The following is a 67,354-nucleotide window of genomic DNA, read 5'->3' on the forward strand; positions in this document are numbered from 1 at the left end:
GCCGGGAAAGCGATTTTCAACTGTGTTGAGTAACTGGTTATCCTGAGTAACAGTTAACAGTGGAGGTTATGATGAATTGAATCTTTTAAAATTGTGGTAGGAGAAGCAGCCAGGCCGAGCAGACCTGGTGGCTGGGCTGCTGCCGCCGCCTCCCTGAGCTGGCCTGTGAAGGGCCCTGCCGGCACCTTGCCGCCGGCAGCCAGCCTGGATGACGAGGGCTGGGCTCTGGAGACGTGCTCAGTTCGCTCTCCACTTTGCCTCCTCCCAAGGGTTCTGTTTAACAATTACTTTCTTAATTTTCACCGGATGACTGGTGGAGGTTTTTCGGCCAGGTAGATTTTTTACATTGTGGCTTATGATTGGGACGGGAAGGGGGTTGTGGAGAAATAGGTGAGTACTTCTTAGCAAAGGAACAGTCTACCAGCCATGAGCCTATGCGGGAAAAACGTGGAAGTCATTTATTATGCTGTATTGAAGACATTGGTCATGAGCTGGGTAGAGTAGAAAAGGTGAGTTTTCCTGTGCAATTAAGAATAAACCTGCACTGTGCCTTTCAGTCGCAACGTATCTGCTGAGCAAAAGGAGGAAAACAAAGAAGCAAAACCTCGTTCCCTGCGCTTTACCTGGAGCATGAAAACCACTAGTTCCATGGATCCCAATGACATGATGCGGGAAATCCGCAAAGTGCTGGACGCCAATAACTGTGACTACGAGCAGAGAGAGCGCTTCTTACTCTTCTGTGTCCACGGCGACGGGCACGCGGAGAGCCTCGTGCAGTGGGAGATGGAAGTGTGCAAGCTGCCAAGACTGTCTCTGAACGGGGTCCGGTTTAAGCGGATATCAGGGACGTCCATAGCTTTCAAAAATATCGCTTCCAAAATTGCCAATGAGCTAAAGCTGTAACCCAGTAATTATGGTGTAAATTAAGTAGCAATTTAAAGTGTTTTCCTGAACACTGATGGAAATGTATAGAATAATATTTAGGCAATAACGTCTGCATCTTCTAAATCATGATATTAAAATATAAGGACGAGAGCACGCCTGGGAGCGAAAGCTGGCCTTTTTTCTACGAATGCACTACATTAAAGACGTGTGACACGTGTGCCCTCTGTCTTATTTCCATTGCCCTGAAAGTCAGCGTGTGACATCCATCTCCACGTGCCTCCTGTCTGTGCGGGTGTGAGAGTGGACGGTGTGTGTGTGAAGTAGTGCTACGGAAGCATCTCCTTACACTGGCAACCAGAGTTGTTACGAGTACCTCTGTGGGAGATTATTTGGTGCTAAAACATTAAAATTGCCAAGGAGGAAAATACTGAATTACTACTAAGAATTAACTTTAAGACTAGTTGGTAATTAATGCAGGTTTACAGTTCATGCCTGTGGTTTTGTGTTTGTTGTTTCGTGTTTTTTTTTAGTGCAAAAGGTTTAAATTTATAGTTGTGAACATTGCTTGTGTGTGTTTTTCTAAGTAGATTCACAAGATAATTAAAAATTCACTTTTTCTGAGTAAAATCTTGCATTGTCTCCTAATACTGTATTTAAGATTCAGATTAAGGCAGTGACTTAAAAGTATGTGTTTTTGCCTCCACCACCAAGTTGAACAAAAGCAAATGGAAAGTGTGCGAAGGCCGGGCCACTCTTTCCTTAGCGTGGATCCCAACATTTTGTGATTTCTAGCATCTTTTTTCCCCAAAGGCAATAAAGGGAGAAGATGGCCCCCCTGGTGACCTGAGCAGGATGGGAGTCGGGAGTGGCCGTCAGCCTCAGCCTCGGGAGCCCCGGCGCGCCCCCGTGTGGAGAAACGCCAGGCCTTGGCAGTTCTGGGTTTGTTCTCCATGAAGTATGTAATTTTCCTCTTGTTTTTTGTGATTCAGTACATGAATTAGACTCACAGCCGTTTCCCAACACCTACATGGTTACATAAAGAGGGTAATAAACTCATCAGTCAGTTTGATGCTTTAATCTCACGGGGATATTATCACATTAATTGGTGTGCTGTTTGGGTTCTGGGTTTGTCGGTGGTGGTCCAAGTATGAAAGTCTGGTCACTCAGTCACAAATACTTACTGTCTACCACGGGCAGAGCACTGTTTTGGGTATTTGGGATACATCCTTAGCCTCTTAAAGCATATGTCCTAATAGGAGAGCAGTCAGTAAACAATAGTACGGTATCTAGTATAGAACAAAGTGGTAAACAGCATGAAAAACGTCACAGGGCAGGGTCAGGCATTCCAGAGGTCCTGGGGCTCGGGTGGGGATGGGGTGCTTGAGCAGCGGCCTGGCTGCGAGGGAGGCATCCGCGCACGTCTCCCGGAAGAGTATCTGGCCGAGGCCGGAGCGCAGCAGCGAGCTGGAGCAGAGTGGAGGGCATTTGGTCAGGGTGCCAACTGGGCCACAGAGGTGATGCAGATGTGTTTTTACTCTGAGATGGGAGCAGCTGGGGGGTTCAAACAGAAGAAGAAGAGTGGCCTCAGGCTTTCAAACCCGTGTTCTGGCAGCTGTGTTGCAAATTCATCCCAGGGCGTGAGGAGAAGCCAGAAACACCATTTGGAGGCTGTCGGCCCTAATTAGGTAAGAGGTGATGCTGCCCTGGTGAGACTGGTTGGATTCTGGGTATGTTTTGAAATAAGAGTCAACTGCGTTTACTCCTGGATTAGAAATGGGTGAGTGAGAAGAAGCCAAGGATGACTGTCCTGGTTTTCGGCCAGAGCAGCAGAAAGGAGAGGGTTGCTGCCCACGAAACAGGACAGGTTGTGGGAAAGTTTGGGGGTGGGAGAACAGGTTTGGACACATCGAGTTTGAGGTACCTTTACACATAGGTGGAGACTGGGGAGAGAGACCCCAGGAACCCTCGGCAAGTGAGAGAAGCTCATCAGAGCAGAGGAGAGGACCAGTGCTGAGCCCCAGAGACAGTGCCTGGGGAGGCCGGGGAGAAGAGGTGGGCCTGGCGGGAGAGCCTTGTGGTGGGAGGAGCGCCAGGCCTGTGGTCCTCAGCCAGGGTCAGGGAAGGATGGAGGGGTCAGTGCCCTTTGACCTAACAATAGAGCCGGTCATTTTCACCTTACTGGTACTTTCAAACCTTTGTGATTATGGGGAAAAAAAACAAGTCCCCTCATTTTTTCACTTGAGGCATTCTCCTTTCTCCTCCAGACCCGTCCCCTTTCAGCATGCACTTTTCCGAGAGCACAGTGTGCAGGGCTTCCTGTGCAAGATGGCCCTGCAGGAGCTGCGGGGGTGAAGCGGAGCTCTGCCAAGCAAAGGTGTGGCTGCAGCCGAGTTTCTTCTGATCCTGTTGCCTTGGACATGTTTTAAATTGTTTTCAAGGACAAATGGAATACTAGAAGTTAAACTCCTTTAGGAGAAATCAGTTTACCACGTGCCCTAATGAAATGGCCACTCTTTATACAGACACAAATGTTCATATTATTTTTGATTGCTTATTTGTCATAAGCCATATCTGCATCTTAATAGTTACTGATCCAATGAGAAATTGTGTGTGTTTGTAGTACCAGTATTCATCTGCAGAAGTCATCTGAACTGGTTGTATGTAAAAGACTCTATTGATGAAGGTTTGAGTTTAGTGGCAGCATAGGTAGTGTTACCTTTACTGAGGTTAAAACTTGAGATCTCATCCATTACTGAGGGGCCCACATCCTTCCTTGAGATACTACGTCCTCAGGATATGGCATTTTTATTCTTCATACAGTGAATTTTTTTTTTACTTTATTTATTTGAATAAAGGGTCTTTATTGGGTCTTAGCTGCAGCACGCGGGATCTTTTGTTGCAGCACACAGGCTCTTTGCAGCACGTGGGCTTCTCTCCACTTGGGGCACGCGGGCTTCAAACCACACAGGCTCAGTAGTTGTGGCACACGGGCTCTCTAGCTGCACACATGCTCCAGAGCGCGGGCTCTCTAGTGTGGCCCGCGGGCTTCAGAGCTCACGGGCTCAGTAGTTGTGGCACGTGGGCTTAGTTGCCCCATGGCATGTGGGATCTTAGTTCCTCAACCAGGGATCGAACCCACGTTCCCTGCATTGGAAGGCAGATTCTTAACCACTGGACCACCAGGGAAGTCCCGTATGGTGAATTTTGAAAGGGAATATTCTAGAGTACTTTGATTACTTGAGACAAAGCCACACTTTTTTCCTCATTTACTTCCCTGGAATCCCTCAGAAGTGAGGTAAGGTACCTGGCGAGGCAGTACTACTGGTTTTATTTACCTGACAATCAGAGTGTTGTCTTACTCTTGAATATAAGGCTTATCTTCCAGTTAGGTCGACTTTCATCTAGATCAGGCAGATCAAAGGAACCAAGACAGCGTTTCTTAATGACGTGCCTTGTTCTCAGGCTGTCCTTCCGTTTCTAAAAGTGAAGACCCGTGCAGAAAACTGTTAAGAAACATGACTAACTTTCAGAAGCACAACTGTGATCACTTCCACAGCATATGTTTCTCCAAAAGTCTAGAGAACGATGATGTTTAAAAGAAAAATCTCCCTCCGTGTGCGGTATGAACGAGTTACCGTTGCCATGGAAACTGTCCCTAGAATACCCTCTCCCAGCAGTTCTTGCTCAGTGAGTGATGCTTGGTGACCGTGGGATCCATGGAGCAATTGCGGCTTCCGTGAGCAGCACCAGGGAGTCACAGGGACGTGGGAGGCGTGTCTGTGAAGTGCTGTGTCTTCTGGTCTGGCCCAGGCAAGAGCGGCAGCAGAAATGAGGGAGGGCTTGGATCAGAGGGTCCAAACTTCGCTTTTTTTGATTTTTGTTGTTGGGGCTGTTTTTTGTTTTTTATTACTAATTTGCCGTGGGATCCTTTAGACAGCTCAGCAGCCACTTTTGAATGGGGAGGGAAATGGCTGCTTTTGAAGGGAGCGATGTAAAGAGGGTGACATGCCTTGCAGGTGTCCTGACAGTGCACAGGTGAGTCCAGGTGTGACTGTTCCCGAGCGCAGACCCCGGGTGTCCTTGCCAGTCATCGAGAAGGCCAGAATCCAGCAGCTTCGTGAGTTGGTCTTGGTTTGCCACGTGGAGAGACCAGAACCCAGCCAGAGGTGACGCTTCCTCACAAGCAGTGCTCGCTGCGTGGTGCGGTGGCATCCCAGTGTGGCTGCCCAGCCACTGGTGAGATTGGGGGATATGTGACAGAGCAGCATCACAACCCTCAGAAGTCAGAAAGTGGGACTTCCCTGGCGGTCCAGTGGTTAGGACTCCACACTCTCACTGCCGAGGACCCGGGTTCAATCCCTGGTTGGGGAATCAAGATCTCACAAGCTGTGTGGCAATGGCAGGAAAAAAAAAAAAACACAAGCAGGACATCTGGGCCAGACTTATGTCCCCAGGGAAGGGAGCTCACCTGGTGAGGAGGAGTTGTGATGTGTGTGGAAAATGGGTTGTGGTGGGAGAGTCTGAGACCTTTCTTTGTGTTTGGGCCAGACTCTCGGGTGGCTTTAGGGCCCAGAACAGATAGCAGGGTGGGCATTGCGAGGAGGCCTTTGTGAACTCAAAATAAGAAAGTCCTCTGCCAGTAGGGGAGCCCCTGGCCACAGCGGGGGCGCTGAGCCTGTCCCTGCTAATTGCTGCAGCAGGGTCTGCGCGGCCAGGAAGGCCGGGGCAGGGCGGATTCCGAAGCAGGACCTCGGGATTCCCTCCAGACAGACTCAGAGCCCTGTTTAAAAGTGAACTGGGCAGCGTGGCCTAGAGATGTACGCCCTTGACCTGGGCAGCCTGGTGTCCAGATTCCAGCTTCTGAACCTCAGGTTTCCTCCTCAGAAAGTCAGCATGTCGTAAGAGTATCTCACTCTGGGTTGTTGGCAGGGTCCACCAGACGGCCAGTACAGAGCAGGGCGCCTGGCAGGTGTCTGGAAGACAGCAGCGCACACAGGCACAGGTCTTTTTAAAGAACACCAGCCAGTCCTCTTCTCTTTCTTCCCGGCTTGCCCAAGGCGCAGAAGTCCTTGAACAGCACACTCTGGCTCTCAGGAGGGGACACTGCCCTGCCAGCATAGACTTCATAAGGACATTCCCCCCGTGTCTAAAGCGTAGAGTTCTGGGCTCAGAACCCGCTGTTAGGAAAGTTGACAGGCCTGTGCCACCACCTTCCTGGCCCCAAGCCTTTGCCAGTGTCCCCAGAGGACAGGGGGAAGCAGCAGGCCTGGTGTGAGCGTGCAGACAGGAAGCCGACGGCGCCGCCTCCACCGAGGCCTGCCCTGGCCTCTCCAGGCCTGCTGCTCCGGCCGCCCTGACCCTCAGCGTCATTTACAGATTTATTCTGTCTCTCATCTCCTGCCCTTATTAGAATGTAAGCCCTTTTTTTTTCATGTAACCCAAGTACCTAGAGGAGTGCCTGGTACACAGCACAAAATAAGTATTCATTGAGCCATGACGATCAGGGTGATGATGGAGCGCACGCAGGAGAGATCTGGAACGCGCGAGACGGCTGTTCGTGAGTCTCCCCTGTAGCTGCCTCTCCCGCACGGCCCAGGCTGAAACGGGCAGCAGCTGTGGGAAGCCATGTTTGGTCTGTACAAGGCCCATCCTACTTGGTGTCCAGCAGCTCTCCGAGCCTCTCCTGTTTTACAGACGAGACCCAGAGGTGGGATGAGAACGGAGCCCACAGTCCAGGTGACTGGTGCAATATTCTCTTCACCCAGCTGCCTGGATAACAGATGCCCACATGGTGTCATTCAGCTCAAGTGGGGCTCAGACCGTGCAAGTTCCTGGGGACGTAGAGGAGGAGGCCCCGCATCGCCTGACATTTGCCATCAGATGTGAAACTGCAAGTTGAAGTGCTTGGCTTAGCGCCGTACTCTGTCCCACGCGACAGAGAATCGCTCGGTCAGTGTAGCGTTTGGATTTCAGACTGCTGAAAGAGTAGCGACCTGAGGGTCGGCAGTGCATGTGAGCTGTGTTCAGTCAGGTGGTCCGTCAGCTTCGCTTGTGTGTTAGCAGTGGCCCCCGCTCTGACTGCTTTGTCATGAGCAGGAGCCTCCCACAGAGCAGGGTCACCTTGGGGTGGAGGCCAGACCACGCTTGCCAAGACGACCTGGATCTCTCGGGGTGGGGGCAGGGGAGACTGGGGGCTGTGTCGGGCACTTCTGATGCCATCGGCGTTGGTTTGGTCGCCTTGCTGATGTGTTTTTTTGTGGTGGTTTGTGTGATGGGACTGAGTGGTTGCACATTCTGAGGTTCTCACATCCTCTCCCAGCTCCCTGGATATTCATTCTTGTGGTTTCTAGTTATGGTGATAAGTAGAGGCCTTCCTGGGGGTGTCACCAAGAAAAGAGACGACCGATCATACCGCGTCTCTTCCCCTGTGCCATTTGTACGTTCCTGCTCCCTCTACATCCCACCCACTTAAGCCATCTCTGAGTGTTATTTTAAGCCAGAATCGTCCCTCACGCAGAAGGGAAGTCTGCAGTTGCTCATCAGGAACTTCTCTGGTTTCTGCTGGGCGCCTCCAGTGCCAGAGGGCTGCGAGGAGTTCGGGCTGGTTCTGCATTTTCCGGATGCACAGCAGCTTCCTGCACCACTCTGGGAGTCTCTCCTACTCTCCTTGACTAGCCTTTAACTAGTCAAGGCTCAAGTATTTGAAGATAAAAATTGTATTCCCTCCCTGAATTTTGCTTCTCTAAGTTAAACTGCCCCAGTTCTTTTCAGATGTTTCAGGACAAGATGTGAAGACTTTCTGTCATTGTTTTTATGTTCATATATTCCTTCATTGACATTCATACTTGGGGGGGTTTAAGGTGGGACAGCTACTCTGGAGGGCCCTGTGCTGAGCTCTGGGGATCCAAAAATAAGGCAAAACCTGTGTCCTCTAGAAGCACGTTCTCACAGGAAGAGGTACACAGACACAGCCTTGAAACCTGGTATGGCCAGCGCTGCATGAAGGAACACCAGGGCTCGGGGCCGAGCAGGAAGCCCAGTCTGGGTGGAGGAGGCACGTAGAGATGACAGGTATGGCCTGAAGCCTCCCAAGTCTGCTCAGTGGAAGAGGAGGGCGTAGCGTGTACAAAGGCAGGCACGGAGGGCCCATCCCATCTCCAGCTCGGGACGTGTAAGGGCAGCGGTGGGCCTGGCGTGCTCCTGGACAGGCTTTCTTGTCGCCATCCCAATAAAGCACGTCTCAGACAATGCACCTCTGTTCTGTTAAGGGGACTTAGGGCCAACACTTCCTTAGGCAGTGACGTGGCAGGCTTCGGGGGAGAGTTCTGCCAGACCAAATGAGACCCTGCTGCCCTGGGAAGCCAGGTCCCGGGGACCAGAGAGGAAGCATCCTAGTGTGGGGCACCTGGCTCACCAGCTCTTTCCAGAGCGAGGTCTGCACTGACTTGCCCTTCCTCTCTCAGGAGGGAGCTGCCAGCAGGCGTGGGGAGGTGTGAATACTTTCTCAAAGCGGGCGTGTTCTGCATGGAGATAAGCTGGGAGGTAGGAGCATATGCGGTCGTGTTCCTTAGTGTGGCAGCAGGAGTCCTTTGGTAGAGGGTGCCCCTGAGAGCCATGTCCCAACACCAGAGCTGTGGGCTGCTCCTCCAGCCCCAGACGCACCCCATTCCCTGAATGCACTGTGCAGCCTGGGGGCTGCTCTGCTGGTTCCCCCTTGGCTCGGGTCCCCAGGCCAGTCTCTGCTTGTCCTTCAGCACCCAGCTCAGCTGTCACCTGCTGCCCCCAGTCTTCAGTGTTCTCACCCTCAGCCTACCTGTCTTCTCTTTGTGTCTCTGGTCCTCTCCACTCCTCCTTTGAGCTCTGGAGGCTTGGCATGGGCTTGTCTCATGGCTTGTCACATACCGACTTAGCCTGTGGGTAGAGGGTGGGAGTTCCTGTTACCCTGAAAGGCTGTGCAGGACATCCTCTTGTCTTGACCTCGCTCGGTGTGTAGGGCACGTTTTGCTGGGTTGAGTTTCCCAGTATCACAGCATTAATGAATTGAACCAAAACACTGGAACGGGGCTGGAAAAGCAAAGGCATGTTATCCTATGTCTTTGATGCTGGGGAATAGAAGAAAGCCATCAGCATCTGGATCCTCCTTTCTGGTCTCGAGGAAGGAGGAGGAGGCGGGACCTCTGGCCCCGACCTCTGCTCACAGCATCGCCTCTCCAAGACAGGCACTGGTACCGTGACTGCTGGTGCACAGCCCAGGTGGCCCCTGTCAAGCAGAGTCGACGATTTCAAGTATGGATGAATACGGAGCACCTTTATTTTTTTTTGAAATTGTAACGCTACTTGATGTGTTGGGCAGTTGGTGGGTCAAAAGTATTGACAAAACTAGACTTTTCACTCCAGTGAAAATTTGATAGTTTTGTTTATTTGCTAAATGGTGTACTTCTGTAGTAACCTGGGCATGTATCGATATTAACACAGACCACACGTACCAGAAACAGGAGCAGCCCAGTTTGGGTGAGGTGGGATGAATGGGGAAAAACCCAAAGCCTGACCCCACAGCCAGTGTTCCCTGGAGATTCACAGTGAAACCATTGCACGAAGGGGACAAGGAGAAGGAGAAGGACGGGTGAGGGCTGAGGTCCTTCCTGGCTGTGCTTGTTTGTTTAAAAGAGAGGAGAGGTTTATTCAGGGAGATAAGTACTCCATAGATAGAGTGTGGGCCATCTCGAAAGGTAAAAGAGGCACCAGGGTACCGGGCCATCTGTTTTTATAGTGGTGGGTAATTTCACAGGTCAACGAGTGGGAGGAGTATTCCAGCTATTTTAGGAGGGGATGGGGATTTCCAGGAATTGGGCCACTGCCCACTTTTTTACCTCTATGGAACTGTCATGGCACCTGTAGGTGTGTCATTTACCTTCCTGATGTGTTTCAGTGAGTGTATACTGAAGCTCAGGGTCTAGTGGAAATTGACTCTTCCGCCATCTTGGAGCAATTTGGTTCTAATCGGTTTACGTCGTGTCCTTGGGCTGTGTCATTCTTTTAAAGGTTGTGTCTGGCCCCCTTCCTGTCTCATTCCCCCCTCAGAGATTTTACTCCCATAATCTTATGGGAAGCAGAGGGGCAATGGTCTGCCTTCTGTAGCTGCTTCAGGGCTGAGTAGGGTCATTGACCCTGCCTGTCAGGGAGTAAAAGTCTCTAGATGCCTGATCTAGGGGGTCCCAGGGGTGGGGGGACAGGGGGAAGCTTCTTGCTTTGAGTTGGTATGGGCTGGAATCCTCGCATAGCCATCATCTTGATGTGGAACTGTTGTAACTGCTTCCCCAGCCTTTCTATGAATCTTTTTGAAGATGAAGCACTTTTGTAACAGCATCAGAGTACAATAACTGTCTATAAACAACAAAAGACTTAAAAGGAGGGACTTCCCTGGTGACACAGTGGTTAAGACTCCGTGCTCCCAGTGCAGGGGGCCCACGTTCGATCCCTGGTCAGGGAACTACATCCCACACACATGCCGCAACTAAGGAGCCCACCTGACACAACAAAGACCCGGCTCAACCAAATAAATAAATAAATATTAACAACAGCAACAACAAAAGACTTAAAAGGCATAGTTAAACATCTGATTACAGTGTAATTGATAAAGAAGCTTGGTTATTGTTGTGACATAACATTTTAAGGTAACAACTAGAACTCTATAGCCTTATACCAGGACATACCCAAATTTTAGAAACTTTATACAATTTTTAGAATGTCTATATTAATAACATTCATCCATACAGTATATTTTTAAGTAGCTTTATGGCTCGTGCGATAATGCTTTCTATGTAATTTAGCATACTAAATAATACTAGTTTGGGACTTCCCTGGTAATCCAGCGGTTAAGAATCTGCCTTCCAACGCAAGGGACGTGGGCTCGATCCCTGGTCGGGAACTAAGATCCCACAGGCCGCGGGGCAACTAAGCCTGCGCATCGCACCTACTGAGCCTGTGCACCCTGGAACCCACCCAACACAACTAGAAAGAAGCCTGCGCTACAACGAAAGATCCCACGTACCTCAACTAAGACCCGACGCAGCCAAATCAATCAATATTTTTTTGAAAATAAAATAAATAATCCTAGTTAAATATTTCTCTCCGCGATGCCTCAGGAGCCCTCTAAAGCCGCCCAAAGCTAGCTGAAGGTCAGAAGAGCTTCGACTAAAATTGGAACTTGGGAAGTTTGTCAAAAAGTTTTAATTAAAACACTTGATCAAGCAAGATCATCGGTCTCTGTGAGACAATACTAATTTCTTAACCAAAGTTACAAGAGATCTCAAAAACAAATACAGATCACTTAAAGACAATCTGTTACCAAAAACAACATTCCAAGAAAACTTTGTTCTCTTAACAGAAAGAAAAACCAAATCCAAGTCTTACCTTAGCTTACTCCCAACAGCATCCATTTACCCAACTAAATTCAATCCAATCTTAGAAAACCCTGATCGTGCATAACTTTTCAGTATTCTTTTCATTCCTCACACCTTTTACTGAAAACACATAACTTAAATTTTGTTTCTTCCACATTGAGTTATTTTTCTTGCTGACAAATTTGCAATAGATGTAAGGTCTAGTAAACCTAGGTTCAACAGAAGTATTATACTTAACATTGATGACACCAGAGACATGTCTGTATTAAACCAACAAGCTTAAGCCACCTTCAATACCAGATATCAGTTTAGTACTAAATATTTTCCAGATGACATGAACCTGAAATTCATTCTGGCCAGATTATTTTCTATTTCTGAGCATTTATATATATGCTTAATTTCCTTTAAGTCAATTCAATAGAGCTCTTTTATGAATTAATTTTTGGCAATACCATACATCTACAACACACATATAGATACAAATGAACACGCAAACTCGTAGTTCCCATTCCAAAATTTCAGCCATGAGTCAGGTACAGCAATGTAAGATCCATCAGTCTACAGAAGAGGTTGGATTAAAATTGGGTTTCTGGCAGATGGAACAAATCAAGCTCACTTATCTAGATGGCTAAACCCTTTCTACTAATATTTATGGAAGGTGTTTAAGATTTTTATTTGTCCTTGGCAAGTTCCAAATTATTTATGCCCCTTTTCAAAATTTGCATTTTAAAAAGATGGCAGAGGGACTTCCCTGGTGGTCCAGTGGTTATGACTTTGCCTTCCAACGCAGGGGGTGTGGGTTCGATCCCTGGTCGGGGAGCTAGGATCCCATATGCCTTGCGGCCAAAACATGAAAACATAAGAAACAGAAGCGATATTGTAACAAATTCAATAAAGACTTTAAAAATGGTCTACATCAAAAACTCCTTGGGGTTTCCCTGGTGGCACAGTGGTTGAGAGTCCGCCTGCCGATGCAGGGGACACGGGTTCGTGCCCCGGTCCGGGAAGATCCCACATGCCGCGGAGCGGCTGGGCCCGTGAGCCATGGCCGCTGAGCCTGCGTGTCCCGAGCCTGTGCTCCGCAACAGGAGAGGCCACAGCAGTGAGAGGCCCGCGTACCGCAAAAAAAAAAAAAAAACTCCTTAAAAAAAAAAGATGGCAGAGACAAGAGTTGCTGGTAGGACATTTGCATCTCACAGGCATAGGCAAGTTCCTCCTAGGTTTCCCCTTTGTTTAATACTTACAAAACTCTTAAGATAAATAGGGAAGGTTTGGGGGTGGTCAAAGGATGGATGGGCTTTGGATCATTTTTGGAGCCACACCTCTGTTCCTGTAAAGACTTGATTTGTAAGACAAGGACAGTTTTTTGTTTGCTCTTTTAAAGAATTGGGTGGCTACCTCAGTGATACTGAAGGACTGATACACCCATTCACCTATGTTGGAATGTTTTACTTTTCCTTATTTAGCTTAGGGGAGAAGCCCTCCCCCCAAATTCCTATCAGGTATGATTAGTTTAGTCAGACCAGTGGCCTCACATTTTGGTAATCTATTTACACACAATTTGGGGGATCCTCCCTGAGTTTAAGAAATTTTTAAATTATGGCCCTCAGTCCGGCCTTTGAGGAGGCTTTCCTGTAACCTCACGTGATCCCATTGTTACAGATAGCTGGATGATTTTTAGCCCAATTTTTTCACTCATTCCATTCCTATTCTGTACGCACCCTCGGCTTAAATTTTATAAGCACACACAGTGGAGGCATTCGTGGCATTACAGTGTCCGGATTTGCCCACTCAAAGGAAAAGTGATATTGGGAGTCTGGGAGCGGGGGAATGCAAAAGAAAGCACCCTTTAGTTCTAGCACTGTGAACCAGTTTAACAGCCCATAGTTTTAAAACTTAGATGGGGTGGAATGGAGACCTCCTCTCACTTGGGACTGAAGCATGCTCCCCTGACCAAGAGTAATTGTTTTTCTTGGTGGATGCCTGGAATTTAGTGAGCAAGTCCGTTTCCCAACAAGGGAATGGGGCACTCAGGCATGGGCAGCACTTGGTTTGGGGCTTTCCATCAATCCCCGTTACCTTAGAGGATTAGGAGGACAGGGGTCCAGGGAAATCAGCACAGAGTAGGCAGTCTCCATATCTAATAAGAAAATACCTTTCCTACCTGCCACGTCAAGGGTTACCCAAAGCTTCTCCAGGGAAGTGACCATGTGTCACTGGGGAGTTGGGAAGGGTCCTGGGTCCCCAGCCCTGTCAGTCTTTGGTCCTCTCAGCCATCATTGGTTTGAGAGCCCCAAGTCCCCTTCAGGACTGGGGGCAGTCCGCTTCCAGTGGCCCTCTTGATCTATTGTGCAGGGTCCTGGTGGACTTTTCCCATACAGGGAGCATTCGTTCTTCCAGTGGCCCTGTTATCCACACTTAAAACAGATCCTTTCTCAGTGAGACAGTGGCTCTGATCTAGGCTTCCTGGATCCTGTCCTCACCATGGGTCTTTGCAAGGGTGGGAAACCCTGAGATGGTGCAGGGGTTAGGGCCTCTGCCAGTAACTGTGCTTTTTGCTGTTATCCCTGAATCCTTTTTATCTCTTCCACCCTATCTGTATTGTTAAATTCCAAACGCCAAATCCATGAGCTGATTTATGGGGGTCTGGGGTCTCCAGCTCCCCAGACAGGGCAATAGGGGTAAGTGGTCTGGAGGACTGTGGCCCCTCAGAATTGGGGGAGGTAGGAGTTCCTGGTTGTGGACCCCAGGGAAATGGACTCATAAGGGGTCATCTAAAACATCGGGCTCCTGTGGGGGAAGAAGGCACTTGGAAAGGGGTGTGAGCCAGGCACACCCGGCAGTTCTTTAGACCTGGATAATGGAATAGGGTCATGAACATTTGGATGGATGGGACTTCCCCTCCAGTTACCTTTCTTTTTTTTTTTTTAATAAATTTTTATTTTATTTATTATTTTTGGCTGCGTTGGGTCTTCGTTGCTGCGTGCGGGCTTTTCTCTAGTTGTGGTGAGCGGGGGCTACTCTTCGTTGCAGTGCGCGGGCTTCTCATTGCAGTGGCTTGTCTTGTTGCGGAGCTCGGGCTCTAGGCGCACGGGCTTCAGTACTTGTGGCTTGCAGGCTCTAGAGCGCAGGCTCAGTAGTTGTGGCGCACGGGCTTAGTTGCTCCGCAGCATGTGGAATCTTCCCTGTGTTCCCTGCACTGGCAGGCAGATTCTAAACCACTGCGCCACCAGGGAAGCCCCTTTCCTTTTGCAAAATAAGTCCAGCTGCAAGATGGATTATAATTTAATGACCCAATTTTTTTGCCAGATCTCTTGGTCCCCTAGTTCGTACTGGGGCCATGCAGTATTGCAAAAGAAAATTAATTTCTTTTTTTTCTTAAACCATCCTAAGTTTTCCCCAATTAGCTAATGTGCATCCTAGCAGAGAGTCCTTCAGGATGCTTGTAGTTGCCCCCATTTCTTATTGGGATGTCTTGACATGACGGGGGTCTGATTGATCCTGGCCAGATGGTAGTCATTTGTCCTGGCATTCTCCCAGTGTCAACAGTGGGGTCCCTGAGAGCCACCAGCCAACCTGAAATTTGCCAGGTTGGTTAGCCTGAGGATGCCCCTTGGATTAGTCAAGGAAAGGAACAAGAGTCCCAGGGCCTCAATCCTTCAGAGATGGAGGGAGAAGACCTAGGCCCTGAGCCAACTAAACAGATTAACTTTATCACTGAAACAAAAGAAAGAGAAACAAATAGAGCCAGGGGCCTCGAAGGAGGCTCAAGGACCAATAGACAGTCCAAGAAGTCAGGAGAGGAGGATATAAGAGGAATCCAGGATAGGAGGGAAGGTGTGCGGCCACGACACTTCCTAAGAGAGATTCGTAAGCCCGCTGAGAAACGTGCTCGCCCGCTACCTCTGCTCAGGGATTGACAAAGTCCGCCTGTGAACCCCACGAGAGAAGTGCTCTCCCACACTTCTGCTCAGGGGTGTCTGGGCTCCCCAAGAGATGTGACCCTTAAGAGGGAGCATGACGCCCAACTTGGTATCAGTCGACAAAGGGGTTGAAATAAGGAGAATACTGAGTGGGACTAGCAAGGTGCATAGCAGGCAGAGTGCAGACGTGCAGAAGGGAGCCCCGGGTTGGACCGAGATGGCAGATGGGAACAAGTCTGGGGGTGTTGGTGCCACTGCCGTCAGTCTCTGGTCACGTGTGTCCCATCCTGACTGAGTGCATGCTGGCTGGGAGGGGCCCAAAGCCAGGCTGTTTCTAGAGCCATTGGTCTCAGTTCCAACTAAATTCCTGGACCAGCAGGCACCAAGCCAGGCCTGACATTGCAGTGGGATGAGTGTGTAGCCAGGCAGGACCCCGCCCCAGTCCCCATTGCCAGGTCAGGAGTGATACTGGCTGTCACACGTGTGCACCAGATTAAACACTCGAGGGTGTTCCACCCTCCGGGCTTGGGTGCCCCTTGTCTGAGGTGGGCCTCTGCAGCATTTTCCCTGCAGCCACGGATGCTGCAAGAGCGTCTTGGAAATGTGCTCCTCTAGCTGGGCAGTTGCACGCCAGGCTCAAAGCCAGGGTTTTGCTACGAAGGCAGAAGGGGAGAGTGCACAGAGATTTATCGGCAGCAGGAGGGGCTGGAAGGAGTACTCTTAACTTTTCTGGGTGTTAAGCTTAATTATTTAGGTTGAGCCTTAGATTTTGACAAGACCCCAACTCTGGGAAAGGTGTGAAAGTTAGAACTTCTGAAACCAAGCAGAACATCTTCACAGATTTGGGGAGAAAGGTAGAGAGAGTCCAGATGCTGGGAATGGATCCCTGCAGAAAGCCTCTAGCCAGACTTGGGAACTGGGATTTTTGTCATCCAGTTAACACGTGAAAAGCCTCAACCCTCAGCAGGGTCAAAAAGCCTTGCTTCTCCAAGCTGAAATTCTGTCCCCTGTTCATTGGAAACCTCACAGGCAGCAAGATGACTTCTTGCCAATGAAAAGATCGTTTTCTTTGTTACCTGTGAAGTGAGTACATGCGTGCCCCCAAGGGTGCTTTATGGGGCTTTGGTGTAGAGGCACCACGCAGCTCCAAGTAGAAATGCGGGATGAAGGACCTTCCAGGCAACTGCCACCAGTTCAGCTACCGATAAGAGCAGCAGGTCCTGCACACTGGAGGTCTAAGATGTTCTGAAAAGTCAGAGCAGTGAAAAGAGCCCAGGACTTGGAACTGGGTGGGCTCACTGGTGCTGACGCCTGAGCCAGTTCAGTTTCCACCCCAGGGGTGGGGAGAGGCTCACCCAGAGCAAATGGGGGTGGTGGCGGTGAAGCCCTGCAGCCCTCAGTGGTCTCCCACCAACTGGGACACATTAGAGTGTTTTTTTTTAAACCACTCAAAAAAAGAATTTGTTTCAGCTATTTATATAAGTAATATGTGTTCGCTGTAGGAAATTTGGAAAATAAAGTATAAAGAAGGAAATCACCTGTTACCCCACCACCCACAGCTGACTGCTGCTGTTCAGGATTTTTCCATACATGTTCTGTGTGGGATCCCAAGAGTACAAGCTGTTTTATAACCTGCTTTTACACTTCTGCTTTTTCTAATCACGTCACCGTCTCACTGAGCTCTCCACGTTGCTGTCGAGGCCCGCGCGGCGCCACGTCGAGGGAGGGAGGTGGCCTGGTTTTTTAACAACCCTTTATTGTTGGAGGCCTGACCAGCTGTTCCCTGTTCTAAGTGACTGCATCTCTTCGTTATCTCTGTAGGGCAATGGTTCTTGAAGCAGCTGAGGGCCAATTTGCCCCCCCCCCCCCCGGGGACATTTGGCAATGCCTAGAGACATTTTCTTTCCATTGTGGCAGTCGGGGTGGGTGATACTGCTGGCATCTAGAGGTTGGAGGCTGGTGATAGTGCTGAGCGCCCGGCAGTACCCAGGGACCGCCCCCCATCCTCCCGCCAGCCGGCTGTCGGTGGAGAAGTTTCTTGGCTGGGCCCTGGCTGCAACACAGGTGTGATGCTCTCACTGGTGCTGATCGGAGCAAATAGTGTGTATCGTCATGTGGTGGGGCATTTCTTAGACCTTCCGTGTTTGACCGTGGTTTCAGGAAAATTAAAACCACCCTGTTTAGAGGTCTCTTGAATCCAGAGGAAAGGGGGAGAGGTTGTAGGGATTGTGGCTGAAGGGTCCATGGACTGCTGAGCAGAGGTGCCCTTGCTGAGTGTATAGTCAGCTCTGTCTTGTCCTAAAAAAGAATTAATGCAGCTTACAGCTTACAAGCGTGCATTCAGGACAGCCAGGTAAAATAAATGAGAAAGTGAGAAGTAAAAGTGAGGCAAAGGGAAAACGGTGGAGAGGAAAACGAGCGGCCTAGGGAAGCAGCAGTGGGTTTGAGATGGCGTAGCTCTGAGCCTGTGGAAGACGCTTCCCCCCAGGGTCCCAGGGAGCTGTGCCCGCCCTGCTCGATCGACCAGGTTTCCGAGAGCCCAGGTGCTGTGTGTGCCCCACCCCAGCTGCAGGCGAGGGCAAGAGGGCGAGGCTTCGGCCTCTCAGAGGGAGTTGGCTTCCCTGCGCCAAGCCCTGAGAGGCCTGCGCAGGTGGTGAAAGGGAAGTGCTGGAACGTTCTCTTTATCAGGAAGTGACGTGCCTGCCTGACCAGGGACCTCAGGTACCCGTGCACACGGGAGGGTGGCTTCAGGACAGTCATTCCTGAGCCTGCGCCCCCGGGCTCAGTCCAGGCGGTGGTGAGGGGGCCTGAGCAAGCAGGAGGTCCTTCAGCTGGAGGGAGCACGGGCAAGGGCCCCGGGGTGGGCGCAGGCAGACAGGCCAGGAACCCTGCTGACCCCTCGGATGGTAGCGACACAGCCGGACTGGGCAGCCCCTGGACCAGCTGGGGGAGGCCTCCCACTGTTCCTGCTCTCTCCTGAGCTGCCCTCAGCCTCCCCTCTCTGCAGGGCGACGCCTTCACAGGAGGGGCACACCTCCTGTGCCTGTCACAGCCCTTTTTACCCTGCGTCTCCAGACTCTACGAAGCACTGTATGGCCTGGCCCAGCCCACACTGGCGGGAGGGGGACAGTGGCTGGAGGAGGAAGCTGAGAAAAGGGGCCCCCTGCCTGGTGTGTGCCCCTGACCTGGAACTTCATGGCAACAGGGCCAGCCCAGAACTGGCCTCTGGCCCCCAGGCCAGTCAGGGACCCCAAGAGTGGGTGCAGAGACCCCTTCTCTGCCAGTCTTCTGCACCTGGGGGCCTGCCCCCTCTTATGCCCAGCCTATCCAGGTGTTCACTCACCCAACCTCTGGGCCCATGCCCCCTTCCCTGGCAAAGGCTCCTGAGAGCCCTCCCCAGCCTGGACACTGCCTGGATGGGCCCCTCAGACCAAGCCTGGCCACCGAGGCAGATGCCAGGGCGCACCTCCTCCTCCACTGCCGCCCCACCAACCTGCTTGTCCTGGGCCTCGGGGTCCGGGTTGACAAGCTGCCCCTGGGACGTGAGCGCCCCCAATGGGGGCTTAGTGGGCAAGACTGCCCAGTCCAGGGCGTGGAGGCCATGCCTGGCTTCTCCCAGGTGCAGGATAACCTCAGGAGGACTGTGTGGCTGATGCATGGGGAGCTGGGCATCGCAGACCCCGATGGGGTTGAGGAAAGGAAGGACAGAGGCGGCCCTGGCCAGCAGGGGGCAGCACAGACTGTCCGCAGAGCTGAGGAGCTGGCGAAGGAAGACGGGCCCAGGACCCCGGCTGGCTCACCCGTCCCACCTAGGGTGCCCACCCATGATGGGGACCCCCGAGTGAGACCAGATGGGGACAGCAGCAGCCAGGAGGTGGCTGGAAAACAGACCAGAAAGCCATGTCCCAAACAGCCCCAACCTCCCTCCTGCTTGGGGACCCTCTGGTGGGGGCCTGCCATGGGGGGGCCCAGGGACTGGGGCACCTGAGGGTTCTGGAGAGGAGGCTGCAGGGAGGAGGGGGACTGACGGGGCCCTGGGGCTTCCTGGAAGGGGCTGGAGGGCTAGGCTAGGAGTGGGCGAGGGGACAGTTCAGCCTAATGGGAGGCTGGGAGGGAAGGAAGGGGAGGAGAGACATTATTTAGGAGCTGGAGTAGGTGTTGGGGTAGGCGAGGGAGCAGCTGCCTGCAAGAAGAAGAGGAAGAGGGTTTGGGGGGAAAAGGTATCAAGTTTCTGGGCTCCTGCCCTCCCCCCAGCGTCCACAGCTCCCCCAGGCTACAGGATGGGGCTCAGCAAAGTGCCAGGCTCCACGCCCCAGGGCCCAAAATCCTTTGGATGCTCAGGCTGGGGCTCTGCCACCCTGGAGCTCCTCCCCCTTCTTGCCCCTCCCCCACCAGCCCACCCCAGGCCTGCAGGGAAGCCAAGTAGACAGGATGGCGGAGAGACTCAGGGAACAGGACTAGGTGGGTACAGCAGGGTGCCTGCCTCCTGATTACTTACTGTCCCAGCTTACAGTGAAGCACAAAGGGCAGACCCAAGACTCAGGCCTCAGAGCCTGGCTGCTGAGCCCTGGGCTGCCCCTGGAAAGGGGAGGCACCACTCAGACTTGGGGCAGGCCAAAACCCTAGTTTATTTCAGCATCAGCAACATCTCAGCCATCACAGAAGTTAACTCTACCAAGGGCGACAGAAGTCTCTACAGCAAGGTTAAGGGCTCAGCCACCAAATGGCGAGCCTCAGGGGTGCATGGTGGGCACTGCCCGGACAATAAGTTAGGAAGCAGCAGGGCTGGAGATGGCGGCAGATGCAGGCCAGGGCTTCACTTCTGGGCAGGCACAAGGTCATCGATGGCCTTGCCCTGCTCCAGCCGCTGCTCCATCTTAATGAGCAGCTTCACGCCGTCCACCACCATCTGCACCAGCTCCACCTCCGAGAAGCCCAAGCGGTCTGCGTTGGAGACGTCAAAGATCCCGCCCACGGCAGCCGTGTCCACACCGCCTGGGGAGACAGCCAGGTCAGCAGGCCTGGGTGGGGGAGGGTGGGCTGCTCCGGCAGAGAGGGGTGCCTGCAGGCGCCCCACCCCACTCACCTGTGCCTCGCTTCTGAAGCCGCAGCCGCTTGAGCACCTCCGGGAACTTCTCGTGCTTGCCCAGGTGGGGCAACTTGATGTGCACCCCTGCCCGCAGCCCTGTGCCCAGGTTAGACGGGCAGGTGAGGATGTAGCCCAGGTGAGGGTTCCACATGAATTCGTAGTTCTTAGACTTGAAGAGCGTTTCAATCTGGAGGTGGAGGTGTGAGAGGGGAGGCCTGGCTGAGACATGCCCCAGGGGACCAGCTGAGACCCGGGAGCCCCCCGGCAAGACCCTGAGGCAACTGAGACCTGGACTCCCCAGGAGGTTAATGGGGCACCTACATCTCTGCCTGAACCGGGGGGCCTGGCCCTGCCCCCTCCCTGGCACCCAGCCCCCACTGTGCCAGCCCAGGTGGCGGGGGCCAGGCCTGACCTGGGTGAGGCCATTGCAGAAGCGGGTGAACACCTCCTTCATCTTGCCTCCCTTCTGCATGGAGATGACCCGCAGGTGGTCCTCCTCATTGATCCACACCAGGAAGGTCTTATTGTCATTGTGCCTGGGGGAGGGGCACAGTCAAGCCTCCTCCCTGGACTGTGGTCTCAGGGCACATCCAGAAAAAAAACTCTAGGGGGTCCCCAGAGCAGAGGCACTTCCCAGGTCCCTGGGGTGCTCATCCCAGCTGTACCCAGGAGTGGGGGCCGCTGCCCGGACTCCAGCCCCGTCAACAGCCTGGGGGCACGGAGGGAGGCCAGGACAGCTCAGAGAGGGGACAGAAAGAGAGGCCTGAGCTGCTTCCCCAGCTTGCCCATCAGGTACTGTGTGGTCCCCACCAAGGGGATAAGGGGCAGAGGCAGCCAGCACAGCCCCCCTACAGGGGGATGGGCTGTAGCTGGGCGCGGAAGCCCCAGGATACACGCACAGTGTGAACAGGAGCTTGTAAGCCCTCCTCCCCCACCGCCCACTCGAGGAAGCGTCTGCGTCACCCAGCACCTGACTGACTCCCCGCGGGGAAGCGGGTGGGAAAGGAGAGAAAACAAGAAGCTCCAGCTCCCCAGAGGGGGGTGGAGGAGGAAAGCCAACACGACTGCTCCCCCCACCTCTAAGATCCTGAGAGGCTGAGGCCTCTACTAGCCGGGGTCCTTCACTTACCTTCGAGGTGAGGTCACCTGCAAGGAGGCCTGGGTGGCACCAAACCCATCCCAGGAGCGCGGCCCCTCCCTCTTCCTCCTCGGCCTCGCCAGGGAGAGGACGAAGTGGGGGAGTGGGGACCCGCGGGAGGGGGGTTGGGGAGTACGCACCAGATGCCGCGGGCATCCGGCCAGTCGCGGGCCATGCCTGAGGCCAGCAGCAGGGGCGACACAGGCTTATCGAAAAGGAAGTGGTCGTCGATGAGCTGCTGCTGTTCCGCTTCGGTCATGCTTTTGAGCGCATAGTACCTCCCCGCCAGGTCACCGTCCAGGCTCGACAGGGCTGCGGAGGGGCGCGCTCAGGAGGACAAACGGGTGGGCTCCTGTCCCACACCGCCACCACCCCTAGCGACACGGATCCGCCCCACCTCCCCATGCCCGCTCGGCTTGGCTGGAGTCCAGTCCTCCCGGTCTGGGCGGCGGGCCGAGCCGGTGACCCGGCCCAAGCCGACCCTCGCCGGGCCCCAGGACGCTGTAAGCGCGGGGCTGGGCCTCGGTCCCTCCGGGAAACCGGAGCCAGAGCGCAGATAAGAGCGCGGCGTCGGCGGCGGCTCGGGTGACTAGTAAACAAGCCGGCAGGGGCCGGGACCGGGACCGGGACCGTGGCCCGGCCGGCCCGACCCTTACCTTCGATGGCAAGCTTCTCGATGGCGCGGCGCTCCCCGCGGCTGCAGTGCGGGGGGAGGCAGAAGCCGCGGATGCTGCGGCCCGTGCGCACCCGCGAGCTCAGCACGTAGTTGGGGTCCAGGTCGTCGCCGCCCTGGGGGCCAAGCAGAGGTGAGCTCCGGGAGACCCCTCCCCAGGCCGACCCGCCGCCCCGGGCCGCCCGGCACCTGCAGGTTGTCGGGGTTGAGGTCGGTCTTGTGCTCGTCTGTGGGCTTATAGCCGCCGTGCCGATCCTCAATGATGGGGTCAAAGAGCTCCTTGAACACGTCGTACGACTCCTCGTCGCCAGCCACGCAGCCCACGGTCATAATATAGGGGTGGCCTGTGGGGGGGCCGCGGAGTGGGGACAGTGACGTCACTGCCAGGCCTCAGCGAGCCGCCGAGGACCCCGCGGCTGTGCGCGGGAAGAGGGCGCCCGGACTTTGGCCCGAGGGGGACTGGCATGGGGGGGGGGCTCTGGGCCCTAGCCGCGGGTTGTCCCGCGGATACGGCGCTGGCACCCTGACCCCGGGACTGGTGTGCGCGTACCTGGGTTGTCCACGCCAGTCTGGATGACGTCGTCCAGCGTGAAGCCGCTCGGCGTGCTCTTAGCGCGCAGCTCGGCGTACAGCTCGGGGGTCAGTACCTTGGCCATGTGATTGTTGTGGCCACTGAGGTCGGGGTACTCGTCCTCGGCCGGGAAGCGCAGCTTCAGCGTGTTGTGGCTGTTGGAGAAGGGCATGGCGGCGGCGGGCTGCGGGGAGACGCGGGGGTCAGCGGGCACCCGAGGCTCCGGGCCTCCTGGGGACCTGCTAACCACCCAGGGACCCGGGCACCGGTCGCCCGGGACGCGGCCAAGGTCAGCGGGGTCGGCACTGCGCGCAGGGGGCTACCACATCGCCCAGGACCCCCGGCCTGGCGCCCGCTCCAGGCGGCGGGCCCCTGCGTGCCGGGAGCGCGCGACGCCGCGGCCCCCGAGCCCCCTCCATGCGCAGCGCCCCTGCCCCGGTGCCCCACGACCCACCCCCACACCCCCGCCCTCGGGCCCACTCACTGAGCAGCCGGGCGGGGGCGGGGGTTCTCGGTCGGTCGGCAGCTCAGGGCGCGGCGCAGGCGAACAGCGGCCGCTCCGCGCTCCCGCGGCTCTTAAGGGGCACGACGCGGGCCTCCCATTGGCCGCTATTTATAGCCCATTCATTCCATTGGGCCGCGCTACGGGATTGTGACGTCGCTTTGTCCGCCGCACGCAGCCCCCCAGAGCCCCCCGCCCCAGGCAGCCCACCCCGACTATCCCCTCGCCGGAACCCCGCGCAGCCCGCCTACCCTACCCCACGCCCGCCCAGGATCCCGAAGCCGGAACCTCAGGCCCTTGGACATTCTGGATCCCCACCCCCACCCACCCCCCGCCTGTCTCCTAGCGGGAAACCGAGGCAGGAGGGCCACCAGGCACTTGAGGACGCTCGGGCTTGTCTGCACCATGGCTCCTGCCCTCCCTCGTCTTGCCAGTCCCCGCGGTGGTCGCGGCGAGGGGCCAGGCGAGGGCGTCCAGGGCTTCCACAGCAGGTACTGCCAAACCCCCGCCGCCCCTCCTTCTCCTGCCCCGTCCGAGCTGGCCCCGAGCCGCCGACCTTCTCCAAGGTGCCCGCAGGCATCTCCCGGGCGGTCTTGGTGCAGAGCGAAGGCGCTCCGGAGGCGCAGCCTGGCTGCGGCCCAGCCCGGCGGCACCCTTGGTGCCTTGACCTTGGGCAAGTCTCCGGGCTTTTGGGCGTCTGAGCCAGAGACCCCCCGGGCCCAGCCCCTCCTGGTTGATGCGGAAATACTCTGGCTCTGCTGGGGAGTGCACAGTCTCAGAGTCCCCAGACCCCAGGCCTGTGCCCTCTCTGCAGGGGACAGGTTCACCTCCCCACCCCACCCCCAAAGGCAGTCCTCAGAGACTTTTGGCAAAGACTGGAGGAAATGCTAACAAACAATAAGCACATGTGAGATTTAAAAAAAAAAGAAAAAAAAAGACACTAAAAATCAGAATCACGTAAGTTAAAATAACGACTATGCCTTCCACTAGCCCCAGCACAACCAGACTGGCAAAAAAAGAAGATTGATACCAGCCAGTGTTGGCTGTGGGTTGGAATGTGGGGAGACAGGCATGCACACGCTGCCTGCAACTGTGAATTGCTACATCTTTTTAGGAAAGTAATTTGGCAGTATCTATTAAAATTTAAAATGTTCATCCTCCATGACCCAGCAATCACACTTCTAGGAGTCAAGCCTATAGAGTCTCATTCTCTCTATAAGAGAGAATGGACTCTCTTCTAGGAGTCCAGTCTCATTTCTCTTTGCAGATAGACCAAGAGATGTGTAGTAGGAGAAACAAACACAAGCAAACCCGGATATAACTCGATGCCCATCACTTGGGGACTGGCCGGGGGTAGGGAAGGCACCTCCCCAGTGTGGAATATTATACAGCTATTAAAAAGCGTGAATTGGAGCTTGTGTGGTTGATGTCCATCATACTTTGCTTTGTGAATGAAGCAAGGAAGGGGGAAGAGCCTTATCTATGTGTATATTTAACAAAATCCCTCCAGGACTGCACAGTGTGCTCTGTGGGCAGCAAGGTGAACACTGCTGCTGCTGCGGGAAGACTGGCTGTGAGCAAGCAGCTAAGTGAACAAAATATCATCCAGAGATGGGAGGAGATGGGTCCTGCAGAGGCTGGGGCAGAGCGGGCATTCCAGCGTATCTGGTGCCTCTGAGGAATGGGCACTGGAGCAAAGGGCGAGCAGGTCCCTTTGCCTCTGCCTCTGTGCTCTGTCCCCCGACGTTACTGCAGAGAGACTCCTGCCTCTTCTCTTGCTCACCTTGGCGTGTTTTGACCTGCTCGCAGTCAGCATTTTTTAGACCCATGAAACAAGCCAAGGCAAAAAGGCAAATGGGTCTGGACTGGCCAGACAGCAGGTGTCCCTTAAGCCTGAAATTCCTGCGTTCTGTGCCCCCTGCAGCCCCTTCCCCTAATTTTAGAAATATCTGCAGCTGCCTTTCCCAAGTCTCCACCCCAAAGGCCTGATGGGCTCACGTTTCTGTTTCTAGAAACAGAGCTGCTGCTCCTGGAGGCCTATTTGGCTTTCAGACCCCAGCGGGTGGAGGGGTGGTACTCAGGGCTTCCTCTTTGTAGCCTCTGCAGCTTCCCAGAAGGCCCCCCTACCCTACCCTCAGGCCACCAAGGGCCTGACCAACTTGGGAGAATGGGGGCAGGAAAGGACCCCTGCTCCCCTTTCTCTCCACAAGCAAGGTCCACACTGGAGAGGTGAAGTCCAGAGGCTTGGGGTCTTGCTCAGGGTCAGGCCCTAGGGATGCTCCTGCCTGGGGCTCCAGCAACCCTCAGCCTTTGGAGATGAGTGTTTTGTCCTCATCTTTGCAGATGAGCAAAGGGAAGATCAGAAGGTGCGTGATGGGGGACCGGGTTGGAGGTCTGGCAGTCCCTCAGCGGTCCTGGAGTGACGGGCCCTGTGCTAACCTGAACTGGGGCCCACCCTGAGGACCCCCGGCTGGCCAAGCCTGGGCTGGACTCAGTCTGATGGTGCACATGGTCAGCAGCTGTGATGGGGGAAGTGGGGAGAGGCCTTTGAGGCCTTTAGACCCAAAAGTCAGGGTGAGGCCCCCCACCAGGCAGGAGCCGCTTGGGAGCCTGGGTGGTCTCAAGCAGGGGAGCAGGAAGGGGGCCTCCACCTCAGCAGGAAGAACACTGCCCCCAGCTACACTTGGCCTCGTCTGTGGACCCTCCACTCTCCTTAGGGCCCACAGGAGCCGGTCTGGCCGCGTCCGGGCAAGAAGCTGGGTGACATCACCAGACCCATTTATGGTCCAGGTTTCTTGGAAATCGCACCTGGTTATACATTAACCACCTGGCCCTGGAGGGGGTGGGGAGCCTCAAAGGAGTCCCTGGCCTTTCATCCCCAGAACATGACCCTGCTCAGCAGGGCAGGCACAGAGCTGGGCAGGTGGAGGTGAGCCAGGTAGGAGGGCAGGGCCAGGATCCAAGCAGGGGACGCGACGCCATCCTCAGAGTCTGTGCTCAGGGTGCAGCCAGGGTGGGCATTGCTTCCTCCTGGTGCCCTGTCCCTGAGCTCCGCAAAACCCAAAGGGGAAGTTAGTTAGGATCAGAAAAGGAGCGGGGGCTGCCTTGTGGTCACAGAGCATGCTGGCGCAGGAGACTGAGCTGGTCAGGGAAGAGGAGACCTTGGGTCACCTGATCCCTGCCTGAGATGAGAGCAGAGCAGCCTCCCCCTGTGGGCATCCTCAGGGTCTCCCTTTCCTCCAGGGCCTACTTCCTGCCAGTTTCCAGCTTTCTTCAAATCTGCCACTAGTTCTCTGAAGCCAGGTTTACTGGCTTTAAATCCCAATCCCACTTTGGCCACGTTGGCTGTGTGATCTTACGCAAGTTACTTGACCTCCCTGAGGCTCAGTTTCCCCATCTGTAAGGTGGTGGTCCCTCTCTCACAGGATTGTGGGGAAGACTCAATGTGATGACACTTAGCTGGGCTCATACAGTATCAGTTCTTTTTAGGGGGGGCCCCAATATATAATATATAAACTCTGCCCTGGGCAAAGTACCCACCTGACCTGGCTAATCAGTTGGTGCTTGAGGACTTAGGCTGGTGGGGCAGGCTCAGATGGACAGCCCTGGGAAGGCTGCTTGGAGGAGGGGGCAATGGAGGAGCTGGCCAGCCAGTCACAGAGAGGCGAGTGGGAAGTTGGGAGTCCTAATTTAGGCTCTTAGTAGGCACTCAGCCGCTGAGCAGCTGCAAGCCTGGGGAAAAGGAACCCCCATGAGAAGTGGAAAGTTGAGATCTCCCAGGAGAGCAATTAGGGGGTGATTCAGGCTGGTGCAAAGTCACCTGGAACAAAGGTTGGTGAGCCGTGGATGGAGCTGGGTTGTCTCGGTGTCCAGAGCAAGAGGCAAGGGGACAGTGATACAGCCACACAGGCAGCTGGTGGCCAGAGCACTGGCCCCACAGGGACAAGAACCCACAGAGAATGGGAGGCCACCAAAGGCCCCTCACCTTCATCCTCTGGGGCTCCAAGACCCAGGCCCAGTCAGGGCAGGGGCATGGAGGGGCTGAAGCTAGGCACCTGGGTCTCCATCATGTGCACTGTGGTCCACAGACACCCTTGCCAGTCCTGGCCCCAGAGGAGGGAGAGTTCAGAGTGCCTCACAGGTTGGCAGGGCTCTGGGAAGGGACTGGCTCTGAAGGGCCTGGCTACTCCCATTTGCCCAGGATGGAGCAGCCTGGGCCTGGTAAGTGTGGCCTAGAGTCATTGCTAGCTGACCCTGGGTTAGGGCTCAGGCCTCAGGGTGGCTGGGTGGGCTGGGGTCTCTATCCCTCTCCAGTCCCCCAGGCTAACAGGATAAGCCCTGGCCCACAGGGACCTGTGTGCTGGAGGAAAATAGTCCATGTCCCCTGTCCCCCTCCCCCGCACACACTCTCCAGAGGAACCGGTTCAGAATCAGCTCTGCTGAGACAGAGCAGAGCTGCTGCTTCCCTTTTCTGCCCCCGTCCTCCAGCTGCCCCTCCCCCTGTCCCCTGCTCAGGCCACTGGCCCTGTCCTCACTGACCGACCCCAAAGGGAGCACAGTTCACCCAGTGCTCATTGCACCTTGGGTTCCAGGAGGGGACACAGGACCCCCTCCCTCCTTGAAGCAGCTCCTGCACTCCGGAGACTGTGCCCCTGAAGAGGAGGCAGGCCAAGAAGAGGCAAGGCCTGGGCTAAGGCCACTTCTGCAGACCCTTCCAGGCCACCATCTCCTGCTCCTCTGGTTGACCCTAGCCAAAGCCTTCTGGGTCGACCCTCTCATCGGCGATTCCATTTTCTGGAATTTATCCTGGGGCCCGTCACAGGTGTTCCCAGAGCGGTTTGCAGTGACAAAATGTCCATGGCAAAGTGTCCTCGTAGGGGACTGCGCAGCTCGCCTGGGCGGCCCTTCCGGGGACTCCGGGGCTGTCAAAAGCCTGCGGAACGGGGCCCTGCCCTGTTCCCAGCCTTTATCAACAGCGCCCGTAGGAAGAGTCTGGAAGGACTGCAGCAGCTCGGCGGCGGGACAGTGGGGCTTTCAGTTTGTTTTTTGCACAAGTAGATATAAAGCAGAGAGTCCGAGCACGAGGCGCGCTCCGGTGGCCGAGAGGGACGGCCCGTGGTTCCCGGGGGCCCGCGCGCGAGGGGCGGTACTCCATGACGTCATCAGCGGGCGCCGCGCACCAGGCCGGAGCCGGAAGTGCTGTGGTAGTGGCGCGGGGCCACGTGCAGACCCTCCGGGAGTCGGAGCCCGACGAGCGTCGCCGGTGAGACTCCGCAGGGCCAGGGTGGCAGTGCGCGGGTGGGGGTCGCCCTGCACTTCCCTGCAGCCTCTCATGGCCGCCCCCAGCCCTGTGCCAGCCTGGCCTGAGCCGCCCCCTGCCTCTACACAGGCCAGGCCAGTGTTTCTGTTTACTGCCCCCTGCACGTCCCCAACCTCTGCTTGCGAGCCCTTACATCTGCATCCCCCTGCCACTTGTCTGCCCAGGAGCCCGCCATAGGGGAAACTGGGAAGAGGGGGCGTTCTGCCTGGCGTGGAGGTGACCTCACGGGCCATTTGCAGCTCTTCCCTAGGTAGTCGCTCTCTCATCCTACAGCTGGAGAATGGGAACCAAGCTCCTGGAGAAGGGTGATAAGAGAGAGGGTCAGGCCCTTACTTTGTGGGAATCCTTGGGCCCCTCCTCTGTCAGTGTAGGGCCTCAGTTTCTCCATCTGTGATTTGGGCTGATGGCTTTTTTCTTAAGACCACACCAAGAAGGGCTTCAAATGTTAGGCCAGGGTGCAGCCCTATTGGGCTGTCCTAATGGACAGTGCCAGGGACTGAGCCAGCTACTCCACCCCCATTGCTCAGGATCTGGGCCTCACAGCCTTCTCTCTGGACCCCAGGTGCATATCCTGCTTTCTGGCCCCCTTACATGTTCATGCCGACACACCTCCCAGGTCCCTGGCACCTGCCAGACAGCAACACCATGAGCTTCGTGGCGTATGAGGAGCTGATCAAAGAGGGTGACACAGCCATCCTGTCACTGGGCCATGGTGCGATGGTGGCAGTGCGTGTGCAGCGTGGGGCCCAGACCCAGACCCGGCACGGCGTCCTTCGGCATTCAGTAGACCTCATTGGCCGCCCCTTCGGCTCCAAGGTGACCTGCGGCCGAGGTGGCTGGGTGTACGTGCTGCACCCCACACCTGAGCTCTGGACACTGAACCTGCCACACCGCACCCAGATCCTCTACTCCACCGACATTGCCCTGCTCACCATGATGCTGGAGCTTCGGCCAGGCTCTGTGGTCTGTGAATCGGGTGAGTTCTTCAGGTTGCCTCAGTTCATGAAGGTGGAGGTCAGACCCACTGTCCAGCCAGCCTCCAGCCTGCCCTTCCTGAACACAGGCATTATTACTCAACTTCTGTTTTAACAGGGTCTTTCTGGGGGTGCTGACCGCAGGGAGTGAGGGCAGAAGCAAGGAAGCCGGTTAGGAGACTGGTGCTGTACTCTGAGAGTTGATGGGACTGGACCAAGGCTAGCCCGCTGGAGGAGCTGGTGCCCAGGGGGGATCCTACTTGTCTAGGTGGGGTGGGGGGTGTGAACGCTGCTCGGCGCTGACCGAGGGCAGAGGGTGCCTGGCCTGGCCGTCCCTGACTGCTGCGAATGGGAGCCCCAGGCCCAGGGCTGAGAGTGCCCCTTCCTGGAGGGAGGCCAGGGCTGCTTCAGGGTGCTCACTGTGGGTGAGGAGCCAGCCCCGTGCTCATCCCAGGCCAGCACCATTGTCCCTGAGCCCAGAGCCTAGAGTGCAGATGGAAGTGCCTGAAGGCAGCTGTTCCCAGCCTCTGCACATGTGTGCGCCCGCGTACACACACACACGCAGGTGCTGGGGATTGAAGCATGCACCCTAGCCAAGAGCAGCCCAGGCCCAGGTGTGCCTAGATTTCCAGCATGTTTTTCGTGGGCCGGGCATCTGGGTTCCAAAGTCACGAAGAGTTCCCCGTAGCGCTGCTGCCAACATTTGGAGGCTTCAAGCCATCTGCATCCCTCTCTTTGTCCACGTGGAGGGCCTCAGTTTCTCCATGTGGACAATTGGATGGTTCTTTTTGCCCAGCCAAGCACTTTGAAATGGGGAGAGTCAGATGCAGAGCCTGGGCAGTGAGCGGGTCAGAGAGTGGGTGGGGCCTGGGCAGAGGCTGACTGCTAGGCACCAGGGCAGCTGGGGGGTGGACGGGATTCAGGGCCAGCTCATCCCCTGCTTCCCCCTGTGCATCCGCAGCCAGGGCCTCGCTCCACTCGGCTGAAAAGTGCTGTCGGCGAGCGTGCTTCTGGGCTCCTCTGATGCGCCAGCTTCCCTTCTAGGAACCGTGGCTACAGCCGTGACCAGACAGACCAAGTTTCTGCTTCTCAAAGGGGACAGACAGGAAGCCCACTGTGACCGTTACGGTGTTGTTGATTGCTGGGGGGCTTGGGGAACAGGGCTGCGTGTTTGAGGGTGACTCAGAGAGGGGTCCCTCCAGCTAGGGGTGTCAGGGAGGACCTCTCTGAGGAGGGAGCAGTGAGTTGAATGTGGTTGAATGTGATGGGAAGGTGGTACCAAGAGCCAAAGGGGAGGGTCACCCCAGGGAGAGTCTTGCAGAGACCCTGCGCGAGGGGCCGTCAAGGAGACCAGCGTGGCAGGAGCAGGGATGAGGTCAGGGAGGAAGGGGGTGCTGCTCGGGAGTCACGAGGAGTCCGACTCCGCCGTGCGTGGAAAGGGCAGAGGCCTGGTCTGACCGCGGGGAGAGAGAATCCGCGGCTGTGTTGAGGTGGACTGAAGGCGGGGGTCAGGGGCTGTCACGGGGAGCCGGGAGCGGGGCCCGGGCGGGCACGGCAGGCAGGTGGGGAGAAGGGCTCCCAGAGAGATGGGGGAGGAGGTGCAGGAGTTACCTGTGGGGAAGGGGAGGGCTCCTCCGAGGCATCTGGCTGGGCAGTCATGTCACCAGCTGGTTCGGGAGGCTTGGCAGGGAGTGGATTTGGGCTGGATCGGGTCCAGCTCTGCACCTGTAAATGCTGGGCGCTGTTTGCGGTCGCGGGGGAGGTGATCGGTGTGCAGTGGGCGCCCGGGCGTCTTCGTGAGGCCTGGCGCCTGGAGCAGCGAGGTGGGGGAAGGTCACGGGGGGTGACCGGAGGACGCAGGCCCGGCTGGACACTGCAGGACAGGAAGGCTGGCAGAGGGGCAGCCGTGAAGGAAGCTGAGGAGTGGCCCGTGAGGCTGGGGGAAAACAGAGACGATGACGTGGGGGGCACATTGGTCACCGTGTCTCTGGTCGCGCAAGGTGAGGGCAGAGCTGCACCCCGTGTGGTGGGAGCGGATCGGGGGGGGAGCAGGAAGGTGGACTGACCTGAGTCCCTCGGGGAGCTTGGGCCCAGCCACCACGTGGGACGATTCCAGTCCCCTTGATCTGCTCTGCACAGAGCCTGCAGGGCCACGGGCCAGTCCCGGCCCCTCTCGGGACCCGTCTTCGGGGCTCCAGGTCTGTGCAGCAGAGTCTCTCCAGAGCCAGGGGTGGTCAGGGCTGCCACCCTCCCCGCTGGACCCACGGCGGACATCGATGATCAGTCAGCTCCCTCCTCTCCCCCTGCCACACATGCAGCCTCCGTGTCCCAGGACCCCTCAGGGAGCTCCAGACTGGTGCCTGCTGGTAACCCGGGGTCGGCTGACCTCGTGGGCCCTTGATGGGTCCCTCATAGTGCGGGTGGGCTCGTTTCCCGTCTGACACCCGTCCCGTCCCGCTAGGCACCGGCAGCGGCTCCGTGTCGCACGCCATCATCCGCACCATCGCACCCACGGGCCACCTGCACACGGTGGAGTTCCACCAGCAGCGGGCGGAGAAGGCTCGGGAGGAGTTCCAGGAGCATGGCGTGGGCCGATGGGTGACCGTGCGCACCCAGGACGTGTGCCGCAGCGGCTTCGGCGTGAGCCGCGAGGCGGACGCTGTCTTCCTGGACATCCCCTCGCCTTGGGAGGCCGTGGGCCATGCCTGGGACGCCCTGAAGGTTGAAGGTGAGCGGGGGGGGGGGGGGGGTCTGGGAGGGGTGTGGCCAGGCCGGGGCCACTTTCGGCCTGAGCGGGGGTGGGTCAGGGCAGCGGGGGAGTCATGGGGAGGTCGCCCAGGGAGAGGGTGAGGGTGAGAGGGGTCAGGACTGGGGAGGGTGGGCCTCCACCTGGGCTCCTGCCCCTTGGCCTGGCCCCACTCCCACCCCAAGGTGGGAGGTGTCTCGGGTCCCTGGGGAATGTGGCATCCCTGCCTGAGTGAGAGGCGGGCCCTGCACCCCTGGGCTTGCCAGAGGTCAGAGGGCAGCCCCTCACCCCAGCCAGTGCCTGCAGAGTCTCCCTTCCCCACCCGCCGCCACAGCCAGGCTAATGCGCCCCTTTTAGGGAAGATGCTGGGTGCAGAGGCTGGAAGGTCGGCTCTGAGCCAGGAAAGTGCTGGCGAGGCCCTGGGTTTTTCCCTTTTCTGGAGAAGTTGTTGGCTCAGGCAGCCGGGCCGTCCTCCTGCCCGCTGAGCAGTGCAGCACGAGGGGGCGGGAGAGGCAGGCCAGGGCGCCCCAGGGAAGGCCTGCCCCTCGGAAAGACAGACGCCAAGGCGGCCATAGGGTCCCAGCGGGGCCCCTGCCTGCTGGCTCAAGCTCAGCCCTGGACTCCTGTGTCCTGGTCTCTGCTGAGGTGGCCTGGGGCTGGGGAGAGGGGCAGCGCTGGCTTCCCCACACCTCTGCCCGCTCCGGCTTTGCCCCCTGGACACCTGCAGGTCCTCGCTGCTCCAGGGACACCAGCGGGCCCAGGCCTCGGACCCCAAGGCCGCAGCCGGTCGCGCAGCCGTGGCTGAGCCCAGGCAGTCCCTGCCCTGGGCTCCCTCCTGCCGAGGGAGCCATGCTGTGTGTTGTCCCGTCCCCTCCGCCCCGCTAAGCCCCGTTCTCTGGATCTGCTTGTTCTGGCCCAGAGGCTCCCGACTTCCTCGTGGGTCTGGCGTTTCTCCAGCTTGGCCCGGCGAGGTGCGGCCGCGGGCTCGCTGGGCCTCTGGCTGACGAGCAGGCTCAGGCCCCAGTTCCTCGGCTGTGTGCACAGGGGTTGCGTCCCCTCTTGGGGGTGACCCTGTGCCCTCTGGGTTCACGTCAATCTCACGCTCTGCCTCCAAGCCCAGGCCTCCCAGCTGACCACCTGGGGGTCTGTGTCCCACGTGTGGCTGAGGTGACCAGGCCTCAGGGACCTCTAGGGGCTGGCCTGGGCCACGTCCCTTCCCCTAGCCAGCCTGCTGGATGTGTGGGCGAGCCCTGGTGGGAGGCGGCAGGAAGGGGCTGCGGCTCCCGCCCCCTCTCCCTCACCCTTGGTCCGTGGGGCTCCGCTCAGAGTGGGCACCTCGTGTTCCCAGGAGCGGGCGACAGCCTGTAATTTCCTGTGACAGCCGCAGCCCCCGCCCCTGAGGCTGCTCTGTGTGGTTGAAGCTGTTCAGGCCCAGCACTCTGGCGGCTGCCGTGCCAAGGCTCCGCGCTGGCCCCGACCCTCAGCTGCCTGGTGGGAATCGGGGGTGGCGGTGCCCTCTGGAAGCCCAGGGAGATCAGGGCGGTGGGCTGGGCCTGCAGCGGCGCGCGAGGGCTTTGTTTGGGCGGGGCCCTGCCCTGTGGCTGCAGAGGAGCTTTTGCCCCGGGCCGGCCCGGCTCCCCTACCCTGGGGCCGCTGGGGCCGCAGCTCTTCGTGGCCAGAGGGCTTGGTGGGGGCTTCATGGCCTCGGACCCCAGGGCAGGGGTCGGGGCGTCCACCCTCCTCAGCTCGCACAGTGGGGTCTCGCAGCGCCCACTCCCGAAGGGACTGGGGGTGCATTGCCTCTGCCCTGCAGTCCCAGGCCGCAGACGCCCGGGCCAGAGGAGGCTGCCAGGCGGGCGGGGCTCTGAGGGCGGCCCCTGCCCTCTGACCCCGTGTCCTCCTCCTGCGCAGGCGGGCGCTTCTGCTCCTTCTCCCCGTGCATCGAGCAGGTGCAGCGCACGTGCCAGGCGCTGGCGGCCTGCGGCTTCTCGGAGCTCAGCACCCTGGAGGTGTTGCCCCAGGTCTACAACGTGCGCACCATCAGCCTGCCCGCGCCCGACCTGGGGGCCAGTCCGGGCCCCGACGCCGGCCCCTTCCGCAGCGGCATGCCCATGAAGGAGACCGTGGGCCACACCGGCTACCTGACCTTTGCCACCAAGACCCCGGGCTAGTGAGCCGCCTGCAGGAGCTCCAGGGAGCTGGGAGCACCGCGGGGCCGGACGGGGAGGCGAAGCTCAGCCAGAGGCTGCCTTATATGGTCGGCGGGTGCCAGCCGGGGCCTGTGTTTAGAAACCGACGGACGCGGGGTGGGGCGGGGCCGGGGGCCTCCCGGGCGGCTGAGTGGGGCTGCCACGGTGGAACAGCATCCGGCCCCCGGGGAGGGAGGCCTCCCGCCCACGTCACCGCCGTGGTCAACGTCCCCGTCCTGCTGCTCTTTGTTGCCACTCACCGTCTCCACTGCCGTAGGCTCTCCTGGATGTTGAGGCCCGAGAGTGCAGGTGGCGGGGTGCAGGTCTGACCCTTCCCAGGTGGCCCCAAACGAGGAGGGAGGAAACGGGGGTTGCAAAGACCCGGAGGAGGAGGGCCAGGGACCTCCATGGTCCAGCTGCCCGGCATCTGAGGCGACCCCGCTGTGTGGCCTCAGGTCTGACCCCACCCCTCTGGGCAGTGCACAGGCCGCGTGGGCATGTCCCCAGATTCCCGCTGGCGAAGGGGCGGGGCAGCCCCGCTGATTCGCTTCTGCCTCTGGGAAGTACCTCTGCGGCCCTGGCCCAGCCAGAGCCCTCTCGTGTCAATGCGTGCGAACACGCAGCGTCATGTAGGGAAGAGCTGGGCAGGGCGGGAACGTGCTTCCGGTGGCTGGCCAGTCGGGTCAGAGCCACTCGGTGCCCCTGCCGCTCACAGGAGCCGCAGGGATGTGGGGATGGGGGCGTGCACCCTGGATGGAGGGGGCGACGCCAACCCTGCCCTGGCCTGCTCTCCAGCTCTGGTGCACGGCTGGCATCCCTCCCGCCCTGCTGCTCGAAGGGCCTGGGTGCCTGCCCTTGGCCTCAGCCAGCCGTCAGGAGACTCGGTGACCCCAGGTCGGCGTGAGAGCCCCAGGGTACCGGGCTGGCCTGAGGCTGGTCCCCGACCACCCCTGGCAGAGAAATAAAACACTGTTGCCCCTGCTGTGCTGACTGGTCCACCCTGGTGCCCCATGAGGCCAGACCTCCACTCCCCACACCAGCATCCAGGCTGGACCTCCCTGCACGTGGCCCCCCGGCCCCTGCTCCTTCCTCTCCCAGGGCAGACACCACAGGGGCTCTGGACTCCAGGACAATGGCCTGGGACATGGTGGACAAAGGGACAAGTGTGTGGCCACCCCCACCCAGCTGCAGAAAGGGCCACTTGTTCCTGGGAAGGGTGGGGGCGGGGGGGGGGGAGAGAGTCCCTGGCTGTGCGTGTGTGTGTGTGTGTGCACGCGCGTGTGTGTGTTTCCTTCCGTCCATGTCCGGCTGGGCCTTCCGTCTGCAGCCCGGCCTGGGCACCTGGGTTGCCCCTCTTGTTGCCAGAAGGGCCCAGAACTCAAGAAGGACCTCCCAGGCCTGCTGTCCTGGCCCCAGGCCACCACCCAGGCTTTGGGGGTCCTTGGAGGGATACCAAGTGAGGTGGGCCTACAAGAGGACCAGTCTCCTGCTGGCAGCATCACAGGGCCAGGGGCGCCTTCTGTCTTCTGGTAAGACCTGTGTCCCCTCGGAGACCCTAGTGTCCCTAGAAGCCCTTGCCCTACTCCAGGGGTCATATCCCCCCTTCAAGGACCTGTCCTGACCTCTGACCAAATGCCTAGTCTGGGGACAGAGGAGGGACCTGGGCTTTCCTTGGCCTTCAGGAAAGGCCTGTGAGGTGTCTGATGTAGGGCATAGGCCTCCTCTGCAGGCCTGGCTCTGCCTGTTCTCCAGGGCTTCGGCTGGCAGGCTAGACTATGGCCCTGGGTGAGTCACTGGAGCCTGCACTTGGGTCCGTGTGAGGTGGAAGGGAAAGCCCAGGATGGATGAAGGACGGAGGGCCACCAGGGTAGGGGTCAGGAGGCCTGGATCCCTGTCCACGCTTGCAGTTGCATGCACAGAGCTGCTCTCAAGTATGGGGCCCTCCAGCCCCTTGACTGTCTGCCAGGCCCTGCACACGAGCCCCCAGGGCTCCACTGGGCCTCTATCCCATGCCGGGGGCCTCAGCCTGGAGCCCCACCTGGCCGCAAGCCAGCAGTGAACTCCTGCGCATCCTTCAAAGCCCCTCAAGTGTCTCTCAGAGCTTCCCACCCCCACACACCGAGGCAAGAGCGTCTTGCTCAACCACGTCTTCTGCTCCCACACATCCCATGCTGGTGATCAGCCCTGTAGGGCTGCCCCTAGCCTGGGAGCCCCTTCAGGCAGACAGCAGAAGCCAAGCGGCCTCACAAACCGCACATGTCCGTGGTGAGTGACCGATCAGCAGGTCACTTGGTCACCTCCTCGAGGCAGGAGCCTAGGGCTGGTCACAGGACGAGGATTCACCCGGAAAGTCCCCGTCCAGCCCCAGACTCCCACCTCTGGCCTTCAGTTTTTCCTCGGAAATTCCTGCGCCTGCCCAGCCCTGGTCTGAGTGGCTGAGACGTGACACATCAGCTCCCTCCGCTGCAGCCCCCGCTCCCAGGTCTGAGCCCGGGAAGCAGATGGCCACTCAGACTCACTCACCTGCCCTGAGGGCCCTGGGCCAGGATCCCACCTTCGGGCCAGGATCAGGGCCTGCCTCTGGGCTGTCTCCAGCTGCCTCCCCCCGGAAGCCCCCCGGGCTTTGCCCCTGCAGCCCCAGTGTGAGCTGCTCCTGTCCTCCCTGTGCTTCACCGTCACCTGCCTTGGAGGGGCTCGTGCCCTGCACCCAACCTGGGGCAGTGTGGGCTGGGGGCTCGGGGCGGTTGTTGGATGGGTGTTGGTTGGTTCAAGGGATGCCAGGCCCCTGGAGGCTGTACCCTGTCTAGCAGAGGGCGACAAGGAAGGTCATCTGCATGAGGACAAGTCAGGGGATGGGCTTCCCCACATCTGCCCCCCTCAACCCTTAGGTCTGCAGGAAGGCCCCCCTTCCCGTCCCCTTCCCTCTGCCTCCATGGCCTCTGTTCTCCCAGGGCTGCCGGCTCTCCGGCCTCTAGTCTGCGTGCTGGAGGGAGGGTGGGCTGCGTGGGACCCTGGCCCAGGGAGATGATGCAGCTCCTACCCCATCCCAGCCCACTGCACAGGGAGAGAAACAGGCCCAGCAGAGATGAGGCGGATCCAGGCCTCCTCCACCCACCCACCCAGGACCTCCCATATCTGACACTCTCCCACCCATGTGGTTGTCTAGGGAGGTCAAAGGAGACTTGCTGCTGCAGTCATGGAAGGCTCCTTGGAAGAGGCGACGGTCTGCAGGGTGTGGAGGGGCGGGTGGAAATTGGAGGTGGGTGAGCTGGAGGCCTCCCCAGGGGGCAGCAGGAGGCCCCAGGCAGGACAGCTTCCTGCAGGCCCAGGAGGATGAAAGGCCTTCAGGAAAGGCTGGTAGTGCCTGCCGTGTGCAAGGCTGCTCTGAGTACAGGCCAGTCACGGGACCCAGTGCTCTGCTCTGCCCGGGGGCTCTCGGGCTCGCGTGCCAGCCTGGGGGTGTTCCTGCCTCCTAGTGGGGCTCAGGTGAGAGTGTCCCTGGGTTGGCCCTGCTGGAGGAGGGAGCGTGCAGATGGGGACCCAATCCTTAGGTCGGTCCTCTTCACCAACCTCGGGCGCTCTCATGCAGCAAATGGGGGTCGAGCATCTGCCAGCGGCCCGCTGGTGCCGGGGACCCAGACCTTCAGGGCAGCCTGGCCTGCCCTCGAGGGCTCCCGGGAGGCAAAGACTGCAGGTGGGTTGTGCACGGCTGGAGCAAAGCAGGGAAGGGGGTGGGGTGAGACAGGAAGGCCTCGCCAGGACGTGGCCTCGGCGGTCACGGGGAAACATGGAGTCTGGACTGGGCCCGCAGTCAGCCTGTCCTCAACAGGGATAACCAAACCCTGCTCTGCCCTCGGGAGGATGCACTTAAGGGCTCAGGCGCCGGGTCTGCCGGGGTCACATCCTCCCTCTGGCGCCACGTTGACGAGTCCCTCCCTCCTTCGTGCAGAGGTGAACACAGTGCCTGCCCAGTGGGGGGATGGGGGTGGGGGAAGCTGCTGCCGTGAGATTAAGTGTCGTGTCAACGTTTGGACTGTCCGTGTCCACAGAATGTCTCAATGATTATTAGCGCTAGTGGGAAACACCGCCCTTTCCAGGAAGACCCCTGGCCTTCTTTCAGATTCCAAGGCCGGAATTTGGGGGCCACTTATGAATCTGAGGAATGTCCTCTGCACTTTGTGACACTTGAATAGCTTTTTGAACCTTCAGGGGCACTTGAATAGTTCATCAGAAGACTTGACATTGAGACTTTTCGGGAAAATCCAGGTCATCCAGTCACTGTGCTTATAGTTAGTTGTATGATAAAACTAAAAACTGAGAACATTGGCCTGTGCACAGGCAGATGGCACTCAACTGACCACAGTTTTTGCGGTAGGTGTACTAGTTAGCTGTCATCACAGACGTGCTGCATAACAGATCATCCCCCGCCCCCCAATACTCAGAGTCTTAAAGCAGCAGCCAGTTCCTCTGCTGGGTCTGTAGCTTGACTGCTCTTGGCTGACCTCTGCCAGGCTCGTCCATGTGTGGGGGCTGAGCTGATGTAAACTCTGCTCTGCTCCACCCTTTCCTCCTGGGACTGTGACTCTTATCACGTCCTGTGGCTCAGGCGCAGTAGGGGCGAGCCTGGTCATGCAGGCGCTTTTCAAGCCTTTGGTCACATGGCCTAACCTCAGATCCTGGTGGAGAGAGAGACCCTGTGATTTTAGGGGAGGAGCTGCAGGGCTGCTGGCACAGGGCATGGGGGCTGGGGCTTGCAGGTCCTCAGCCAGCGGGGTTGAGACAGCCAGGCTCGCCAGCCTTTCTTGCCCTCCTCTGTGGGTGTGTGTGTGTGTGTGTCTGGGCCCGGCCGCAGGATGAGGGCATTTCCTTGTGTGTGTGTGTGTGTGTGTCTGTCCGGGCCCGGCCACAGGATGAGGGCATTTCCGTGTGTGTGTGTCTGTCTGTCTGTCTGGGCCCAGCCGCAGGATGAGGGCATTTCTGTGTGTGTGTGTGTGCGCGTGTGTGTGTGTGCGCGTGTGTGTGTGTGTGTGTGTGTGTGTGTGTGTGGGCCCGGCCGCAGGATGAGGGCATTTCAAAGTCAGCCTGCCTCCGAAGCAGCAGCGTTGGCGGGAGGGAATAACTCCACTCCCACCAGGCTGAGAATAGCTCAGAATTGGGTCACGCTCCCCAAGAGCTCCGGTCACAGCCTCCAGCCTTTGAGGATAATCAGCTTTCTCCCCGACATCTGTCCCTTCAAAGAGGAGGGCAGGCCGGGTGCGGGCACATTCTTAGAAGGAGCGGAGGGGATTGGGACGGGGCAGGGAGTCTGTTAGTGGCTGGCCCCTTCCTTCCCTCCCCCGCTTCCCTTGCTGACCCCGCTCCATTCATGTCCCCTGCCTGGCAGGCCACTTCCACCCTTCCTGCCCACCCTGCCACTTCCCCCACTCCCCGGGGCCCATCAGCCCCTGCCCAGGGCCAGATGATGTGAGAAAGCTCTGAGGGTGCCCCCACCCTCCTGCCCTGACTCCTTCCTGGGCTCTCTTTCCTTCTGTCCTGGGTAAAGGTGATGGTGGGGAGTGCGCAACCCCCCTCTGCAAGGATGCAGGAGGCTCAGGTCTCTCCAGCCTTCAGGCTCTGACATCCTGCTCCCCACTTGGGCCCAACGTGGAGTGCAGCCCCTTGGCCTGCCAGAGGAACTGGAATCCCTCAAACTGCTCTTTTCTTTCGCGCCTCGATGAACCTAAGCAGCAGGGTAACCACTATGGAAGCTTCCAGCACCAGCTTCCTGGCTCTTTCCGAGGCTGCGCTGTTGTCAACACGAGCTTAGTTTTCCCTCCCTTTGGTTGGATTGTTTGTGCCGACGCCCCAGGCCCTTCTGGGATCACTGTGTCTCCCAGTGGCTCCATCGCAGAGGCCCCTGGGCTCCCAGATTGACAGCAGCAGGGGGACAACAAGGCAACGCAGTGCGGACGCTTCTTTTGGTTCAGCTGGACCATTTGAAGGCCGAGTGGATGTTTCATGGGTTTAGGGATGACAGCGTTTTTAGGTGTGCTAACGATACTATGAAATGATACGGTGGCTGCCATCGGCCTCAAAATAACCTGGGTGGGGTGAGGGGGAGGGAGATCTGAAACCCTGGTCCCCTGGGACCAGGAAGCCTTCGGGATTCTCTCTACTTTCACCTTACTTTGCCGTTTTCCATGATAGAGTTTTGTTCTGTTTTGTTTTGTTTTACAGGAGAAATGCTCCAGGCCACTTAACCATTTCTTTGCTCTTGACTCCCCAGCCCTGGAGGAGGTCAACCAGATCAGTGCCCGGGGTCACTAGCCCCAGCCTCCCCTCCCAGGGCCACCAGGCTCCTCCTACATCGAGGGCGGTGTGTCCCTCGGGTTCTCCAGCACTGGGGGCAGGGGCAGCAGCTCACGCGCTGTGGGGCAGGAGAGAGACACAGAGGGTTGGTCCCCGGCAGGGGCAACGGTGAGCCGTCCACTCTCTGCTCCCCTCAGCGTGGGTCCAGTGGCCACACACCCAGAAGCCAGCTTGCTGTGGTGGAGCCTGGGCCTTGGGAGCAGCTCCCAGCCTTGCAGGGTGGGAGGGGGAGGGCTGCAGGACGTCCTCACCTCCTGCCTCGGAGGGGGTGCTGCCCGCTCCAGGAGACGGCCGCTCTTCTGGCCTCTCCAGCTCCAGACAGCCACCCTGTGTTGGCTTCCAGACCCTCCCTGTAGCCCTGTACCCCCTTTGTCCACCCTGCTGCCACCAATAGGCCTGACCTCATGCCATGCCCCCAGAAGGTAGCTAAGGGATTCATTCGATTGCAGTGTAATTCCCATACAAGGATGGACCCGTTTAACAATCCAGCTCCAGGAGTGCTGGACCCACGTATGCACCCCTGGACCCCCGCTGTCCCTCCCTAGTCTGTCTCCGCACCTATCCCAGACGGACACTCGGCTGCCTTCTGTCACTGTCATTACATTTGACAAGAAAATGAATCTAAGCGGGCGAGTGAACCAGGGGATGGGACGAGGTCTGAACACAGCCTCTTTCCGTTGTGTCAGGGAGCACCGACAGGGCCAGCAGCGGACACACAGCTCCGCAGGACCCAGGCTGCTGGGCACGCCGATGGGAAGGCTCTGAGCCGCTGGACACACTCGGGTGAGCAAGGCCCGGGCCTGCGGAGGCGAGGGCCCTGCCGAGGAATGCGGGTGGCCGCCTGTGGGGCGGGGGCTGCGGGGGCGACAGACAGAGGCTTGTTGCTAAGCTACGGCCACAATGGACATTCCGGGCGCCAGGCAACTGGGACAGAGACGGGAGGAGGACGGGGGGCCCAGGCCACCCCCACCCCCAGCTCTGCTGTCCCCCAGGACGTGAGGCATACGCTGCCCGGCCCCGCGGGGCCTCCGACATCCAGGCCCACTAGCCGGGCACCCAGTGGGGAGGGTAGCCAGCGCGGGCTTCTGCAGCTCAGGCTGACCCAGCCCTCCGTGCCAGCCACCTCCTCTGGGTCTCTGTCTCCTCTGCCCCGTGCTTCCTGGCCAGTCCCCCCAAGGCTCAAGTGCAGGCTCTCACGGGGTCCCGGGCAGAGCTCAGAGGGTTTGGGGGGCCTCCGCCCCCCCAGCCCTTAGCCTCGGCACCTCCGCTTTTGGCCACACCCAGCCGGGGCTGGCTCTGCTGGTGGCCACGCCCGGAAGGGCCCCAGGCCCCCGGCGGCTGGCCCCGGTGTCCAGCGCGGCCTCTGTTTGTCTGGGACAAGACAAGGGGTAGGTCGGCTCCCTTTGGGCTCCACTTCCTCCCTCCGTGGAGAGACTGCTAAGGAGCTCTGGGCCCAGGGCCGCCAGCTGGTGCCCAGTGGCGGGGGCTCGGCGGCCCTTCCCACCCCTCTGATGGGTGGGACCAAGCTCCTGGTCCGTCCATCGGGCCTTGGCCCTCGCAGTTCCCGCATCCAGCGGCCCAGGGCCCCCTCCACCAGGGCGGCTGAGCCGCCAGGTCCCCTGCAGCCCCGAGAGGCAGACATCCCAGGAGCCCACCCAGGCCTGTCTCCCACTGCACAGTGCCGGGGCCCCAGATGGACTGCACAGTCCTAGCGGGCCCGACCGTGTCCAAGCTCTGCGGCCACGGTGACGGCATCGGAGTCCACCAGGCACCGTCTCTGCACTTGCCCAGCTTTTGTCTCTGTTCTCTGCTACCCTGTCTTTGCTGACCCCCACCGGGCCGGCCCCCCGGCCCCTGCCCGAGGAGGTGCCCAGTGCAATCTGACTCATCCTCACTGTGGACGCTTGGCAGAAGGGTGAGAGTTTCTCCCAGCCCCACCGGCTAGGGGCTGGGTGGTTTGGGGCAAAAGACTTGCCCTCTCTGAGCCTCAGCCCCCCCACCCCCTGTGGAACACGGTACGCCCAGGAGCTCCCTGGCTGGGCTTAGGCGGTTTCCCGCATGGGGACGTGCCCAGGCCTGCAAGCCCCTCACCCCACCACACACACATGCACAGAGATGAATGCACAGGTGCACGTGCCAGGCGTCGTGGGATCCAGGGAGATAGTAGTTTCAGAGCTCCCCACCCCCCCCACCCCGTGCCCAAGCCCACCCCAGGGTGCTTCCTTATGCCGGCCTCATGGTTCCCCTCCCCCTCCTGCAGCCCTCATCCTTGAAGCTTGCCTGCCTGTCCTGTGACCCAGACAGACAGCTGGACACAGACCCTCCCACACCAGGCCAAGACCCGCGCCCCACCCCCCAAGAGCTGCCTGGGCCCAGCAAGGCGTCTGGGGTGGAGTCTGCACCTCAACAGGTGCTGCCACTTATCAGGAGCAAAGCCAGGGGAGGAGGCCGCTCCCCTCTCCTCCCCCACTCCGTCCACTTCCCAGGGAGGCAGCCTGGGCCTCTCCAAGGCCGAGCAGGGGCCCCTCGGGGTCTCTTCTAGGCCAAAGCTGAGGACAAAGAGGCAGCTGCCAGCAGGGCGGGTTGGGGGGCCTCGGCCTTTGTGAGCACAGGGCCCCTCCTGGTGACCTCATCACAGCCCAGAGAAGGGCCCTTTCTTCCCAAGGCGGCCGTTGGGAATCTGCCTGGGGACAAAGCGGCTGCCCGGCAGGGGACCAGTGAGGGGCTGGCCCCCCCATGGCATAAATTAGGGGGGCTGAAGTGGGGGAGGGGAGGGCAGGGCGGCTGCAGCTGGCGCCCGGAGGAAGGCGCGCACAGACGGCCACCGAGCCCCCCCCGCACACACCGGTGCACGAGCTGCCCCCCTCCGAGGCTCATTCATTCATCTCTACTTCATTCATTCCACACATGGCCACTGGGCACTGGCCCTGGGGACGCAGAAGAGCATCCGGAGGAGGGAGGAGTGAATGGACAGGTGATGGCTGGGGCTCCCAGTCTGGAGGGGGAATTGGGACAGCCAGTCACCGTGGTCCCCAGGCTCCAGGGCTGAGCAGGGAGCTAGTCCATCCAAGCAGGTGCTCGGGACACCCACAGCTGCATGTCTGTCCCTGTGGGGAAACCAAGGCCCAGCAGGTGGCCGGGCCTGAGGTCACAGAGCAGCCTCTCAGCCTGGCCAGCTCCCCAGGTGAGGTCAGGAAGACATCTGGTTTTCAATGAGATCAGTGGTGTCGGGTGACATCCGCCCCCTGTGGGGCCCAGGGCTCCACAAGCATCCTCACTGCTTTGCTGGCCCGCGGCCCTCCCTCTTCAGGGCACCTCCCCTGCACCAGAGATGACCCCTGGGTGAGGCCTTGCTGGGTCAGATGGCTCAGGGTGGCCGGTGGTGGCAGGGCATGTTGACATCACAGATAGTGCCCGGCCAGCACAGGTCACCCAGAGCGCCCCTTGGGCTGTCCCATGGATGCCCTAGATCTCCTCTGTGGCCTGCTGAGCCCCACTGGGCATTGGAGACACCTGCCCCCATCCCCGAGGCTCTGAGTGCACCAGGGCCCCAGGCCGGGCGGGCTTCCTGCAGGCGGAGGCAACAGGGCAGATGGCCCTGAGTGTCAGGCCGGGTCCAGGAGGCATGCACAGGAGACCTGGTACTGTCAGCAGGGCTATGTCAGGCCCAGGGGGTCTCCTTCAAAGAGTGACAGCCCTCCCCACCTCCCCCACCAGCCATGAGTAGGATCTGGCCCTGCGTCCTGTCCACACTGAGCACAGAGGCTGAGAGGGTGTCTGAGCGTGTGGAGGGCACCAGCTCCGGGTTCCGTCCCCAGGGCTCCTGGCCCCCCCTCTCACCCAGATGCTGTCCTGACTTGGGGGACTTGGCCTGAGTTGTTTGGTTGGGGTCCGAGAACTTCGGGGCTTGCAGTCACTCCAGCAGCACAGAGAGCTCTGAGATTCCTGGTCCGGAAACTCCCAAAGCCTTTTTGCAACCACTGGGGCCAGAGCCCAGCAGGAGACAGGGAGGAAACTTACGCAACTGAGCACAGACTGGGTGCTGGACATTTCTGTCCTCCCATCACCCCCATTTGTGGATGAGGAAACTGAGTCTCTGTGGCTGGGGAGGAGGCCTGAGGCTTCCAGGACACTGAGCCCCCAAAGGCTGGGGCGCAGCCTGCAGGAGCCCCTCACCGCCTCCCTGGAACAGAGAGCTAGCAGGGCGGGGGCGGGGTGTAAGTAGGCCAGCGCTCTGTGCAGCGTTGCTATGGCGCCGCCGTTGCTGCTGTGCAGGCTTCCTTCTGGGCCCTGTTCCCAGGACACCTCGAGCTAGCTGCCAGGCGTCCCTCCCCAGCCCGGCCAGGCCCCATCGCCACTCAGGGGCTGCTCCCAGTCTCCGAGCCCTCCTCTACCCCCGGGCCCCTTGCCCACCCGCAGGCTGCCGGGGAACGGAGGGAGCCGTGGCAGAGCGTCTGTTCCACCTCGTCACACACACAGCCTGTGCACACACTCACAGCACACACGCGCAGCCACACGAGGCACTCGGTGAAGGTGAAGCTGCAGGAGCTCCGCCTCACGGTGGGAGGTGGGCTGCAGTGCAGAGCTTCGGCTCCAAGACGCCCCCGGACTCCGAGGGGCTGCGAAGCCCGGAGCTGGGCCTCAGCGGCCTTGGCGAGGGGCCTCCTCTAGCCTGGCTGCCCTGCTCAAGGAGCGGGGAGGGGAGGGGCTCTTTGGGCCTAAGGGGCAGACTGAGCCGAGCAGCAGTGCGTTGGCTCGGGCTGCCTCTGGGCCCCGCTGGGCTTCCTCCACACACCACGGCAGCTGCCGTGCCCACCCCGGGCCCCGTGTGTGCCTCGCTGGACTCAGCCCCGCGATGAAGTGGCTTTCACCGCCCGCTGCACAGGCAGGGGCCCAGGAAGGCCCTGGTGGGCAGCCGCCATGGCCGGAGCCACGCCCACCTCCCTCCCGACGTCAGCTGACCCCAGGGTCCCGGAAGCCCAGCCGGCAAGGACCCCAGTGAGGGCGGGGAGGGGGCACGGGAACCGAGTTCCCTGGGGAGGGCCAGGTGGGAGGGGCCGGGGGGACTCCCAGGCCGCCCTTCAGGGTCACAGCTGGGCCCTGTGAGCTCCCCCCTCCCAGTCTGAGGCCAGGGGTCCTCACGCCCGCACGCTGTCTGTGCAGGCGCTGGCTCCTCGCCAACAGGAGGGCCTGCGTCCTTCCGACCTGCGCCCCGCGGCGGCGGTGGCCCCGTGGGCACCCGCGTCCTTGGGGTGAGCGCTTTGTCTGTTAGAATCCCAAGGGCCCGGGGAAAGGCCCTGAGCTGTTAGCAGCGGGGGCCTTTCAGCACAAAGGCCTTCGGGCCCAGGAGGCCGAGGCTCTCCGGTGGGGATCCTACCTCTGCGCCCCTTGCAGCCTCCCCAGCCCAGCGGCCAGCAGCGCGTGAAGCTGTGTGAGGCGCTCAGGAAGTGCTCGAAAGTTAGAGCTGGCTCAGGGCAGAGGAGAGGGGCTCTTGAGAGGCCCCCAAAAGCTTCCTTAGGCAGGGGCGTGGTGGAGGGGCAGCAGGGGGAGAGGGGGCTTCGTGGAGGGGCGAGTGGGTGGGCCGGAGCTGGGAGCATGCTGGGGGTCCTGAGGGAGAAAGGGCAGGAGGCGTCTGACATCAGGGGCGGGGGGCGGGGGAAAGGATCTTGCTCCTGGCGCTGAGGTGACAGTGGCACAGAGGCTTGCCTTGGGCACAGGCCAGGCTGGAGGCAGGGAGGGACCCCTGCACCCTGGGCCACCCACCAGGCCCCATGGCTGGAGCTGCTGCGGTTGCCCTCACACCTGCCCCGCCTTGCTGCTGCAGGTGGCATGGGGCCAGAGGCCTGCTTCACACGGGGGCAGAGGCCTTTGCCTGGCGCACGTCACCTGAGCTGCCCTGGTTGCTGCCAACACAGGCCCTGGGAGGCCTGCAGGGGGGAACGGAGGCCTGGAGAAGGACAGGGCTCCTTGAGCCCCGGGAGCACCGGGGGAGGCCCAGGCAGGGTGAGGACCAGCCCTCCCTTCCCACTGCCCACAGCAGTGTTTCCTGACCCCGAGGGCCCAGACTCCCCGCCCGGGCTCGCCCACCTGCTACTGATTTCCAGTTCCTCCCTTCTCTTCGGTTTCCACTGACTTCCTCGGCCCTCCTGCCCTAGACCTCAAAACACAGGAGCCCCCGTGGGGCCCGGGAACAGAGGATGCGGCTGGGATCAGCCAGTTTGGCGGAGGTGGGGGGCGGTATCTGTCCCAGGCCAGAGCGCCTTGGGGCCCGGAGGATCAGCACACGGGGCAGGGGGCAGGATGTGGCATTTGGCTTGGACGTGAAGGTTGAGCTCAACTGCCCAGGAGGGAGGGACCAGCCTGCGTAGAGATGGGGGCGGACTGCAGGGCTGCCTTGCCTGCCAGGCCACCCAGCTCCACCCTGATGGCGCGATGCCACATGAGCTGTGGGCAGGTGGGCCGACCCGGCCTGAGACGGTCCTGCTGGACCCCCAACTCTGAGGGGTGAGTCAGAAGCGAGATCCACGGGCCTCCACAAGGACCCATCAGAGCGCGTGGTCGCGGCGTGACGGGTCATGGAACCCAGCACGAGCACCACGCACAGCTCGGGGACAGAAGCCGCAGCCAAGCGGCGCCGCGGCCACCTGTCCAGCATCCCGAGGGCAGCTGCGCGGCCGGCGCCCCTGCCCGCTGCCTGCTGCTCCCTCCACCCGGGCGGGTCCTGGGCTCCGTGAAACTGGGCCGCGGGCGCCGCCTGGCGGCCGCACAGCAAAACAGGACCGGAGGGCGGGCCGCGGAGGGGAAGACCGCCCTCCAAGGTCAGGGGCCCAACGTGGGAGCAGGTGCGCCGCGGTGCGGGCCGGGCCGTGCGGAGGGCCGGGCCGTGCGGAGGGCCGGGCCGTGCGGAGGGCCGGGCCGTGCGGCGGGTCTATCTAGGTCATCCTTTTCCACCCAGCCGGGCAGGCCCCGCGCACAGTGGGTCTCACACAGGCCCCTAGGGATCTCATCTGGAGGGACCCCCCCCCCCCCGCAAGGGGCACTCTCTCAAGCTGGCCCAAGCACAGGCCTAGCACCTGGACGGCCATCCATGGCAAAAGTCACGGGGCCTGGCTTGGTGGAGCTGCTGTGGGCTGGGCCTGGCAGGGTCTCCCCAGAAGCACCCGGTCCCAGAAGGCTACCTGAACCTGGCTCTCTTGTTTTTGGGGAGCCTCTGGTCTAGGATGCAATCCTGCCTTGCCAGGCACACATGGCTCCCCCCATAGCCAGCAAGGCCCTGTGGGATCCAGCCCGGCAGACTCTCACCTGACTTCTCACCTGGCTACAACCACAGGAGCTGCTGCACCTCAGGGCCTTTGCACAGCTGTTGGTCTGCCCTCACACTCTTCCCCTGGCCCTCGCGTGGCCCCTACCTCCTGGGCCACCCCGATAACCCTGTTGGTCCAAGTTGGCCCTGGGACACCTGCCTTTCTTTTGAGTGGCTGGGTCGGGGATGAGTGCCAAAAGATGCCTTTTTCTGAAAAGATGGAACCTGGGCCTCCCAGAGAAAATAAGGCATATGGGACCCTGAGAGTGGCCTGGGCCTGCCTAAGCTGGCCTGTGGGGGAGGGCAGCATGATGAGGCTGTGGACGGTGCCGACGAGACCTCAGGCTCAGGAGCCAGGCCCATGGGACATGGCTGGCTTCTGTGCCTGCCTGTTAAATTATCTGCATCCTTCTTTCTTTCTTTCTTTTTTTTGCCGCACCATGCAGCTTGTGGGATCTTAGTTCCCCGACCAGGGATTGAACTCAGGCACTCGGCAGTGAGCGCGTGGAGTCCTAACCACTGGACCGCCAGGGAGGTCCCTCTTTGCACCTTTAATAACCAGCTCATTTTGTTATTCAGCTAGATCCAGGGGGTTCTTGCACTGCTTGTGTGACCCTGTCCCCTTGAGTAGACCCTCCTGCTGTTAGACCAGACCCCTGGGAGCCCCCATCCCCTGGTGCCACCCTCACCGTCCTTGTAAACCCTCCCCCTGGGTCCCTCCCTCCCTCCGGGCCCTGCTGCCCTGGCCCCAGTGCTCCCAGTTCAGTCCCTACGTCTGCCACCGGGTGAGCCTTCAACAAAACTCCTCGTCTCCAAAGACCCAAATCCTCCCCTGGCTCACCAGGGCCCCCGGCACCCGTGCTCTGACCCCTGCTCCCTGCCGAGGTGCTCCCAGGCCCTCGGGTACGCCTGGCACCAGACTCTGGGCCTCTACGTCCGATGCCCCCTCACCTGGGAGGCCCTCCCACCCCGGGGGTCTCCGTGTAAAGGGTGTGCCCCTACAGCGTCCTCAGAGTCCCCTGCACAGGAGCTCAGGGCACATGCGCACCCGCTCCCCTGGACTCGTCCGCCAGCCTGGCCGGCAAGACGAGGTGACCAAGGGAGGAGGCCGCAGTGCGTGCCCCTGAGGGCCCCTTATGTGGGGGCTGACGTGTCCCTTGGGCTTCTCACCCAGCCGGGTGCTCGGCCGAGTGCAGTCAGTCAGACGTGAGGGTGGCGACGTGCCAGCCTGGCTGGCTTTCCTGCCACACGGGTCTTGGGCACGGCCGCTGCCGATCCCACCCAGCGGGCGAGGTGGGCGTGAGGTGACCTCCTGATGGGGATAGCAGGATTTCGGCTGCAGGTGCTGTAGACCAAGCTTCTTTGGATCCAGATGAGCAAAAGGGCCGCTGATTTTATTTAATTAACTATTTGGCCGCGCCACACGGATCTTAGTTCCCCGACCGGGGACTGAACCCGTGTCGTCAGCAGTGAAGGTGCCGAGTCCTAGCCACTTGGCCGCCAGGGAATCTCCCTGATTCTAAACACTTTATGAAGCCACGTGAAGGGCTGAGGTTTTCCATTTACTTATGCAGCAAGTGTTTGGGGGATGTATTATGTGCCAGGACACTGTTTCTAAAGTTCAGCCAAAGGGTATCCGAGCGCCTCCTGCTGCCTGGGACGGAGGCTTCGAGGATGAGGAGAAGGTTCTGCCTAGGAAGGCACCGCAGCCTGGCGTGGGAGTGACCAGCCCGTGGGCCCCGAGGGCTGCGGCAGGGGAGGGGGCCAGTACCAGGCCACGCCCGCCGTCTCAGGGGTGGGGCGGAGGTGACAGAACCCACCAATGGTGGCTCGCCCCTCCATCCAACTCCACATCCTGCGTCTGCCGGAGGATGCGGCGGGACAATCACGTGGGTGTGAGGGCCAGGTGGAGGCTGCAGGGAAATGGTTCAGGAGTTCAAAGGGTTAGTATACAGACGACGTCAGCCACTTGCCGTGACCGGTTTGGTGTTTCTCCGGTGTTTCTCCAGCTGCGAGTCACGGGTGCCTGGAGCTCCGAAGGTCTGTGACTCCTAAGCGGGGGAAATGCCAACTACACTTTAACTGGCCGAGTTCTCCGACCCTGAGTGCTCCGGACGCCTTCCCACCGTCCAGCCTGCACCCATGCTGATGAAATCAGAGCCCCTGGGGTGGGACCCTCCAGGTAAACCCTGTGCTTGCATGTACCCTACTGGGCTGTCCTGTCCTCCCGGTTCGCCATGCGGCCTCGGGCAGTGCCTTGGGCAAGTGATTGCTGTAGAGCCCAAATCTGTGAAATACACTTACCAAAACCTGCCTGGAATGGTTCGCAGAGTTTAACATGCACATGAGGCGTTTCGCCCAGGGCCTGGCACGCAGGAACGTTCACTCAACGATGGCTTGAAAAATGTTTAAATGATAGCGGAAGCAACGTAGGACACCCCCCGCCCCGCATCAGACACACTCTGACAGCCGGGCACCCGCTGACCTGCATCCGGGCCCTGAGGCGGGCCTCGCTCGCCCTCCAGTTAGCGCTTCTGCGCGCTGGAAGTAAGAACCAAGTTTGCCAGCGCTGTGCTGCTCAGCCCCTGTGCGACATCGCTGCCCTGCGCTGGGGTTTCTCCTGTCTTGTTGCTGACCAGCCTCGGGGGGTCCCTGAGCCCTGTCCCTCAGCCTCCCTGGCCTATGGCACTCACGGTCTCTCTCCAGCGCTCAGGGAGGACCTGCCCCGCTCTCCTGACATCCTGGAGTTTATGCCCGAGACGGATGCGGGACAAGCGTGTCCTTTGCCACCTCCACGCTGGCTGAGACACAATAGGATGGCCATTTCCCAACCTGAGCACTGAGCACACAGCAAGAGCTTGAGAACAGTTTTTTAAAAAAATGTATTTATTGATTCTTGGCCGCATTAGGTCTTTGTTGCTGTGCGCAGGCTTTCTCTAGTTACAGTGAGCGGGGGCTACTCTTCCTCGTGGTGCGTGGGCTTCTCATTGCAGTGGCTTCTCTTGTGGCAGAGCACGGGCTCCAGGTGCGTGGGCTTCAGTAGTTGTGGCGCACGGGCTTAGTGGCTCCACGGCATGTGGGATCTTCGCGGACCAGGGCTCAAACCCGTGTCCCCTGCATTGGCAGGCGGATTCTTAACCACTGCGCCACCAGGGAAGTCCTTGAGAACAGTTTCTAACGTGCGTAAATAACCCAAGCCTAACGGGGCAGAGCGCATCTTGGTGGGTGGCAGAGAATTAAAAATGTCAAATTTCCTGTCTTTTTAACCTGTACGATTTGTTTCTCCTGGCGGCTGGCCTATTACGCATCACACACCTGCACGGCGGGGCTGGCCGCGCTGCTTCTCCACTTGGATCACTGGAACACGCAGGCAGAGAAGACAGAAGAGGGCCTGTAGGAGGAGGCGGGGAAAAGGCAAAACCAGTTGCTGCCACCAGGTAATGGGTTGTAATGGGTTTGTGACAGACAACTGCCAAAACGAGGGTGAGCTGCGAGGTGGGTGAGGGAGCCCGAGGCAGAGCAGAGCATTTTGGGAATGCTGGAAGGACTAGATGGTCAGAGATACACGGCCGCCCGACTAGCTCAGGTGGCAGAGCACGAGACTCTCAAGTGGCCAGAAAAACATCTCCGTTAAGATGAGTTTCAACAGCACAACACCTTACCTCAAACCTTTCCTCCGGGGAGAGGACCTTTCCAGAACGCCTCGAGTTTCCCCTCCTGCGAGTAAGGGCAGCTCCTGTGCGCTTGGCCCGCGGGCACCCTCCCCAGGGAAGCAGCACGTGAGGCCACATCTGCTCCAGGTTCCCTGCCCCCCCCCACTTCCTGGGTTGTTTACGGGGGCACAGTTACCCCTTCACCCGCCACTGGATCCCCGTCTGTGCTCTGCGCTGCGGCCCCCTCACATCGCTGCCCCTGACTGGAGCCAAGGAGCCCTCCTCCCGGGCCTGGCCTGCTCAGGGGCACCCAAGTCAGACAGTACCCAAAGGTGAAAACATGACAGGACTCACACCTCAGACTCACGTCCTTTCTCCACCGCAAAGAGAAGCTAAGAGATTTTTTATTTCATCAATAATTAAGGGTATACTAGTATGTCTACCTCAAAATAATGCTGAATTATTTAAGACACAGTATTCAGTAGTCACACAGTTCATGGGGCAGGGACGAGAACCAACACGCTGGAATGACACACCTGAATTATACATCAAAATCAGTGTGGCAAATTGTTCTCCAATTATTCTTGAGAAAAACACTGCATGAGTTAAAAGCTAAAAAGCTTTGCTTAAAAAAACCTGTGTGAACAGGATAAGCTTAGACCCTCCAAAACCAGATTAAAAACTGGCCAAGCAAAACAAATGAGAAAAACTGGTTAAACTTTTCAAATATACTAAATTATGTCAACTATATTATACCCAGGCAGTTTAGCAAAATAAAGCATTAAACTGTCCTTAGTGGACATAGTCTTCATATTTATTTCCTTAACTACTTCACAGTAGGCTGATTAATCTGTTTGGAGAAAGAATGACCTGAAAGCAATGCTGACTGAGGGGAAGGTAAAGAAAGCAAACATTCGCAGGCAATGTCTCATGAACATGGATTATACAGTTTAATGCAGACCCAAGGCCAAACATTTTTAGGGGGCAGGTTTTACTTCCAGTACAGATTCTCTTCAAGTGAGATCATAAAAATACAATACAAAGTGATGAACCCAAAATACATGCAGCAGGCCACATTAACACACACGCCTCCCAATGAGGGACAGGAGCAGCTAAAGCCAGTATCGCTAGGGCTCATCATGGGAACCGAATCATCGGGCACAAGGAACTAGAACAGACTGAAGACAGGGAGCATCACTCCTCAGCACTCAAGGCTGATCTGATTATTTCAATGACCAAAATAATCCCCGTGAGAAATCCAGCGTGACCGTGGATGGGCTCAATATCCTATGCTCACCCCCGATGCGCAAAGATTAACGGTTTGAGCCATCTCTGTGAGTTATGGAAAACACTGCTGGAAATAAATGCTGGAGGAAGAACTGCTTTCAAACAACAATGGATACTCTGAAAGGACAGGCTAACATTTAACTTTCAAATCTGAAATGAACGTGAAGCAGTGGGGCCTGGTGCAGGATGTGTGTACGTCTGAAGTGAGTCAGAGTACAGCCTTGATTGCCCAGTGATATAACGCCAACAGTGCTCGAACTTAAAAACTCCTCAAGATTTTAAGAGCACCCTAAAATTATGATACAGGAGAGCAATCCTGAAACGACTTTGGTCGGCATGAGCTACCAATAAGCTGCACTGAAAGCCCGCTGGACGTGCAGGTGGAAGGCTCACGGCCCAAAGACCTCCGATTGCCCTTTGACCCCACTGTCCGATGAATCTATAACATTTCTAGTAGGAAAGACATATCAAGGGCTTTTAATTATTGGGCAGTACTGAGACAAAATGAAAATTTTTTAGGGCTACACGTTTATAATCTTTTAGGTGTTTAGGGCTATTCCTTTATCCATCTTATTTTTAGCTGTTTCCAAAGTTATCAAATTAATATCTCTGAAAGAAAAGAACAAATTACTATAGAGCTCAAAAGATGTACTCTAATACGATTATTTTGTGAGAGCTGACTACGGAGTAGTCTGTTAGTTATAATACTGGGGCAGCAAGTTATCAAGGCACTTCAGAACTCTGGGAAATTCTTTTGTTCACCTTAACAGGCAACTGGTAATCTTGGATCCTCAAAAAGTATGTACAGAAATATGTGTACCCTTTAGCAGAAAAAAAAAATTTCCTGCACTGACAGACTTTACTGGCCCTTTCAGGCACTAGAGAAGCATCCATGTGCCAATAACATGAGCTAAGGAATGCAGCAGGTGCCCGGAGTGCGACGTCTGCAGGCGCAGGGAGCTGATGCTCGCTTCCTCTGAACAAGCTTCAAAGAGCTGGTCCTGCAGGGCTGCTGACAGTTTCTGCTCTCATACACTGTAAAACAGCATCGGGAATGTTTAACAAGTTTGTCCCTTATGCCGCCTTGAATGACAGAAGAAGCCCATTACGTGCTACGTGCAGACATTTTTGCTTATTTTAGCATAACCTGATAATTGGTAATTTCCACTTCTTTTCATTACCTTACCATGGGTGTGGGTGTTTCCTTTTTTTTTCAAGGTCCATTAACTTCATTTAAATGTTCCCATCCTTAGTAATTTCTAAGGGAAACTCTAAGTTTAGATTTTACAAACAAAAACAACTTGAAGGTATCAGCTGGTGTTTTATCCCTTCTTCAATGCAGTCTCAAAGGTGTTTTTGCTATTCATTTTCATAATTTTATTATGTCATACACAAAAATAAGACTCCCCCTCTAAGTGCAGAGTACAGGAGAAAATACACTGTATTTCAAACAAAAAATGTTTATGAAAAAACCCACCATCCAAAAAAACAAAAAAAGACTCCCACCCTCTTAAATTGGGTGGAACCAACTGGGTTTTATAAATGAAAAAAATCCTTCTGCTTTATTTAGCATAATAAAACATTTCATTGTACTGCGTTTGTGCTTGGACTTTACTTCTATTTAACCAAAAATTTCCCCCTTCCTCATAACTGTCCTGGTATTTATTATGTAAGGTTATGTCTATTCTAGATTCTGAAATATCTGCATTTTAATGCTTGAACCTATTAAAACTTTTAAAAGCTGCCCCTATTCCATTTTCTGATTTTAAAAAAAACAACAGAAAACCACACCACAACATAGTGATCCAAATGGAAAAGTTAGTATGTCGTAATATTTGTTTTTCAACATCAAAAGCAGCAGAGATACTGAATTTGCTTAAATCATAAATACTGAGATTGACATATGCATGTATAAATCACATCCAGGCTCAACAAACTGAACGCTCTCTATAAATACACAGACATATATATAAAGTGCAAAAGAAGAATGATCAACCGTGGGCTCTCTGGCGTTTCAGTACTCCCATTCATCGGATTTCAAGTCGAGATAGCTGAGAATATTCTGTGCAAGCTTCACTGCCTGCTTCCGGGCAGCCTTACACTTCTCCTCTCCCTGTGGGTCAACGGCGTCCAGGGCAAGCAGCTGCTTGGTGAGCAGCTCCTCCAGCCGGATGTAGTTCTTATCATTTCGACTGCCATCAAATGAGAGAACTTCCCCCTGGATGTCTGACAAGTTTCCCAGGACGCTCCAGACCGCTTTGTGTGAGGGGTGCTCCTCACAAACAAACAGCTTTCTCTTCTCGAGGGCTTCCTTCAAGTCGATGTAAGTGATGAGGGTCTGAACTTCGATCACCGCTCTTCTCCTGGCTTCCCGGATGCAGGGGTTTTTTTCAAGGCTTACCTCATCCAACTGTCCAATCAAACCCTGCAGCTCTGTTTTGGAGCTCAGGTACCATTCTGAAGGATTCTGTGCTTCAAGAAGTTCGTTTTTTATTTCTCTCATTCTCTTGAGGACCTGTTCTATTTTTAAAATGGAATGATTCTGCCCCAGGTCAAATGCACGAGTGCCATCTGCTTCCTCTTCTAAATCCAAGTACTTCAATAACTGGTTGATATCTTCCACGACCTCCTTCCGGTAATTTCTGATTTCTGTGCGGCCGCACACGTCTAAAGCATCCAGATCGGCCATCAGCCCCGAGAGCACACAAGATAAGTGCCTGCAAGTCTCATCACTGTTCACTCCCATAAGAAGGGCAATCAGAGTGCCTCTGGTCTTGTTCACGTCACACAGCACAGAGTTAATTTTGGCAACTGAGGGATGCGCGTCCTCAGAAAGCGGCAGGGAAGGCTGCTTTTTCACGCAGTCCTCGATAATCTCTTGCACTGCACAGATTTTGGTTAAAGTGTAATACCGTGCTTTCCGCAAGGAGATCTTGCCTCCAGTTTTAACATGTGTCAGCCTCAAAATGACATCCTGGATGCCTTCCTCAAACTCATCAGTTACACAGTTGCCTCCACTATAAAATGGCACAATCTTCTCTTTCACTAGGGACTGGGCTTCTTTAAAAATGTTCTCTATTTCGATCCTGTGTGGGTGGTTTGCATTCTGCTCCAACTCTTTGAGAAGACGCTCTGTCTCTTGTGCTGCCCTCTTCCTAGCTTGCTGAATATCTCCTTTTCCTTCAGTATCTACCGAGTCTATTTCAAAAAGTTGTCTTGTTAGAATCCTCTCTAGTTTCTTGTAATTCTTGTCGTCTGACAGACCGCTGAAACCAATTACTTGCTGTTCTATGCTTTTTACCTCCTTTTGGATTTCCTGAAGCCTAGTAATAGAAGGATGTTGGTTTCCCATCTCCATACTTTTGTTGTGTTCAGTTTCACAAGCACTAAAAGATGACAAACAGGATAACTTATTACACCACAAAGCCTGCAGAATGGTAATCGTATATTAATTCATTCTACAAAGATATGCTTAAGAAATACGGCTTGTTATTGCGATCCCAAGAACAGTCAAGCTCAAGTACAGAAATTAGAGTGACTAATCAACTCCCTCTCCTGAAAACAACCTAAACGTGACAGTGATTGAGATCGGGGTTACTGCAGTGGGGAATATGAGCCAGAGCTCTGGACCTGGGAAATTCAGTTTCCTCAGTCATCAAAGAAAACGGCATATGCCTTCGTAAGTATGCCACGAGGCTGAACCATCAGCTTGGAAAAAGCACAAGTACCTTAGGTCCTAACACTGGAAGCTGGTTTTTGGCAAGAGCAGGGCCCCTCTGCAGAATGTGAAACAGCAGCTCTCCTAACCTTCCAGACGACGTGGGTTCACTGAAGCAACCCCACCAGGCCAAAGTGCTATGCCTAGTTTCAGGAAAAGGAACTAAACAAAAGGAGCTGAGCCAGTGAAACAAACACCAGGGGTTCGCAGACACTCCCAAAAGTCCCCGCTTCTACTTCCTCTCCACCCTTTAAGCACTTGTGTAAAGATACCCTGTTTCTCGCCCCGCCCTTTTCATACCTCACAAATCCTCCCTGCACAGGGATAAAATTCCACAGGGAAGGCGACTGGGGTTACGTTAAAGACACCACCTTGGGCTTCGGAGGCCTAGTACCCCCTGGGCCCTATCATGCTCCTCTCCTCCTCCAAACCACACCCCACGAGAATGAGACAACTATGACTAATTCATTCACCAGCCTCCCTTTAAGGGTCCAGAAGGGCTTAACGCATTTTTTTCTTTTTTTTACGCTCTTTCACGGGAAGGGGATGGATGCTCAACCGAAACTAATCCCCTGTGGGTGGCCGAGCCCAGAACACGCCTCTGGAAGCCCAGAAGAGCAGGCTGCCTCTGCTGTTTCCTCCTCTCTCGCCCGGCCCTCCCGGCACTTTACCCAGCAGCGGTCTAAGCTGGTTTGGTCTTGGCTTCCCGTGGGTGAAGTGGCCAGATGGAAGATCGACTCTTTACGGGGTGCGGCACCGGAGCTGCATCCCTCTCCCCGTCCCGGCTAGGTCTGAACGGGGCAGCCAGTGAAGGGGCCGGCGGTGGCAGCGGCAGCTACCGGCCGCAGCGGCCGCTCCGGGCGTCTCGCCCGGCTCCACGACGCGTCCGCCGGCCTGACCTCACAATGGCCCGTGGGGGGAGGGGACGGCCGCGCTCTGCCGGGCCAGGGGAGCCGGCGAGAAGAGAGGGAACTCGGGCCCGGCCGGCTGCGGGGAGCCCGGCTCCGAAACCAGGCCCGGCCGCGTCTGACCCGGGGCGGGTGTGGCGCCCCGGGACAGGGGTCGTCCGCTGGCAGCCCGCGCCGAGGGAGGCCGCGCGCGCACCCCCTCCCCCCCGCGGAGGCCTCCGCCCTCGCTCACCTGCGCAGCCCGCGCCATCGCACGCTTCGCCGCCAAAGCTCCTCAGTCCTGCAGTCGCCGGGACCGGCAGCCCCGTCCCCGGGCCGAACACACCCCGCCCTGGGAAAACGTCCTCCGGCGTCCGCGCTGCACCTCGACCTTTGCTGAGCTCGCCGCTAGCCGCCTACCGCAATGCCCTGGAATGCCCGCGCCCGAGGAGCTGCCACCCGGGCGCGCTCGCGCCGTTCGGCCGCCCACGCAGCCTGTCACATGCCGGGCTAGTTCATGGTCGGCCAAGTAGTCCCCTCCCGCGGACTTTGCGACCGTGCCGTAAGGCAGCCCCTCGCACCGTCGCGACTCCGCTGTGCGTGCGGTAGCCGCCGGACGGCAGCCATGGCGGCCTTGCGACCCCCGAGGAGGTTCCTCCTTCCTCTCTGCCGCGCCTTCTCCGGCGGCGGCTGCCAGCCCGTCCCCGAGCGCGGCGGTGAGCGCAGGGATGCCGCGCCGAGCCGGGTGAGCGTGGTTCCCGGAAAGGTTGGGCCGGGAGTGACCGCGAGGGGCGACAGACCCGAGCCGCGCCCCTCAGGGACACACGTGGGCGCTCACCTGCGTTGCCGCACTGGCGGCCTCGGCTGAGCTACCCGGGAGCAGGGTCCCCGAGCCGGCACGGGCCTGGCGCGGAGCAGCGTACGCGGCGTGGGGGGACGGGCGGGTGGAGAGTGGGAAGGCCCCGGAGCCCCCAAGTGTCGTGCGTCGCCGCCACCCCGGGGCTGTTGACAGAACTTCTGTTAAGTAGAGTCAGCTAGGAAGTTTATACGTACCTTATTTCTTGTCGAGGGTAATTAGTCTTTACATTTAAAGAGCTGTTGATAAGCACAGCGTGTGTGTTCGCGCGCGCTTGGCCCCTCGTTCAAATTATTAGTGCTTTTCGTCAAGTGATGACAAACTATCGTCATATCTTGTAGGACTTCACGTTGAACGCTTTTTCTGGTTTGGAAACTTTGTGTGCATATATGCGTGTTACTGACCAAAGATGCACAAAGATGAATATCTTTAGCAGCAAGGGGTGGCGAGCAGTTTTTATAAATTGCACTGCTTTGGGGCAGGATGTTTTGTTTGAGGGAGCCGTAGGCCTTCATTCCAACTGTCACATGAAAATTTGGACTAACGGTGTGGAATGGACTGCAGATAGAATATTTAAACGAAGCCTAAAAATACTGGACCTCCCTGGCGGTCCAGTGCGTAAGACTCCGCGCTTCCATTGCAGAGGATGTGAGTTCTATCCCTGGTCGGGGAAGTTCCGCATGCCGCGCTGTGCAGCCTGCCCCCGCCCCCCCCCCCCAAAAAAAAAAAAAAAAAAGCATACAAAAACTAACGTTTCATTTGCCAGCAGGCTAAGGAGCGAGGCTGGCAAGCATCCTTTAAACGATAATTAAAGAAGGATAAAAAGAGCTTATTAAGAATTCCAAAACGTGCCTGCCTGTAAATTTTCATTTATTTTGGTCTGTTGCTATTAGCATGCTTTTATAAATGCAGCTTTGAAGTTCTGTCTGGTTTACAGTGTAAACAGGGAGTTACCAGGGCAACTGGGCGCCTAGACCCCAAGCCTCTGGCTCAGTTCCCTCACACCGTGGCCGCAGCCCTGACTTCTGTTCCTAGAACATAGAAACCCGCCAGCATCTCAGTCTTTGGGCAGAAAGATACTCAACAGGTATCTGAAAATGCTCTGGGAGGGCAAACAACATCAGCCAACAGCTGCCCCCACGGTGAGGACTTCGCCCAGCTTCTTTTGTGAACAAGTGCTGGAAAAAAGAACAGCACCCACACAGGGCTTTCTCTGTCGACATACAGCCTTTTGTTAAAGTAAGTCTTACTGTGGGTCTGATCCTCGGGATGAGACCTCTGCCTTTTGCAGTCCAAGTGACAAGGAGCCAGTGCTGCGTAGCTGTTGGACTGCCTACACCTGTGAAGGCGATGATGCCGACGAGGCTGAAAGTGGAGCAGCTGACCCATGAGTCAGACCTTCCCCGTTCTAGCCTTACGACTTGTGTTGTTTTTTATTTTATTATTTATTTATTTATTTTGCGGTACACGGGCCTCTCACTGTTGTGGCCTCTCCCGCTGCGGAGCACAGGCTCCGGACGCGCAGGCCCAGCGGCCATGGCTCACGGGCCCAGCCGCTCCGCGGCATGTGGGATCCTCCCGGACCGGGGCACGAACCCACGTCCCCTGCATCGGCAGGCGTACTCTCAACCACTGCGCCACCAGGGAAGCCCTTGTTGTTGTTTTTTAGAATGTGTTCCCCATTACGCTAGGTTTTGGATGGGACGTTGAAGAACAGTTCTTTCCTCAGGGCAATTTGTGTTTCCTATGTATTTGGCCCCATCTTTGTGTGCTTCCTGAGCACACAGCCGGTTCTCCAGGTAATTAAATTCCTGCAGCAGAGAGAGATTGTTGTCTTTCAGGCTGTGATTTTAAATATTTTTTAAGGTCTTCTTAAAAGTCACAGGTCCTAAACCTTTTGTTTTCTTTATCTAAAGAGATATATTTTAATCCTGTATTTCTAGTTCACTCTATGTATTTTCTCATTCTTTGTTCTTCACTTGCGTTAAGGAGACCTGCTTTTAGGACCTACACAATTTATTTCCCTCTCTAATCTCTGGCTACCAGCTTATTATTATTATTATTTACTTATTTATTTTTTGGCCATGCCGTGCAGCTTGCGGGATATTAGTTCCCTGACCAGGGATTAAACCTGGGCCCTCAGCAGTGAAAGCGCGGTCCTAACCACTGAACGGCCAGGGAATTCCCTGGCTACTGTTTTTTTTAAAATAAATTTATTTATTTATTTATTTCTGGCTGTGTTGGGTCTTTGTTGCTGTGCGTGGGCTTTCTCTAGTTGCGGTGAGAGGGGGCTACTCTTTGTTGCGGTGCGCGAGCTTCTCATTGTGGTGGCTTCTCTTATTGTGGAGCATGGGCTCTAGGCGAGCGGGCTTCAGTAATTGTGGCACACAGGCTCAGTAGTTGTGGCACACAGACTTAGTTGTTCTGCAGCATGTGGAATCTTCCCAGACCAGGGCTCGAACCCGTGTCCACTGCATTGGCAGGTGGATTCTTAACCACTGTGCCACCAGGGAGGTCCCTGGCTACCGGTTTTTAATAGAAAAACATTATAGAACTTAGAGTTAAGCACCACTTTTCCTTCCAAACTGAGCTGTCAAATCAGGAGTTCTCTAGCTGCTTCGTACCTGCTTATTCCTTACCTTTGTTGTTTACGTCATTGGTTTACACCTTTGCCTGCACATTTGGAATGATCTGGAAGACTAGGAAATACCGGGGCCCACCCCCAGAGATTTTGATGTGATTGGTCTGGGATGCAGCCTGGGCATCAGGATATTTACTTATTTTCTTGATTTGTCTAGTTGTTTTCCCCCCAGCTCTGTTGAGATAAAACATAAGGATTCTCTCTCTTTTTTTTAAAAAAATATTTATTTATTTATTTATTTTTGGTTGTGTTGGGTCTTCATTGCTGCACGTGGGCTTCCTCTAGTTGCGGTGAGTGGGGGCTACTCTTTGTTGTGGTGTGTGAGCTTCTTGTTGCGGTGGCTTCCCTTTTTGTGGAGCACGGGCTCTAGGTGTGTGGGATTCAGTAGTTGTGGCTCGAGGGCTCTAGAGCATAAGCTCAGTAGTTGTGGTGCGCCTCTCCGTGGCATGTGGGATCTTCCTGGACCAGGGATCGAACCCCTGCATTGGCAGGCAAATTCTTAACCACTGTGCCACCAGGGAAGTCCAAACATCAGGATTCTTTTTTTTTTTTTTAATTTATTTATTTATGGCTACATTGGGTCTTCATTGCTGTGCGCAGGCTTTCTCTAGTTACGGCGAGCGGGGGCTACTCTTGGTTGCAGTGCGCGGGCTTCTCATTGTGGTGACTTCTCTTGTTGCGGAGCACGGGCTCTAGGCGCGTGGGCTTCAGTAGTTGGGGCTCGCGGGCTCTGGAGCGCAGGCTGAGTAGTTGTGGCGCACGGGCTTAGTTGCTCCGCGGCATGTGAGATCTTCCCGGACCAGGGCTCCAACCCGTGTCCCCTGCGTTGGCAGGCAGGTTCTTAACCACTGTGCCACCAGGGAAGCCCCAAACATCAGGATTCTTAAGGGCAAGTCCAATAAGTTCACAAGTTCGGGAACCATGGTTACATTATATGCATTAATATTTGCTTATAGTCCTGAATTCCATTCACGTTTATACTGATAGTAAACGTTTATCAAGCACTTGCATGCACTGTTCTGAAAACTTTACATATTTTACCTTATTTAAGCCTCAAATTCTGTCCAGTAGGTGCTTTTATCATCCCCATTTTACAGATGAGATTGAATAATTACTTTTCAATAATTACTTTTACAGTAAGATTAAACAATTTCAAGATCATAATGCTTGCACATAAGGAATATACATGTTATAGTTCCTTTATCCAAAGGATAATGAATTAAAATTTTTCTTCTAGTAAATTTTAGATGAACAAAACAGAGAAACAGGCCCTCAGCATAGAGAGGTAATATTTGCAAGTAACAACAGATAATGGAACCACTGGTGTCACGTTTTGCTTACATTTTCATTAAGGAGAATGAGCTCCAAAATCCCCAAGTTTAGATTTGGAATAAACCTCATAGGAAGAAGTTGAAACTCAGGATAGATGAGAAACTGGTGAGAGAGCCAGTCACTGAATTTTAAGGTTAACATGGCTATTTCTAGTATTTAAAAGGCTTTCAATAAATAGTTGGAAAACAAAGCTGCGGTGGGAGGACTTAAAAACCATGCATTTTAACTCTTTTATCATAAAGGTGAGGAAATTGGGACCCAGAGATGTAAAGTGACCTGCCTGCTAATCACAGAGCAGAGTCAGGATTGAAATCAATGTTTTCCCACTCAGTCCAGTGTTCTAACGCTACCAAATGCTTTTCCTTCACCTCTTGAAACAATTACATCATTTCCCCTTGTTCTGTTAATGTGGAGAATTACTTTGATTTATTGATTTTCTTTTTTTGTTACTTATGGGAAATTTAAAACATGTACAAAGATAGAAGAACATAAAGAATTGTTGTGTATCCAGTACCTTGCTTCTACAGTTATCCACTCATGGCTGTTTATTTCATCCTTAGCCCCATCCAGTCCCCCTTCCCAGATAATTTTATGCCAAATAGCAGACATATTTCATTTGTAAGTATTTCAGTATGTATCTTTAAAAGATACAGACTTAAATATATATACATATGTGTGTGTGTGTATATATATATATATATAAAACATAATACCATTGTCACACCTAAAAATATTATAATTCCTTAATCCCAGCAAATTTCCAATGTTCAAATTTCTTCAGTTGTCTTAGAAATGTCATAAATGTTTTCTTTTACAATTTGCTTGTATCAGCATCCAAATAAGGTCTACACATTGAGATTGATTAATATTCTTTTAGTTTTCTTTCAATCTATAGGGTTTGACTCTATCCCCTTCCTTTTTTTTTGAATTTTTGAATTTGATTTATTTTTTTATACAGCAGGTTCTTATTAGTTATCTATTTTATACATATTAGTGTATATATGTCAATCCCAATCTCCCAATTCATCCCACCACCACCACCACCCCCCCTCCACTTTCCCCCCTTGGTGTCCATACGTTTGTTCTCTACATCTGTGTCTCTATTTCTGCCCTGCAAACTGGTTATTCTGTACCATTTTTCTAGGTTCCACATATATGTGTTAATATACGATATTTGTTTTTCTCTTTCTGACTTACTTCACTCTGTATGACAGTCTCTAGATCCATCCACATCTCTACAAATGACCCAGTTTTGTTCCTTTTTATGGCTGAGTAATACTCCATTGAATATATGTACCACATCTTCTTTATCCATTCGTCTGTCGATGGGCATTTAGGTTGCTTCCATGTCCTGGTTGTTGTAAATAGTGCTGCAGTGAACATTGGGGTGCATGTGTCTTTTTTTTTTTATCATCTTTATTGGGGTATAATTGCTTTACAATGGTGTGTTAGTTTCTGCTTTATAACAAAGTGAATCAGTTATACATATACATATGTTCCCATATCTCTTCCCTCTTGCTTCTCCCTCCCTCCCACCCTCCCTATCCCACCCCTCCAGGCGGTCACAAAGCACCGAGCCGATATCCCTGTGCCATGCGGCTGCTTCCCACTAGCTATCTACCTTACGTTTGTTAGTGTATATATGTCCATGCCTCTCTCTCGCCCTGTCACAACTCACCCTTCCCCCTCCCCATATCCTCAAGTCCGTTCTCCAGTAGGTCTGTGTCTTTATTCCTGTCTTACCCCTAGGTTATTCATGACATTTTTTCCTTAAATTCCATATATATGTGTTAGCATACGGTATTTGTCTTTTTCTTCCTGACTTACTTCACTCTGTATGACAGACTCTAGGTCCATCCACCTCATTACAAATAGCTCAATTTCGTTTCTTTTTATGGCTGAGTAATATTCCATTGTATATATGTACCACATCTTCTTTATCCATTCATGGGCACTTAGGTTGTTTCCATCTCTGGGCTATTGTAAATAGAGCTGCAATGAACATTTCGGTACATGACTCTTTTTGAATTATGGTTTTCTCTGGGTATATGCCCAGTAGTGGGATTGCTGGGTCATATGGTAATTCTATTTTTAGTTTTTTAAGGAACCTCCATACTGTTCTCCATAGTAGCTGTATCAATTTACATTCCTACCAACAGGGCAAGAGGGTTCCCTTTTCTCCACACCCTCTCCAGCATTTGTTGTTTGTAGATTTTCTGATGATGCCCATTCTAACTGGTGTGAGGTGATACCTCATTGTAGTTTTGATTTGCATTTCTCTAATAATTAGTGACGTTGAGCAGATTTTCATGTGCTTCTTGACCACCTGTATGTCTTCTTTGGAGAAATGTCTGTTTAGGTCTTCTACCCATTTTTGGATTGGGTTGTTTGTTTCTTTAATATTGAGCTGCGGGGCTTCCCTGGTGGCGCAGTGGTTGAGAGTCCACCTGCAGATGCAGGGGACACAGGTTCGTGCCCTGGTCCGGGAAGATCCCACAGGCCGTGGAGCGGCTGGGCCCATGAGCCATGGCCGCTGAGCCTGCGCGTCCGGAGCCTGTGCTCTGCAACGGGAGAGGCCACAACAGTGAGAGGCCCGCATACTGCAAAAAAAATTGAGCTGCATGAGCTGTTTATATATTTTGGACATTAATCCTTTGTCCATTGATTCGTTTGCAAATATTTTCTCCCATTCTGAGGGTTGTCTTTTTGACTTGTTTGTAGTTTCCTTTGCTTTGCAAAAGCTTTTAAGTTTCATTAGGTCCCATTTGTTTATTTTTGTTTTTATTTCTGTTACTCTAGGAGGTGGATCAAAAAAGATCTTGCTGGGGCTTCCCTGGTGGCGCAGTGGTTGGGAGTCTGCCTGCCCATGCAGGGGACACGGGTTTGTGCCCTGGTCTGGGAAGACCCCACATGCTGCGGAGCGGCTGGGCCCGTGAGCCATGGCCGCTGAGCCTGCGCGTCCGGAGCCTGTGCTCCGCAACGGGAGAGGCCACAACAGTGAGAGGCCCGCGTACCGCAAAAAAAAAAAAGATCTTGCTGTGATTTGTGTCAAAGAGTGTCCTTCCTATGTTTTCCTCTAAGAGTTTTATAGTGTCTGGTCTTACATTTAGGTCTCTAATTCATTTTAACTTTATTTTTGTGTATGGTGTTAGGGAGTGTTCTAATTTCATTCTTCTACATGTAGCTGTCCAGTTTTCCCAGCACCACTTATTGAAGAGACTGTCTTTTCCCCACTGTATATCCTTGCCTCCTTTGTCATAGATTAGTTGACCATAGGCACGTGGGTTTATCTCTGGGCTTTCCATCTTATTCCATTGATCTATGTTTCTGTTTTTGTGCCAGTACCATATTGTCTTGATTACTGTAGCTTTGTAGTATAGTCTGAAGTCAGGGAGTCTGATTCCTCCAGCTCCATTTTTTTCCCTCAAGACTGCATTGGCTACTTGGGGTCTTTTGTGTCTCTCTACAAATTTTAAGATTTTTTTGTTTTAGTTCTGTAAAAAATGCCACTGGTAATTTGATAGGGATTGCATTGAATTTGTAGATTGCTTTGGGTAGTATAGTCATTTTCACAATATTGATTCTTCCAATCCAAGAACATCGTATATCTCTCCATCTCTTTGTGTCATCTTTGATTTCTTTCATCAGTGTCTTATAGTTTTCTGAGTACAGGTCTTTTACCTCCTTGGGTAGGTTTATTCCTAGGTATTTTATTCTTTTTGTTGCAGTGGTGAATGGGATTATTTCTTTAATTTCTCTTTCTGATCTTTCATTGTTAGTGTACAGGAATGCAAGAGATTTCTGTGCATTAATTTTGTATCCTGCAACTTTACCAAATTCATTGATTAGCTCTAGTAGTTTTCTGGTGGCATCTTTAGGATTCTCTATGTATAGTATCGTGTCATCTGCAAACAGTGACAGTTGTACTTCTTCTTTTCCAATTTGTATTCCTTTTATTTCTTTTTCTTCTCTGATTGCCGTGGCTAGGACTTCCAAAACTATGTTGAATAAGAGTGGCGAGAGTGGACATCCTTGTATTGTTCCTGATCTTAGAGGAAATGCTTTCAGTTTTTCACCATTGAGAGTGATGTTTGCTGTGGGTTTGTCATATATGACCTTTATTATGTTGAGATAGGTTCCCTCTATGCCCAGTTTCTGGGGAGTTTTTATCATAAATAGGTGTTGAATTTTGTCAAAAGCTTTTTCCGCATCTATTGAGATGATCATATGGTTTTTATTCTTCAATTTGTTAATATGGTGTATCACATTGATTGATTTGCATATATTGAAGAATCCTTGCATCCCTGGGATAAATCCTACTTGATCATGGTGTATGATCCTTTTAATGTGTTGTTGAATTCTGTTTGCTAGTATTTTGTTGAGGATTTTTGCATCTATATTCATCAGTGATATTGGTCTGTAATTTTGTTTTTTTTGTAGTATCTTTATCTGGTTTTGGTATCAGGGTGATGGTCCTCACAGAATGAGTTTGGGAGTGTTCCTTCCTCTGCAACTTTTTGGAAGAGTTTGAGAAGGATGCGTGTTAGCTCTTCTCTAAATGTTTGATAGAATTCACCTGTGAAGCCATCTGGTCCTGGATTTTTGTTTGTTGGAAGATTTATTTATTTATTTATTTATTTTGCGGTACGTGGGCCTCTCACTGCTGTGGCCTCTCCCGTTGCGGAGCACAGGCTCCGGACGCGCAGGCCCAGCGGCCATGGCTCACGGGCCCAGCCGCTCCACGGCATGTGGGATCTTCCTGGACCGGGGCACGAACCTGTGTCCCCTGCTTCGGCAGGCAGACTCTGAACCACTGCGCCACCAGGGAAGCCCGTGTTTGTGTTTTTTACCTTTTTTTCCCTGTAATTGATTTCTAATCTCATAGCATTGTGGTCGGAAAAGGTGCTTGATATGAT

The 67,354-nt window shown here is 56.0% G+C and overlaps 5 protein-coding genes across 27 annotated transcripts in view; 3 read left to right on the forward strand and 2 right to left on the reverse strand.

The window, feature by feature from the left end:
* MARK3 (microtubule affinity regulating kinase 3) overlaps nucleotides 1-1,512 on the forward strand; it is a 108,290-nt gene extending 106,778 nt beyond the window's left edge. For 8 of the 12 annotated variants that reach the window (XM_027120667.1, XM_027120674.1, XM_027120668.1 and 5 more), the window contains one exon: nucleotides 558-1,507. In XM_027120667.1, the coding sequence (XP_026976468.1) occupies nucleotides 558-903 (346 nt within the window). In that variant the 3' untranslated portion in view covers nucleotides 904-1,507. Of the gene's footprint in view, nucleotides 1-557 lie in introns of all 12 variants that reach the window. The other 4 variants (XM_027120665.1, XM_027120666.1, XM_027120670.1 and 1 more) reach the window with 1 other exon arrangement.
* An 18,303-nt stretch (nucleotides 1,513-19,815) lies between these two features.
* Nucleotides 19,816-23,280, reverse strand: CKB (creatine kinase B). The gene is made up of 8 exons (XM_027120678.1): nucleotides 23,167-23,280; nucleotides 22,662-22,866; nucleotides 22,301-22,455; nucleotides 22,095-22,227; nucleotides 21,579-21,750; nucleotides 20,713-20,836; nucleotides 20,298-20,487; nucleotides 19,816-20,206 (listed from the first exon to the last, which is right to left on the reverse strand). The coding sequence occupies exons 2-8, from the start codon at nucleotides 22,852-22,854 to the stop codon at nucleotides 20,028-20,030; spliced, it is 1,146 nt and encodes a 381-aa protein (XP_026976479.1). The 5' UTR covers nucleotides 22,855-22,866; nucleotides 23,167-23,280; the 3' UTR covers nucleotides 19,816-20,027.
* Nucleotides 23,281-23,505: 225 nt separating this feature from the next.
* On the forward strand, nucleotides 23,506-50,992 carry TRMT61A (tRNA methyltransferase 61A). 5 transcript variants are annotated; one of them, XM_027120680.1, is made up of 5 exons: nucleotides 29,363-29,480; nucleotides 29,597-29,746; nucleotides 30,440-31,478; nucleotides 31,940-32,206; nucleotides 34,136-35,395. In XM_027120680.1, exons 3-5 carry the CDS (start codon nucleotides 31,136-31,138, stop codon nucleotides 34,393-34,395), a joined length of 870 nt encoding a protein of 289 aa, XP_026976481.1. In that variant the 5' UTR covers nucleotides 29,363-29,480; nucleotides 29,597-29,746; nucleotides 30,440-31,135; the 3' UTR covers nucleotides 34,396-35,395. The 5 variants fall into 5 exon arrangements, with proteins under 5 accessions (XP_026976485.1, XP_026976484.1, XP_026976480.1 ...); XM_027120684.1 differs by lacking the exons at nucleotides 29,597-29,746; nucleotides 30,440-31,478; nucleotides 34,136-35,395 and adding exons at nucleotides 23,506-28,447; nucleotides 50,074-50,992 and having other exon boundaries at nucleotides 29,067-29,480; XM_027120683.1 differs by lacking the exons at nucleotides 29,597-29,746; nucleotides 30,440-31,478 and adding an exon at nucleotides 25,359-28,447 and having other exon boundaries at nucleotides 29,121-29,480.
* Nucleotides 50,993-52,645: 1,653 nt separating this feature from the next.
* Nucleotides 52,646-57,969, reverse strand: BAG5 (BAG cochaperone 5). 3 transcript variants are annotated; one of them, XM_027120714.1, is made up of 2 exons: nucleotides 57,863-57,969; nucleotides 52,646-56,390 (listed from the first exon to the last, which is right to left on the reverse strand). In XM_027120714.1, exon 2 carries the CDS (start codon nucleotides 56,360-56,362, stop codon nucleotides 55,019-55,021), a length of 1,344 nt encoding a protein of 447 aa, XP_026976515.1. In that variant the 5' UTR covers nucleotides 56,363-56,390; nucleotides 57,863-57,969; the 3' UTR covers nucleotides 52,646-55,018. The 3 variants fall into 3 exon arrangements, with proteins under 3 accessions (XP_026976515.1, XP_026976516.1, XP_026976517.1); XM_027120715.1 differs by lacking the exon at nucleotides 57,863-57,969 and adding an exon at nucleotides 57,394-57,821; XM_027120716.1 differs by lacking the exon at nucleotides 57,863-57,969 and adding an exon at nucleotides 56,733-57,297.
* A 125-nt stretch (nucleotides 57,970-58,094) lies between these two features.
* Nucleotides 58,095-67,354, forward strand: part of COA8 (cytochrome c oxidase assembly factor 8) — a 41,433-nt gene continuing 32,173 nt past the window's right edge. For all 6 annotated transcript variants that reach the window (XR_003435660.1, XR_003435661.1, XR_003435662.1 and 3 more), the window contains exon 1: nucleotides 58,095-58,354. Coding sequence is in view for 2 of the 6 variants with exons in the window: in XM_027120721.1 (XP_026976522.1) it covers nucleotides 58,127-58,354 (228 nt within the window). In the remaining 4 variants the exon portion in view is untranslated. The remainder of the gene's footprint in view (nucleotides 58,355-67,354) is intronic.

Source organism: Aethalodelphis obliquidens, unplaced genomic scaffold (assembly GCF_003676395.1).
Source record: "Aethalodelphis obliquidens isolate GAN/ISIS:26980383/991018 unplaced genomic scaffold, ASM367639v1 scaffold21, whole genome shotgun sequence".
Lineage (NCBI taxonomy): Eukaryota > Metazoa > Chordata > Mammalia > Artiodactyla > Delphinidae > Aethalodelphis > Aethalodelphis obliquidens.

Excerpts from the sequence above, each read along its gene's own strand:
- CKB (XM_027120678.1), bottom strand. The coding sequence starts at position 22,854 with ATGCCCTTCTCCAACAGCCACAACACGCTGAAGCTGCGCTTCCCGGCC. Across the intron at positions 21,751-22,094 it reads CGAGAAGCTTGCCATCGAAG|CCCTGTCGAGCCTGGACGGT; the intron begins GTAAGGGTCGGG and ends GCCCCTCCGCAG. Across the intron at positions 20,837-21,578 it reads CCGGATGCCCGCGGCATCTG|GCACAATGACAATAAGACCT; the intron begins GTGCGTACTCCC and ends CCCCTCCCCCAG.
- TRMT61A (XM_027120679.1), top strand. The coding sequence starts at position 29,096 with ATGTTCATGCCGACACACCTCCCAGGTCCCTGGCACCTGCCAGACAGC. Across the intron at positions 29,481-31,939 it reads CTCTGTGGTCTGTGAATCGG|GCACCGGCAGCGGCTCCGTG; the intron begins GTGAGTTCTTCA and ends CCGTCCCGCTAG. Across the intron at positions 32,207-34,135 it reads GGACGCCCTGAAGGTTGAAG|GCGGGCGCTTCTGCTCCTTC; the intron begins GTGAGCGGGGGG and ends CCTCCTGCGCAG.
- BAG5 (XM_027120714.1), bottom strand. The coding sequence starts at position 56,362 with ATGGAGATGGGAAACCAACATCCTTCTATTACTAGGCTTCAGGAAATC.